We start from the raw sequence: 69,921 nt of genomic DNA on the forward strand, positions 1-69,921 counted from the left end.
TCCCCTTGAGAGGAGCAGTCGCAGTCTCTTTCAGAAAACTCATCACAGTCCCTTAGAGGTGAGAGGACACAGCCCTTTTGAGAGTAGACAGCACAGGCCCTCTGAGAGGAGTGGTCGCAGTTCCTCAGAGAGAACTCACTGTAGTCCCTCTGAAAGAAGTGGACGCAGTCGGTCTGAGAGGAACAGACACAGTCATTCTGAGCAGAGCCAACAGAGCCACCTTGAAAGGGGCCAGTACAGTTGGTGTGGCAAAACCCATCTCAGTCCCTCTGCGGGAACCCATCACAGTCCCGCTAAGGAGAGACTCAAACACAGCTCTCCTAGGGAGAGGCTCAGACACGGTCTGTCTGAAGATTGCAAGGGCTACTCAAACACGTCTCCTAGGGACCACACACAAAATGCTCCAAAACAGGCCAAGTTTAGAGGCCTGAAGCTAACAGATGAGAAAAGATTCGTCCCCATTATTCACTGACTGGCTCAAGCCTTCACCGACCTGCCCCTTATCTGGCTTCTTTCCTGCTCAGCCACTGCCTCCCAAACCTGCACCCTCAGCAATCAAAGAGCCTCTATGCCTCTCTACCTGGGGGGAGGGAGGGCGGGAATGGGTCTGTAATTTCTCTAAGATAAATAAAGGGGCAATAATTGATCTCCACCTAGAAAGACCACTCGTCGTGCTGGAGGGGGGAATGGAGGGTGAAGGGATATTTGGTGTCGCGCAAATGGATGGAACGCCAGGAAGAGGCCCTGAAGCCAGGTTTGGGGCTCCAAACCCCACCTACAGCTTCCCAGGGCGGGGTCTCAGAGGAGGGAGTCGTGTCACGTGACTCACTCCAGCCGCAGCCCCCTCGGAAGCTGCCAGGGGGAAGTTGACGTTCAGACTTGGGATCAGTGGCGCCCACTCCACATCCCCCTCAAACTCCTAATACCATATTTCTCTGAATCAAAGATGCATCATTTACTTCTTTTTGGTTTTTGTTTTAGACAGCACGAGTGGGGAGGGGCAGAGGGAGAAGAAGAGCGAATCTGAGGCAGATTCCACACCCAGTGCAGAGCCCAATGCAGAACTTGATCTCACAACCCTGAGATCCTGTGCTGAGCCGAAAATTAAGAGTCAGATGCTTTACCCACCAAGTCCCCCAGGTACCCCAGAGACATCATTTAAAAGTTCACATGCAGGGGCGCCTGGGTGGCTCACTGGGTTAACCCTCTGCCTTCAGCTTGGGTCATGATCTCAGGGTCCTGGGATCGAGCCCCACATCGGGCTCTCTGCTCAGCAGGGAGCCTGCTTCCCCCTCTCTCTCTGCCTGCCTCTCTGCCTACTTGTGATCTCTCTCTGTGTGTCAAATAAATAAATAAAATCTTTAAAAAAACACACAAAACATCACATGCAACCCAATTTCTAAGATAATAAAATGTGATTATATATATGTTTAGGAATTGATGAAACCTACTGACTTAGCTTAACCGGCTAGATGCTTCTTTTTAGGAGCTCCTATGTAGAGGAGGAGCCTCTGCTTTCTTCCTGGCTTTCACCTGGCCCCAGCTCTGGCCTCTGGATTTGCCCTTCCAGCTCTGGTCCCAGGTCTACCCCCTCCCTCACACAGTCTCCCTCCCTCTCCGTCGAGACCTCCCCCTCCACTGAACTCCACTTCAAATCACATCCTTTAGTTTTCACCCAGGTACTCAATTAGTTGAACCACAGTGGTCCAACTTCCCCCAATTTCAGGCTCTTAGGGGTTCTGCCTCAGATCCCCTTTTATAGTTTTCATAGCTCTGGCTCTAGCATCTAGCAAGCACTCAGCAGGTACCTGCTGCCTGAGCGAAAATGAGAGGCCCAGGAGGAAAAAGCAATGTCTGAGGAGGAGGAATGCTGGCTGTGAGAGCGGTCCGGGAAGTGGACGGCCAGGAAGGGTGTAGCCCGCCTCACCTTCATCCAGCACTTGCCCACCAGGCTGCTGCCGCCTGAGTCCCGCACCTTGAGGTAGCAGTCGACAGCGCGGCTATACTCTCCAGCCTGCTCCCACTGGCGAGCTTGGTCCACGAGCCCCTCCATGCCCCTGAGATGAGAGTACACGTGACCAGAACGGGCTGGGCAGCCTGGCCTATCCTGTGCATACCTTGTGACCCACTCTCCAGCCCTGCCCACGCTTGCTGCCTCCTGGCGTCATACCTGGCCCCTCTCTTGGTAGCCTCCCGCTCGTACTCTTCCTGCAGGGCCTCCAGCTGGCCCGGCACATAGTCCTTGCAGATCCGCAGGGCATCACTCCATAATCCAGCCTCCTGCTCAGATTTCCAGGTATCAGGAAGGCAGAGGCCGGCATGACACCTTCCCCCTGCCACACAGGTGCTCTCTACTATGGGCCACGGATCCCTAGGTCCTTGGACCTCTCTTCTCCTTCTCGTCTCCTTCCCCCTCTCCAATGCTAACTCTCTGGATCTTTCCCAGGAGTAGTGGTTAGTGTAGTGCTCTGTGGGTTCTTACACTCTCTCCCCCTCCCCCTCATGGCCCTGAATCCGGTGCCCTACCTTATAATAATTGAGGGCCAGGCCCGGTCTCTGGGCCCGAAGCAGCAGCCCTTCTGCTTTCTGAAAGTCCTTCTCCTCCGAGGCCCCCCGGGCCTGCCCCACAAGACAATCCATATGACGTGACACAGAAGCACACAGACACGTAAAGGAGGACGTGGGTCGGGGGACACTCGGAAAAGCCTGTGCTTCCTGCGACGAGTGGGCGTAAAGGAATGGGATGGGCGCGAGGCAGGGGACCGCAGTGAGCCTCACAGCACTACTCTGCCTCGGGAGCAGGGGCTCCGGGTTCTCCACCACTTCCTCCTGAGCCACATTTACGCTAGCAGAAAAACTGTCTCTCTAAAACATTAAGAGGACCCTCAGCCATCTGACTCCATGCAGGATTATTACTGGTCTTTGCAACATTTGCTTAAGAAAAGCTCTTTTTGCATTTAACAGAAGCACACTTCCGGGACTCAGAAGTCAATTACTGGCTTAGTGCACCTTAACTTTAAAAGCTTTAAAAGCTCTTCTCTCCGGGGCACCTGCCTGGCTCAGTCTGTAGAATGAGTGACCCTTGATCTCGGGTTGAGTTCAAGCCCCACACTGGGGATAGTAATTACTTAAAAAGGTCTTTTTGAAAAAGAAGGAAAAAAGCTGATCACTTTCCATCTTCTTAGAACAGCTAAACACTGTTCTGAGCCCCCGGGGAACAGGGGCAGAGCTACTGATTCATTCCTTGCCTCTCCATCACATTCTTCCGAGGATTTCTTCACTCCTGCCTCCATTTTCAGAAACACTTCTCAGCTATACAGCAATTTTCCTTGTCTACGCAGAGGCTCTCTCTCGAAAGGGGCCAGTGGAGAGAAGCCCTGAGGCCTCACCAGTTGTCAGCGGCGAGGTCAACGGCAGCTTCCGGGAGCCCGAGCTTATTAAGCAGTCTCACTGCGGACTCTCCTCCCAGGCTCTTTGCCCACAGATAGGCCACGTGTTTGTGGGCATTAGCTCCTCCGTGAGCCTTGGCCACCTGTGAAGCAAAGCCATTTGGCAATCCTCCCACGCAGGGCCACATGGCGGCTCCCTTCTCCCCTCTGATCGGACTTCAGCTTTGACAAGGGTCAGGGCTTTCTACTAGAACTGGGAGACGGCTCAGTTTTGGGGTCTGTTAGCCTGCTCAGGGGCCAAGGATGGACTTCAGGTAGTCCACAGACCCCTCCTACCGCATGTGAAATTTTGCCTGTCAGTATGGACATTTTTCAAAGAGACCCACGACCAGTTCAGAATGCGTCCCTTGAGAGTGGGGAAAAGGAACGGGCATATCCCCAGAGCGACCTGGACTCCTTACCCGGTAGGCCTCCTCCCAAAGCCCACTGGACCGGTACATGTCCACCGTTGCCTTCCACTCCTGAGCCTCGAGGTAGTGATACTCGGCCTCCTGCAGTCGGCCTTCAGCCTCCAGCTCCTGGGGAAAGGAGGGTCAGGATGGGGCGAGGGGGACGTGGAGCCTGTTCAGGGAAGAGATGGCCGAGACTGGAGAAAGGCTCACCTTGCCCGGGTGTAGGTGTGTGTCACTGAGGAGATCTGGGTGGTGCTTCCCTACCAGGCGGATCACATCATCATCCAGCTTGTGCTTTCTGAACATGGTGATGGCAAGATCAGGCTCTTCCACTGTCACATAGAGCCTGCGGAGGGGAGAGAGACACCCGGGGCCTCCTCGACCCAGATTCCTGCATCACTGCCTTCTAGGCAGACTGCGCGCATCCTCAGACGCACCCCTCTCCCTGCACGCCTCCCCTGGGGCTGCGGCTCACCTTTCCGCCTCCGGGTACTTGCCCTGCTTCTCCATCTTCTGAGCTGGGTGATGTACAGCACCGACACGTCTTCCGGCCTCATGCACTTCATTGCCAGCTGTGCAGACACGCAGAGCCCCAGTAGCCTCAGGCGCACTTCCCAGGGAAGCAGGGGGGCTGCGGAGTGCCCAGGGAAGCGCGACTCAGGGGTGACCTGTGTTCCCAGCAACTCTGAACCTTCCCAACAACCACAGGGGTTTGTGTACGGATGCTTTCCTGGTCAGTCTAGGGAATTCCAAGACCATAAGGAGCAAAGTCAGAACTATATTCTGTTCAGGCAAAAAAGCCAGAGATGCCCTGTACTGGGCACGTGTTCTCACTCCCGTGCTCCCGCCGTACCCACCGGGTTTTGGGCGCAGGCAGGGAACGAAGTTGCCACTGTGACTACAGCATGGGGAGGGGCATTTGGGGCTCCCCAGCTCCCAAACCCTTCTGCTCGCTTCGGAATTACAGGTTTGGAACAAGGGCCTCTTCATCCTTGCCTTTCCCTGTGGCTAGGTCTCCAAGCCCTCCAGACTTTTCTATTTTGGTGCTCTTTCTCAGCTTTCAAGGAGGCTGGTGAAGAGGGGACATCAGAGTCCAAGGAAAGTGGGGACAGTCCCAGAGAGGTGTCTCCACCGACTCCACTGCAGAACAGACCCAGCCTTACCCCACCCTGGCGCTTACACGCTGAGGGAATTACAGCGGCCCTTGTTTGCCCAGCGTTTAATTTCCTTCAAGCAGCTAAGAATCCCTTATCTACACGAATGCCCTCAGGTTCCTGTACACTCAGAGCTGTGCCCGCACTAATGCCTGGAGGTAACCTGACAAAGTGTGCAACCACTTCTGCTTCCAGCTTGAGTCCTGTTAAAATACAACTTTAACCTGGGCCGTACTTCTGAATACATTCGTTGCTTAGGTCCCCTGAAGAAATCACTAGGCAAGCTTCCTAGTCTCCCACAGGGAGGAAGGAAGGGAGGGAGGGAGGAAAGGGGAGGAAAAGTAGGGAGGAAAGGAAGGGAAGAAAAGGAAGGAAGGGAAGAAGAGAAAGCAAAGGGAAAAAACAGAAAAGGAAAGGAAAAAAAAAAGGAAAAAGCCGGTAAGCGAAAACCTGAGCAGGAAAAAAACAGGGGAGCAAGTGGAAAGGGTACAGTTGCCCTGATGGCAAACACAGCAGCGGGTGAATAAACCAGGGGTCCTCCAGCAGGGTGAGGGGGCGATTCTGAGAATCTATGAGTCATGAAATCTGGGATCCTCTCTTCCGGAAAGGGAACAAAAGTCATTAGTATGCCTGATTCCTGCAAAAGCAAACACTGATCATCTCTAGAGGAAAACATGCCCATGTTAGGCCCTTGAGCTTCTAAAAATTATATTCAATGTAACGTAAGCCCCCCAATAAAAAAAGATACCAAAAAAAAAAAAAAGGTACCAAAATAGAAGTTAACCACAATAAAGGAGTAAACAATAACAATAACTACAGCACTTTTGGACGTCCAAGGATTTCCAATATTTAAAATAACAATTACGGGGGGCGCCTGGGTGGCTCAGTGGGTTAAAGCCTCTGCCTTCGGCTCGGGTCATGATCCCAGAGTCCTGGGATCAAGCCCCGCATCGGGCTCTCTGCTCCGTGGAGAGCCTGCTTTCTCCTCTCTCTCTGCCTGCCTCTCTGCCTACTTGTAATCTCTGTCTGTCAAATAAATAAATAAAATCTTTTAAAAAAAATTACGGAAGAAATCAGTTATGGAATATGAAAGAAATGTAGAATGTTTAAAGACCTAAGAGATGGAATGAAAAATTAAGCAAGAGACAAGAGACCATAAAAAATGGCCAGGTTGTGTTCCCTTCAGCAGCAAATATACTAGAAAAAATGACCAGGCAGACTAGAGAAAGAACCAAATGAAACCGTACGAAAAATTCAATATTTGAAGTAAGAAAACTCAGTGGGTGATTTCAATAGCAGATGAGACAATGGTGAAAGTGAACCCCTGCCTTGCAAGATGTTTCTTTTTTTTTAAATAATCTTTAAAAAAATTGTATTTATTTATTTGACAGAGAGAGAGGGAAACAGGCAAGGGGAGTGGGAGAGTGGGAGAGGGAGAAGCAGGCTTCCTGCTGGCAGGGAGCCCCAAGCAGGGGCTCGATCCCAGGACCCCGGGATCATGACCTGAGCCAAAGGCAGACACTTGAGGGCCAAGCCACCCAGGAGCCCCTTGCAAGATGTTTCTTAAGGAATTATGTAGAATGTAGCATGGAGCGAGAAGGAGGAAGGAAGAATAAGAGGTGATAGAGGCACAAAGACAGGACAAGACAGAACACATACATAATTAGAGTTCTGAGGGTGAGAAAGAGAGTTCGAGAGAAGCAACAACATTTAAAGAGCTCATGGCTGAGGAACAAGGTGTCCTCCCAGATGGGAAACACACACACACACACACACACACTCGCGCGCGTGCGCATACACACCAAGCACAGTTAAGTAAAAGGACATTTATATGCAGACATTTTGTACTGAAGCTTCAGAATGCTGAAAAAAAAAAAAAGACTTTAAAACCAACAAGACCTGGACGCCTGGGTGGCTCAGTCGGGTAAGCCTCTGCCTTAGGCTCAGGTCACAATCCTGGAGTTATGGGATTAAGGCCCCCGCAATCCCTCCCTGCTCAGCGGGCAGTCTGCTTCTCCTTCTGCCCCTCCCCTTGCTCTCTCAAATAAATAAATAAAATCTTTTTTAAAAAAGCCAACAAGACAACACAAGGAGCTGTTAATAAACTTCTCAGAACTAAGGGGGTCAGTCAATGGGACGACAGTATTTGCAAAAGACTAAGAAAAACTGTCAAACTGTTCTTTCAAGAACATGCCAAATAAAAACATTTTCAGATCATTCCATTCCGGTAATTTTCAGAAACTGAGGATTCATCTTCAAAACACTTCCTCTCAAGGAGGTAACTCCAGAGCAAAGGTCAGCAACGCAAGAAGAGTGAGCAGAGAAACTGGCACCATGATGGCAAATGTAACCAAATTCCGGCTGTGTAAAAGAATAACGTCTCACTTTGGGGATAAAAAAATACTGGGCAATAATGGCAAAGGGGAGGTAATCAAAGTTCAGGTCCTTGTATCATTTGCCAGGGGTCAGATGCTAAATAAGCTGAAAGTATTCAGAATAATTTAAGGGTATGGTAAACTTCCAAGGGTAACCACTCTAGGAGTCAAATGTATGACCTCTAAAGCAAAAATGTGAAAAATGTGTTTCAAAAAGGACAAAACAACCCCCAAGCGCCAAACTTAATTAGTCTAAAATGAGGAAAGAAAGGAGGGAAAGAAGAGAGATAGAAAAAAGGCAAAAAGAACTATCACATGCTCGCTCTGTACCCACATCAGTCATCCTAGCCTAGCACGGGGCCTCTCTTGTTTTCCCTCCCAGATTCTGGAAGGTCACGGGAATGTACATGATGCTGGCAGGACGGGAGAGGGACTGATCTTCAGTCTGATAAAAAAAGGAGCTCTGAACAGCTTACAACAGAGAATCCTCACCCAGGAACTGACAGAACTGCCCCCGCTATGGGGGCTCTTCCAGCCTAAGAGAACTCATTATGACCTGGTGAATTCCCCAGGGTCACTGTAATAGAGAGGACAGGATACAATGTCAGGAATCTGAACAAGGACAGCTCTGGGGCCTAGCGCACTGTGGGCAAGGATCTAAGCTTTACTTGCCGACTCTATCACAGAGATGATGGGTGGTGGGCCACAGAAAACCAAATAACCTTTGGAGCTTCCCCAGGGCCCTAACTGATCAGTGGGACACTATGTCTGAGGTCCCCTGGCACCGACGTACCCTAAGAGAGGATGTGGTGACCCTCTCGGGTGCCTCAATGTTGTACCACACACACAGGCTGTTTCGGTTCTGAGCCACCAGCACGTCACTTCCTGGGACCCACTGCACGTAGGAGCAGAAGTTGAGGATCGTCGTCTTCGAGCGGCTTTCAATATCGTATAGATGCAACTGCGGAAGGAAGAGGTGGACAGCGCAACAGAAGGGGCTATGGGGTGGCTTCTGATATCGACCATTTCTCTGACGAAATGTGGCGAGCTGACCCACCAGTCAGGCAGATGCTGAATTTCAAAGCTTACTAGCCTGCAGTGCTCGACGTTTATGCTGACTTGGTACATCCTGACTCTGGCCCAAAAGGGATGACCAAGTGAGCCCAGAGCTACACCCAGAAATTTAAGTTAGCTGAAGGTCAGACTTTCGTTCTTAGAGTTTAACTCTGGGCCAGAGTTGCCAGACTGGATCACAAAAGGAAGGCCACCCCGCACATTAAATGGTCTGGAAATCGGCGATGTGGCTTTCACATCACAATGAACACGAAAAGAAAAATCACCAGATAGTCTCTTTGCCCTTGAGGCTGAGCTCTTTGGTGATACCATATTGAGATCAGAGTCAATAAGGAGTTCGGGGCAGACTGTCGAGCCAGCCTTAACGCTGTGGGGTACGTGTAGCTGAGGAATGCTACCACAGGTGTGGGTAAAGGTCAGCCAGGCATGCGGGGGTGAGGCAGTCTCACGAGGGCACAGACTTGGGAACAGTAAAAGAGAAACCAGCTCCCAAATTTCCCTCTTGACTTTGGTGCCATCACAATACCATCTTCTTAAGGTATGGGCTATGATAACAGACACAGTGTTGATTCTTCTGTGCCTTTTGCTATGTTAATGGCATAGTGCACCAAGAAATTATGCCCATCCTGCCCCCCGCAATCCCTGGCAGCAGGTAGTACCACATCCTCTATGGACTACTCAATGGCTAAGGCCTTAGTAACCCTTCTTACACAAAGTTTCCGGTCCCTGAAGAGAAGCTTGGCCCCGTTTCATTAAGTTCCAGCCAATCCACACGGCTCTCGTGGCTGATGGTGCCAATGTTGTAGCCACCAGTCAGATCCACTACAAAGTAAAGGAGACAGGGTTAAGAAGACAGATTCCACATAATCATAGACAGGACACAAGGCAGCCTGCAAAAGTCTTGCCTTTGATTATTACGTTGGGCTTTAAGAATGTTGCATCCGTGTAGAGTATGAGGAAGATGACATAATTTTGCTAAGATGCTTACAATACTGGATTTCTACTAAAATTGTAGAGATTTTGTTTAACTCTGTAGCTAACTCAAAAGGTCCAGATCCATCAAGAAATGAGATTCCTCTCTGGGATCTTGGAGTTGTCTCATAGCAGATCAGAACACATCAGAGCAACGGGCATCCGTTACTCAAGAAATCCTCTGGAAGGCAGCACTGAGCACATTAAGGAAGAGCCCCAGTTCCAGCACAACCACGAAGAGAAAGCTGATGGATGAAATGACCTCGATGAACATATTTGCTGCAAGGAGTTCCCTGTACTTTGAGTGTCAATGATGTAAGAGCCCCGAGGGGCAAACAGTGGAGAAGGCACACAGACAAAACAGAAGGAGCCTCTGATTAAAGTCAGGCTGAGAGTGCTGAGGATAAGAATTTTAGGTTGGTGTGAATTTTGCAGACAATGTAAGATATGATCACACTTAAGGCCTGGCTAGGATGCTTTCAGGGAGTCTCCTGAACACGGCACATTCACAGCTCTTATTTGTATACGTTACCAATGCGCAACGTCCTGCCGTGATCCGTGCTGGAGCTCAAGACCAAATGCCAGCTAATGTCTACAACTGGGAAGACCAACTTAAAAATGAAATTTCCTTGAATTAAAAGCCAACTTGATAAAGCCATGCTTCAATGGCTCAATTTATAAGTAGAATCACAGAATACTAGAGCTGTGGGACCCTATCTCTGTGAACACCCTGAAATTATATACAAAATTCTATGTTTATGTATATTCTTCTGGGAAAGGATCTATGATTTTTTAAAAAAGATTTTATTTATTTATTTGAGAGGGAGAGAGAGAGACAGAGCATGAGATAGGGGAGGGTCAGAGGGAGAAGGAGACTCCCTGCCAGGCAGGGAGCCCAAAGCGGGACTCGAGGATCACAACCTGAGCTGAAGGCAGTGGCCTAACCAACTGAGCCACCCAGGCACGCCACGATCTATGATTTTAATTAGATACTCAAAGGGGTCACTAGTGAAAAAAGGTTAAGAGAAGAACTCTGTCATTTTATATACTATTGAAGACGAGCCCTGTGTAGTGGGATGACTTGTCCAAAGTCTCACAGCTCCTTCCTGCCACTGGAACATGGGCCGCCATACTACATCATTTCCATAACAACTCAACAATCTGATGTGAAACATAAAACTCATGAACTGTAAAAGTATCTTAAGAACGGACCCATGTGTATTTGGAAACTTGATTTATAAGAGGTGACATTACGAATCAGTGAGTACAGAACGGCTTTCCAATAAACGGTTAAACACGGAAAAAGTAAAATATGAGCCACACCCACATTATGCACAAAAATTAATTCCAGGTGACAAGCAAAATCTAAAAATATTAAAATATAGGAGGGAGAAGGAAACTTCTTCTTTTTTAAACATTTTATTTATTTATTTATTTATTTAACTCTACACCCAGCTTGGGGCTCAAACTCACGATCCTGAGATCAAGAGTCACATGTTCCTCTGGCTCAGTCAGTCAGGTGCCCCAGGGAAACTTCTTAAACAAGACCTCAAAAATCACAGACTAGGGGCACCTGGGTGGCTCAGTGGGTTAAAGCCTCTGCCTTCGGCTCAGGTAATGATCTCAGGGTCCTGGAATTGAGCCCAGCATCAGGTTCTCTGCTCGGCAGGGAGCCTGCTTTCCCCTCTCTCTCTGCTTGCTGCTGTGCCTACTTGTGATCTCTCTCTCTCTCTCTCTCTCTCTCTCTGTGTCAAATAAATAAATAAATAAAATCCTAAAAAAAGGGGCGCCTGGGTGGCTCAGTGGTTTAAAGCCTCTGCCTTCGGCTCAGTCATGGTCTCAGGGTCCTGGGATCACGCCCCGCATCGGGCTCTCTGCTCAGCGGGGAGCCTGCTTCCTCCTCTCTCTCTCTCTCTCTGCCTGCCTCTCTGACTACTTATGATCTGTCAAATATATAAAGAAAAATCTTAAGAAAAATCATAAACTATTTCTTAAAAAGTGATTAAATGAACTACACTAAAATTAGAAATGTCTGAACACTAAAAGAGGCTGAGACAAAATATCCGCAACACAAATCACAATCGAAGGCTAGATATGCACATACACAGAACTCCTTCAAGTCAATACGGAAAAGACAGCCTGATTTTAAAAATAGGCAAGGGATAAGAACTGGCAAAATGCAGAAGAACAAATCCAAACACCAATAAACAAATGAACAACAACAAAAATGAATACGGTGAAGTATTATTTCACATAAGTCAGATTGAGCCAAATTATGAAGTCAGGCAATTTCAAGTATTGGAGAGGATGCAGAACACTGGGACCTCTAACTGCTGGTGGGAATGTATATTGGTACAATCTCTTAGGAGAGCAATTTGGAAAGATTTAGCGAAATTACAGATGTACCTCTTCTATGATTCAGCAGTTTCGCTCTAGGTGTAAACCTGAGAGAACCAAAACACTGGAAATGGTGAAAAACCAACAACTTAAATGTCCCTCAGTAAGAGGAGAGAAAAAAGATCTCAAGTAAATATAATGAAAGGACAGGACATGATAGAACTAGGAATGGTGGGGGGGGCGCCTGGGTGGCTCAGTGGGTTAAAGCCTCTGTCTTCGGCTCAGGTCATGATCTCAGAGTCCTGGGATCGAGCCCCGCATCGGGCTCTCTGCTCAGTGGGGAGCCTGCTTCCTCCTCTCTCTGCCTGCCTTTCTGCCTACTTGTGATCTCTGTCAAATAAATGAATAAAATCTTAAAAAAAAAAAAGAACTAGGTATGGGTACACAAGTAATAATAATATTATTAATAGCTAACCTTTATTAAGTGCTTATTATGTGCCAGACATTAGTCTAAGTGCTTTTCATATAAGGTAGGTACGATTTTTATCCCCATTTTGTGGATGAGGAAATTGAGATACAGAAAAGTTAAGAAATTGACCTAAGATCACACAAGTATAATTGCAGAAGTGGGGAGGTTTGACTCTAGACCCTTGTTCTTAACGACGCTACATGGATATGTTATTCTCTATACATCATAAGGAATAGTGGGCTGTTCTAAAACCATTTTTCTATACTTGATACATTTCATGATACGGTTAATTTTTTTTAAAGATTTTACTTATTTGTCAGAGAGTGAGTGCACAAGCAGGGAGAGCAGAAAGCAGAGGGACAAGCAGGCTCCCTGCTGAGCAAGGAGCCTGATGTGGGACTTGATCCCAGGACTCTGGGATCATGACCTGAGCCAAAGGCAGGCTCTTAACTGACTGAGCCACCCAGCTGTCCCCAGAGCTAATTATTAATATATAAAATAAGATGTATTTATTTAAGTGAACATTTGTGAAATTCAAATAAATTTTGTCATCACTGGCTACCAATGTCAAACTCTACAGAAAATAAGTCCCCTTCCGGTTCAAACAGTCCATTATCCTATGTCCTAAGTCTAAACAGGAAAATTCATAAATTTACTAATGGTTCCGCTCTACAGTTCACAATTCCTAGCCCTAAGATACATGCCTAAAGAACATGAATAATTACAGGGACAAGCTGATATGCGTAACAGTGTATCTGTATCTCTACAGCTAGATGCAGACTCACACACGTGGGTTAGAACACTTCCCACACCCTCTGTGAGAGCAGGGCCATACATTTACCTGGTGCCTCTCAGGTTCCTGCATTCTCCACTCTACACACCCCTGTGATATGGAAGCATACTATAAACATCTGTTTTGTTACCAGAATTATGAGAGAGTCTTACCTATAGCAATAGTCTTAACATCAACAAGATAAGCCAATTTCTTATTGTCTTCCATCCCTCGTTGACGCCGCTCATTAATATGGACACTGAAACACGAAGGGTGAGGTAAGGCAGAATGGACTTGGGTCATCGGGATGTTTCGCAAGGGCCCCAAAGTACCATATGGGATGAAGTTTTTAGATTAATCTTCAGGATACAGGAATTAGAGGTTAAAAGGGACTTCTTTGGGGTTTCAAAAATTTAGAGAACCTTGTGGGGTTACCTGATGAGGTGGGGGTTCATGAATTCAGTACGTACAGAACCCAGGGTATCATTACTCCCATATTCCACCGGGGTTAGCTCTCCAGCATCGAAGATCATGCACACCTGGGGATGAAGGGAACTGTCACGTGGTAGGAACTTTGCACGAAGAAGTCTGCATGGTCAACGGTAGTAGAGGGAGATGTCTTGTCAGTGCAAAGTGACTCCCACTTTCCTCTTTATTCTGTTCCTCTGCCTATCTCCCCCTCCTTTCTTTATCTGCTCTCTCTTAGCTAGGAGGTCTACTGAGATGGTGATGGCTGGTTAATCAAGCTCTACTCACATTTTCATTTTCAAAGAAATACTTCTCATTGCCACCAGATCCCTGCCAAGCCACCTGTAAAAGAGGGAGAGGCCATAACAACAATGTGGTAAGTATCCAAGACAACGCTGAGAGAAGGACGGGGTAGGAGGCAGAGAGAAGGAGTTTCGGAAGGCCCTGATGTTGCACAAGAGGGGTGCTGTGTCACATTCTGCCCTAGGCTTCTAGGCTTCTGAGAGATGCTGTAAAAACAGTCCAACAGTGGGAGTTCCCAGTCCAGGATTCTAAATCTCCAGGGTCTCACTCCCAGGTCCACCAGGTCTCCAACGCCAGCATCTTAGAGCTTTTCCTTAGAGATCTTCCCCCTCAGGGACCCGGGTTCCCCAGAAGTAGCAGCTCACGATGCTCCATTCCCCGCCCCTCCGCCTGGGGTTCCTACCTCACTAAGGCGATTAGTGTTCGGGGTCCCCAGCAGCAGCGTGTCTGACGTGTGGGCCACCAGGTAACGCTCCTTTCCGAGGATTTTCACCTCTTCCACCTCAGAGCCATAGTGTGACTTGAGTACCACTCGGGTCCCCGATGACAGGTTCTTCACAATCACTTTGGTAAGGTACAAGTCTGAGCTCCCTGAGGCTTCCCTCAACCCCAAAGAGGGGTGAACCTGCCGTGCCCACCTCCACAGTGTTAAACAAAGCTAGTCTCTCGTTTCCTCACCTAGCCTAGGCTATTGTTGGTAAAAATGACACCTCCCGTTCACACAGTGCTCTACTATTTACAAAATGTTTTCAGAGATTATCTCCTTCAATGCTAATACATAACACATACGGGGTAAAAGTAATCACCCTCTTCACATTCCTGTACCTCGTGTGAAAATCTTTGTGATTACTTTAATCATGGTGTATACTGATCATACTGTCATTTCATATACCTCTTTGCTAAAATGATCCTGATTAAGGAACAATATAATACAGACAATTATCTTTGTATTCTGTGTCCTAACAGTGCTCATGTATAGAGAATGGACAGAAAATGAAAGAACAGGAGTGCCTGGCTGGCTCGGTCAGAGGAGCATGCAACTCTTGATCTCAGTGGTGGGTTTGAGCCCCAAGAGGGGTCTAGAGTTATTTAAAAATAAAATCTTTTTTTTTTTAAGATTTTTTTAAATTTAATTTGACAGACAGAGATCACAGGTAGGCAGAGAGGCAGGCAGAGAGAGAGGAAGGGAAGCAGGTTCGCTGCTGAGCAGAGAGCCCGATGCGGGGCTCGATCCCAGGACCCTGGGATCATGACCTGAGCCGAAGGCAGAGGCTTTAACCCACTGAGCCACCCAGGCGCCCCCTTAAAAATAAAATCTTAAAAAAAAAAAAAGAGGGGTGCCTGGGTAGCTCGGCTGATTCAGCATCTGCCTTCAGTTCAGGTCATGATCTTGGGGTCTTGGGAGCAGGCCCCACATTCAGCCCCACGTCCAAGTGCTTCCTCTCCCTCTGGCCTTCCTCTGCTCCTGTGTGGACACTCTGTCAAATAAGTGAACAACATTTCCAAAAAAGAGAAAAAGAATGAAGGAACCAATGAATAATAAATGGAAGGAAAAGAGGACAGAGGTAGAGAAAACAGAAAGGTGGGCTCAGGAACTAAGAAATTACCTTGCAATGTCATACACGGTGAGTTCAGAGGCCCTATTTTAGTATATGTGCTGCCGAAGCGAGCACGAGTTCAGAGGCCCTAAAGCAATATTATGCACCTGCATAATCCTAAACTCCCCAGTTAACAACATATAGGTAATAAAGCTTTTTCTGTTTTGTTTTGTTTTAGAGAGGGATGGAGACATGGGTGGGGCAGAGGGAGAGGGAAAGAGAGAATCTTCAACAGACTCCATGCCCAGCGTGGAGCCCCATGTGGTGCTTGATCTCACAAGCCTGAGATCATGACCTGAGCTGAAATCGAGAGTCCGACACTTAAGACTGAGCCATCCAGGCGCCCCAGGTAGTAACGTTTTAAACCAGGAAGATGGAAGTGACGATCTCTGTACCCCTTAAATTTGGTGTTTAAATCTTGTCTTACAATAAGCTGGAAGGGCTACAGCAGGAAAGTTGCCAAAGAGTTGCCTGATACACTCTGTTCTCCAGAACAGCTCTGCCAGGGATTAAATTTGGCACCGTGGCAGTGTCCAGAAGGAGATTTTGGTGCAGTAGGCTATCGGCTGCTTACCTGGCTAGGTCCCACATACGTCAACTCAAACTTATTCTTGTAAATGCTTCTCCGGAGGCAGCAGTCAAACTGTTCCACTCCACCACAGAGTGTGCCCTAGAAGGGAAAGCGACAACATAAAAGGTAACAGGCATCGGAAGGATATCTAGAGACACCCTTGAAACCCAAGTTCTAGAATCTAGGAAAGAGTTGGCAGTAAAAGGGCTGGCAGTTTTGGGAAGTACCAGATGGAAAGAGGTGGCACTCAAGGACTCAGGGATAGTGATGGGGTGAGAAGGAGAAATCAGCCCTGCCTACAGAATTCTTTGTCTCTTTTGGCTTCCCATAAAGTGCGAATTTCTCTTTCCTGCCTTTAATGTCATATTTTTAGGTTGGAGTCAAAAGGGAAGAGGAGATTCTCTAGTTTCAGGGAGAGTGCTTTAGGCTAAGGCCGGATTTTTCCTCGTTTGGAGAAAGTCACCCAGGCGGAAAGGGATTACTGGTAAAACGCACCGCACAGAGTCGTGAGCCATCCCGTTTCCAGGTCAAGGCAGTGACGGTGTATAAGTTGGCAATCTCCTTGGGCTTTGCCTCCTCCCAGATGCTTCTTCGAGGGCTCCAGTTGAGTACCCGAAGTCTGAAATTAAGGAGGTGGATTTCAGAAGAGATGAAGATTGAGCGAAAGGGTGGAAATGGGTGGGTAACTGAAGGCGATGAGTCTCGCTGTATCAGAGAAGAAAGGAAGTGCAAGAGAACACACATGCTAGGGAATCTCATAGGAGAGGACAAAAAGGTTCAAAAGGAAGGAAGTTGGGAAAATCAAGCCAAAAGCAAAATGGGGTGAGAGCGATAGGAGTGGAGAAAACAAAAGGAGATCATAGCTGGTGAGAAAAATGAGCTGTTAGCAAGGGAGAAATAAGGAAAAAGAAACAGAGAAAAAGGAAGGAAGAGACCCACGTGACATCAAAGGGGATAAAAGGACAGGACTGACAAAGCTGATGTGAGGGGACCGGGGCCCTTTCTTTGTTTTATTTATTTTATTTACCCTTCCAACATCCCTCTCTCCTTCCCTTCCTTCCTTCCTTCCTTCCATCACCAAACATTTAAGCATACATTATGTACTGGATGCTAATTTAGCCACTGGAGATTTAAAAAAAAAAATGAACAGGTCCTCCTCTCAAGGGCGTTTCAGTTTAGCCAGATAACTATAAACACCAAAGTGTAATATCATGCGACAAACACTGAGCCAGTGGTCTGAAAAGAGGCAATGGTAATACAAAGAGAGTGGAGATGAATTCCACCGTGGAGGCCCAGGCAGAGGCACAGAGACACAAAATCCTGGTGTACTGTGGAACTCCAGAGTCCCAGCAGATGGTGGGAGCAGGACAAGGGAAGTGAGTGAATTAAAACCTGAGGATCTCTTTCAACCTACACTTGATTTCCAACCATTCTCCCACTCTGGCTGAAAATAACTGGGCTAGAGCAAGGTGTACACAGGGAAAGTAGGCAGAAGATGCACATGGAAAGGGACCCACCTGTCATAACTTCCCAACACAACAGACTGGCCCCCAGGGCTTGCAGCAGCCGTGGTGAACTCCCGCTCCTGAGGGTCACTCACGCCTGTAATCAAAAGTTTGTAGCACGTGCCCTTCCTTTCCATAGGCTACAATTCTCCGATCACAGCCTGCAGCCACGATGCCGTTGGTTGCCCAAGCCAAGGCCTAGGGTGGGCATGGGTGGTTCACCAACTTCCCCTAAGACAGAAGTAAAGGGTTCCAATCACTCTGACTCTGACAGCCTCAGCCAGGGATTTTTCCTTTCTAGGAACAATTTATACCCTGTATAAATCTTCCTCCCAACATTTTCCCATCCCAACACATCCTAATCTGGAGAACTTCACAAACTGTCTTTAGGTTTTATACTCTTACACTCACACGTATGACATACACACCCACGTCTGACATTGTCCTCAAGAGGAAACCTCAAAAGGCTTGTATGTTGAGTTCTTTATCTTTTTTTTTTTTTAATTTGTATTTATTTGACAGAGAGAAATCAGAGCTAGGCAGAGAGGCAGACAGAGAGAGGGGGAAGCAGGCTCCTGCCGAGCAGAGAGCCCGATGCGGGGCTCGATCCCAGGACCCTGAGACCAAGACCCGAGCCGAAGGCAGAGGCTTAAACCACTGAGCCACCCAGGTGCCCCTGTTGAGTTCTTTAGTAAACACCTATAAGGCCCCCAAAGGGACATATCCTACACATTAACTAACGCTGGGTAGGTCCACACGGAGCATACAACTCTTGCTTTACACAAGAAATACATTTAATTATTACATGAGTAATTCTTTTTTTTAATCTCTTTTGGCTTCCAATAAAGTACGAATTTCTCTTTCCTGCCTTTAATGTCATATTTTTAGGTTGGAGTCAAAAGGGAAGAAGAGATTCTCTAGTTTCAGGGGAGAGTGCTTTAGGCTAAGGCCGGATTTTTCCTAGTTTGGAGAAAGGCACCCAGGCAGAAAGGGGTTACTTTTTTTTTTTTTTTAAAGTTTAAGTTATTTAAGTAATCTCTACACCTCATGTGGCGCTCAAACCCACAACCCTGAGATCAAGAGTCCCATGATACACCAACTGAGCCAGCCACGCACCCCTCTACAAGTAATTCTTAAGGTAAGTTATTCAAACAATAGAGAATTACATAAAGTAAAACATAAACATTCCTTTTATCCCCCACCCTTTCCCTTTTTCTCTCTTGAGAATGACTTTTCTTTTCTATGAATTTATACATATAAATACACTTTTTACATAGATAAGAATAATTTTCACTTTCCCTTACTCTCAGAATCCTTTCCACTCGATTCCTCCTTGCCCACAAATATTAAGCTGTGGCCTCCTGAATAAAAATTCTCTCTGTGGCTGCATCTAAATGTGCCCCCGCCAACCACCTCAATCTGAATGTTCAACCTCCCCTAGGAGGGATCTTGCGTTTCTTTATCCCCATCTCACAGCATCCTTTAGTCATACTTGTGACTCTCCAGAGCCTTCATCATCGCAGAAATACCTAACAATGGTGCCATCTGCATGACCAGAGAGAATTCCTTTCCCAGAGGAACTAAAAAAGTGAGTGAATTAAAAGGAAGAGGAGGGGTGCCTGGGTGGCTCAGTGGGTTAAAGCCTCTGCCTTTGGCTCAGGTCATGATCCAAGGGTCCTGGGATCAAGCCCCGCATCGGGCTCTGCAGAGCTGGGGAGCCTGCTTTCCCTCTCTCTCTCTGTCTGCCTCTCTGCCTACTTGTGATCTCTGTCAAAAAAAATAAATAAAATCTTTGAAAGAAAAAAAAAAAAAAAAAGGAAGAGAAAAAGGAAGAAAGAGATTACTCTGTCTCACCAAGAAATCCTGCTTCTGTGTCAAACATTACCCTACCTGGGCTCCCTGCTACCAGTCCTCCCCATCTTCCATATTATAGTCTCCCAGTCCCGACATCCCCATCGCTTCTTCCTACGTCTCCAAGCTTGGGATACTGCTCTTCCTTACTCACATTGTTGTCAGGGACACCACGTAAGAATCTGTTCCATAGATGGTAGATGATTTATTAGTTTTAGTGTTTGCTAAACGAACCTGAAAATGGGAAAATGGATACAAGTCTGGTTAGGTTCCTTTCAATGCCACCCAGATCCTAAGGAAAGAAAAGGAAATAACAAAAAACTGGTCCTTCCCTTTTCTCCCCCAACATATAACTGGACCCTAAGGGAGACATTTAACCGTATTTCTCTCTCCAGAACCATTATCCCCACCCATAGCGTCTCCTGTGTTTCTCTTCCTCCTTTACCTTCCCTTCAGCCAGTCCAAAAACAATGACGTGCTCTGCTGGCCACTGCAGACAAGTGACAGCACTCGGGAAGGAGGAAATCATGAAAAGGATAACCCTATCCATGGAGCCCAGCGCATTTATAACAAACTGAACCCCCCGCCACATGCCACCACCCCAGTCGCCTACAGAGGAGAAGAGGACACAGCCGGGCTCAAGGAGGAAAGCAAGGAGGACGGGCAGCCACGCAGCACCATCCTTCATCCTCTCAGTTGGAAAGGGCAGACTGACAAGTTAAAAATGCAACTTCTGGTTACATTTACGAGTAGGTATACTGATATATGTTTGCTCATCCCAATCTCCCAGGGACAGGTCTGAACTTTACCATCTGGATGAATTTGTTACAGATGACTTTCTTGTCACCCCTGCCAAATAAAAGGAGAGAAAACATATTAAAAACACTTCCATAAATAAAGTGCCACACGTGTTGCTGGGGGAAGGGAAGAAAGACCAGATACCTTCCCTGCTCCCCCTAATGTTTCCTACCGTTGCATAGGAGCCTTGAAAGGAGGCAGAAAATGGAGCCCGGGCAGTTTTAGAACAGGAACAAAGATGCTGTGTCACCAAGGGCTCCCATCACAGGTCCTCATGCTGACCTTAGGCTGATTCCACCAGGGATGGGATCTCATAACACATGAGGCAGGCACAGATAGGGAAGCAGCAACAGACTCGGGAAGGCCTTTGCTCTCCACGTCCCAGCCTGGACCATCATCTTCTCTACTCCCCTTTCCCCGATGAGACATTTCTTCCTGCCTTCCCCTTCTTTCCCAGGTCACCCCCACCTCCCAGGCTCTATCCTCACCAATCTTCGCCAATCTTGTTCACGTAGATGATGTTGTCGGTCTGTCCTATGGCAATTTTAGTGGAATCAGGAGAAAAAGCCACGCCCTTCACCATATAGCTCTTCCTGCCATACTAAGAGTTCAAAAAGGAAAAGAAAAAAAAGTCATGAGTACACATGGTAGAGAAAAGAGAAGGAAAGGTGTTTGTGTGACTGTATTGAGCGTGAGGGATTCATCCTGAGAAAAGATGGGGCAGGCCATTTCCTATGCAGATGGCTGGGGAAGTCAGTTAGGAAGTTTTCCAGATTCCGAAGACCCCATGAACAGGTTAAGGACACACACAGTACTCTCTTCACCTTCACGTCAGCTGGTTTGGTGGACGATTTCTCTCTCCGCTCCCCATGTTCATTGTATAGCAACACCACTCGGTCCACTGTGCAGACAGCAAACTTGGCATTGTTCTGGGACCAAGCCATGCAGGTCGCCTTTGCAGCTCCATCCTGCAGAGGCAGAGGGGGCAAAAATAAGCCCAGCTGTTCATCTAGACTGACAAAAGCATTTCTAGTTCCTTTAGCTCTACTGTGACTTTGGTCAATTCTCCACACCACAGTCCTTAAAACAAAAGATGCATCCTGGTCTCCAAGGTATAAAACCCTGGTCCAGGAGAACAAGGTGCTTTAGAAACCCATAATGCAAATACACTTCGAGGTGACACGCAAAATCAAGTGTACCAATGTGCCCCTGCAATGGCCTTGCTCCTTCATAGCTCAACTGAAATAAATTCAATTGGTCTGATAAGCTTTTTCTTTTTTTTAATAGGTTCTGGTCTTCAGCCATTCATTCAATATATACATTTTTTTTCATTCAACATTATTTTTTAAAGGTTTTATTTATTTATTTGACAGAGAGACAGAGAGAGAGGGAGCACAAGCAGGGGGAGCGGGAGAGGGAGAAGCAGGCTTCCCAGTGAGCAGGGAGCCCTATGTGGGGCTCAATCCCACAACCCTGGATCATGACCTAGCTGAAGACACTTAATGACTTAGCCACCCAGGCACTCCTCTTTCAATATTTTTTGAATACCTTATGGAGAAAGGCATGTAGCCAGGGGCTGAGAGGAAGACAAAGAGCAAAATACGGTCCCTGCCCCCAAGCTAATAACATGGTGCAAAACAGGAAAAATCCCATTAGAGAGGCATGTACAAAGCACGATGATAGTTTGGAGAAGCCTGAAATTGTTTTATGTTTAAATGACCAACTTTAAGCTTTGAAGAATTGAATGTAGTTAAATGGAGGAAGTTATCCGAAGTAGAAGGAATGATAGGAGCAAAAGCAAATCTCATTAAGAGACAGTAATTTAATTTAGCTGAAACGATCTTGCAAGTAGAACAAAGTAAGGCAGGAAGAATAGTGAGGCCAGTGCAAAAAAACTTGGAAATCTGGCCAAGGAGTTTGGGCTTATTTGGTAGGAAAAAGACAGTGAAAGTTCTGGAATGGGGAGTAAAACATTCAGAGTTGAGATTTAGGATGAAAATGCCACCAGCTTAGTTTTTTTTTTTTTAATCCCCCCCACCCCCCCTGCTCTCAAAATTGCACTGCTCAGAAGTCCAATTTTGAAGTTAACATCTCCCAGTGGATTATTCTCTTCCACATCTGTCCACCACCTGGTCCTCAATGGTCCTGCACTAAGGACTTCCCTCCTTGAAATAAAACATTTAGCTTCTGCTCCAATTGTGTGATTAATTACTTGGGCTCCAGAGCTCTGGTTTGAAACGTTGTTACTTTTCACTCCTAACCCACCTACCTCCAAAGTACCAGGTTTAAAAGGCCTTTTTTTTTTTTTTCTCCCCTCCATCACAACCCTCAGAGTCAGAAAATAGCCACACCACCACCTTTACCCCCCTCCATCGCTTCATTAAATTAGGTTCCAAGGGCTGAGGGTTCCTCATTTTCCTTGCTCATCATCTTCCTTCATCATTTTGCCAATCCTGGTCGTTTGCCCTACCCTGCATCATGACATCTTATTTTGAAAGACTGAAGGGGATTTTCACTTCCAAGTATTCCATGAGGGTAAAGGAATTTTTAAATTACAATGTCCGGGGCAGTTTCCTGAGCAATGAGCACTTCTCTCTTTTGTTCTAATTTCCCTCTATTCTCCTCATACCACATTCCCTGTAAAGCCTTCCTCATTCCTCACAGCACTGTCCTGAGGATTAAATGGGGGCAGGGAGTAGAAGAATAAAAACTAACTTTTAACAAGATCTTACCATAGACTAGGCATTTTGATAAATGCTCAACATGCATTGTCCTTTTAGTTCATAACGCTGAGACAGATATGATTATGCATATTTTACAGATGGGGAAACTGAGGTTCAGAAAAGGTAAGTCATTTGCTCAAATTTACATACACAGTTTATAAGGGGGTGGTACCAAGATTTAAATCCACGTATGTCTGACTCCACAAACCACAGTCCTAACTCCTTAAATTATGCCGTCTTGCTACATATGAAACATTCACTTATGGCAGATACTATCATTAGCTTTGTATGAGTCTATCCTTTGAATTTTGAATGTTCTCTCTCGTCTATCAGTTTCTACAGGACTTTTCAGTTCGCTAAGGCTTTTGCGCACGTGACTTTCTTTAACTCTTCCTCCAAACCCCCTCAGGTTGCTGTTATTGTTCCTCCCATTTTCCAAACGAAGTAGTTGGGTGGGCGCTCAGAGACTGTGTGCCGAGGGCTTCAAGTCAGCGGGATTGGACCATTTATTTCAAGTGGAGCTGCCACTAGGACTTGAATGCTGGTCTCCTAGCTCCAAAACGCAGCCTTTCTTTAGCATGGCTCCTCTCCCGGTGCCCAGCCTTTTCCGAATCTGAGATCTTCATCATCAGAACGAACGTGAGGTCTTCCGCACTCCGTCTTTGGGGCTTTTACCTAAAGCGCTTGTTTATCTGGGCGCAGACTTAGGTTCGCTGTTTACATGGGCCCCCAGCGCGGGGCCTCGTGCACAACTGATGTCAAATGAAACGGAATGAAAGCTACCGACGTTAGCGGTCCGTCTCGTCTACTGCACACTACCGACCGAGCAGCGATTCCGCATACAGTAGGCGCTCCACATCGTGAAGATGTCAGTTCCCCCACTTCTCTGGGAACGTTAAGGCTGGCGAGGGAGGGAACAGGCACGCAACTCCTCAGGGTCCTCAGGTGCTTCAACTGCATGACGAACACCTGCCTCTCTGAGGCCACCAGTCAGCGACAACTCCCGTCGTTACCTGGACAACCCGCCACGCAGCCGCAGCGACTGCCCCTGACGCAGAGGCGACTAGGGCGCGACACATCACGTAGCTCGCCGTGAAGCAAACAGAACGTACGCAGGCGCAGTGAGGTCTAGGGCGGGACCCAGAGAGGACGCGAATCCTCTCTTCAACCAATCCTGTCGTTGCTTGCAAACTCCAGCTCAAGCCACGCCCACAAGCCCTCCGGAAACTCGAGGTCCTACGTAATGGCGGTATTTCTCGCACCGGAATTGTGAGTAAAGTGTGGCTGAATATTTCTTTTAATCCTTACCACCCTGGAGGAAGGCAGGGCGGTTGCTTTCATACGTTTTGCAGCGGCCCGGATTGAACCCAAATAGGCTATATGATTTGCACGGGGTATCGCAAGGCTAATAATGATAGCTAACTGAATACTCAGGCGGGGCTCCTGGAGGTGGCAGGAGTTGTTGGGGGGGGGGGGTGTCCAGGACTGCGCAGAACGCACGGGTGGCAGCAATCTCCCGGGCTCCCCACGGCCCACAGCAGCCCCGGATCCGCCCGTTCTCCCCACGCCTTCCCCGCCCCCGCATCACCCGGGCGTCCCCAGTGCGCCGCTCTGCCCGGCCCACACCCACCTCCGCCGGTCCTCGCGGTCAGTCAGGCCTCGGGGGGCTGCTCGTGGCCAGAGGGCGGCCCATCGCCCGGCTGCGTGGCGCTGCACCTGCCCCATCCCGGCGCGGGCCCGGCGCGGCGGGCAGCGCGGGACCGAGCTGCGGGCAGAGGGCAGGTGGCGGCGTAGCGGGAGCGGGCCGCGCGGCTGCGGGGGTCCCCAGAGCTCGGCCGGGCCGCGTAGTCTGTCCCTGAGCGGGGGGCGGTGCCGGCGCGGCCTGGCCGCCGTCCGGAGTCCCGGTGCGGGAGGCAGTGCGGCTGCTCCGCCGGCCCCTGCAGCGGGATGTGACCGTCCCGGCTAGTTAGCCGCCGCCTTCTGCAGAGCTGGCCGCGCTCGCTCCGCCGCAGCCCGACCGGGACGTGCCGGCCCGCCCCGCCCCGCCCCGCCCCGCCCCGCCGGGGTTCTCGCCGCCTTCATCCCCCTCACCCCCCGGTCCTCCGACCCGGTTCTCCCGGGACTCCTGCCACGACCCTCCCATTGGCGGCCTCCCGGTTCCCTTTGCCGCTGATCCCGGCTCCGTCCGAGGAGCCCGCGGGGGTGGGGGGCGGCGTAGGGAGAGGCGCAGGTGCGAGGGTCTCGGGCACCTGGGAGGGCCCCTCCGGGCCCTCCCTCCCCGGGTGGAATTAGCCACGTTGGGAGGAGGAATCCCACATCCCCTGCGGGAGGGGACAGAGTGGCGAGGTAATTGTTCTAAAATCTCCTACTTGTAGACTGCGTCAGCTTTTAAATCTTTTCCCCATTCAGAATCTGATACTGATTCTCTTCGTTCTCATTCATTCTTTAATTTATTAAACAAACATTTATTGAGCGTCAGCTAGGTGTCTGGGCGTGGGAAGAGCAGGAAGACAGCGGTTAAGACAGCAGGCTGGGTTTATAGGGGTGGAAGTCTAAAGAGTAGCAACCTATGGTTTTTAGCTCTTCTTCCTGCCTGGCGTGGAGAAATTGGTCGTCTAAGTGTCAGGTTTCCTAAAATCAGCGTCCAGAACCTCATAGGGCTGGTGGCAGGATCCAGTGAGATAATGTTGGGGAATGTCTCTATAAATCTTATGACACTGTGTGAGCGAGGGATTAGCATTAATTTGCACCAGTCTGTTAGTTACTTCATTCGTTTAACAAACAGAAATCCTTAAACTATTTCATGAGATCTGGAGTAACAACCTGGGTGTGAGTCCCCTTTCTGTCAACTGTGTGATCTTCAGCAATGGACCTAACTTCTCTGAGCCTCTGCTTTACCATCTGCAAAACGAGGGTGTCAAATGGTCTCCTTAGTGTGAATGTACCCAGTGAGATACTGTATGTGAAAAGTGCATTGTTCAGTGTAAATAAATGTTGGCTCATGTTGTATTTAGGGCAGATACTTTGGTTTCTAATTCTCATTGCAGCATTTCTATTTCTGTGGCACTTTTTTCCTGTAATATTCAGTTCAGCGTGTGTCCCCCTGGGGCTCCAAAGCTTCTGTTACCTTCCTTCTGAGATGAAAGAGTGAAGTGGAGCAAGAGGGGCCCGGAGGACTGTGTGTTCTGGACACGTGATCAAGCCATGGCTCAGGTCCTGTGACCTCTGCTGTGCCTGAGGACCCTGATCTCTGGCCTCCTGTTGCATCCTGGTCCCGGAGCACTCTGCTCAGGGATTCTCCTTGTCCTGGGCCTGGGTATTACCCTGCACTTCTGAGCTCCAGGCCCTCCAGAGAAGAGGTCATTGTGTCCAAAGGTTAAGAGTAATGAACCTTTCCCCCTTCATGGGGGCAAAGCAGAGGCTGGGCAGTCTGCATGCATGCAAAGAGGGACCCCTGGAGCTTCCCTGGGGTGCCCAGAGGGCTGGGGGCCCACTGATGAGGAAAGGGTGCGGGGAGAGATACTCAGAGGGGGTGGTGCTCAGAGAGGCCAGGGTACCTGGGTTAATCATCACTGTGGCTCACATAAGGCCCCACCAGCTGGAAGCAGACTTAGCGTGACAGAAGGGTTTGTGAGGCTGAAGACACAGGCACCACAGGGTGTCCACAGCGTGCGACCATGCTGGGCACAAAACGGTTTCAACACGTGATTGAGACCCCAGAGCCTGGCAAGTAGGAGGTGAGACCCCCCTCTTCCCCATGTTGGTCTTCTGCACTGATTCCTAGAATCATTTCTCATCTGGACTTCCCTCCACCCTGGGTTTCTGTTTTCCCTCTCCTCCTTCCCATCATTTTCCTGACCTTCATCATTGGGCCCGGAGTACCAAGTTCAGGCTAAATCCTTGGATGGTGTGTGTGTGTGTGTGTGTGTGTGTGTGTGTGTTGGTGTCCCCAAACCTTGTGCCCGCTGCCACTCCCACCTCCAAATCAAGAGGCATGAGTGAGGCCTGGGCTTCCTGTCTGTATCCTTGTGCCCCCTTCCCTCTAGTTGTCTGGGTATGAGGCAGCCCTGCCAATCACAGAGAAGTCAAACCCACTGACCCAGGTCCACTCTGATCCCATGCTCCTCTCACCGCTCTCTTCATGTCCTTCGCCCTCTGTTGGATCTTTGTGTTCTGCTCACTGAAGCCCTTCCTGTCCTCTGTCATGCGTTCTGACAGTACTCGCCGCACCTCCGCTAGGGACCAGCAGAACTTAGTTTTCAGGGAATTGTACCCTCCCCTGGGCAGGGGTGGGTACCCATGCTATCTAGAGGGGGCCCTGGGCCCACCCCGGGAGCTGGTGGCCTTTCTCCCAGGTGCCTTCTGGAAATCCTGCGGACATTTGAGCGGGCTCATCAGGTGACCTATAGTCAAACCCCGAAGATCGCTGCCCTGATGAAGCAAGCCAGCACCAGGTGTGTGGAAACGTGTCAGGAGTGGGGAAGTGGCGTGGGTGGGGGACTGTCCTGAGAACAGCGGAGACTCTACAGGACTCCTTAACACGGTGAGGGGAGCAGGTCTGCGTGGTGGAGGGGCACGGTAACCTTTCTGTTGGTTTACACCTGTGCTTGGCCGTGTGCCTCTTTCTCTGATCCCTGATCTTTTCTCACTGCGGTATCTCCTCTCGTGTCCTGACCTCTGGCCCGTGCTCAGCCTGGAGAAAAAAGGCCGCGTGTACCTGGTTGGCTGGCAGACCCTGGGCGTCACTGCCATCATGGATGGAGTGGAGTGTATCCACACCTTTGGTGCCGGTGGGACCCCAGTCCAGACTTTCTTCCTGGCTCCTCCTGAATGCAAACCGATTTCCTACCCCCATCGCCAGCCCACGGGGGTTCCTCATTCGATGTCCAGACTGTCCTATTTGGATAGGCATTTCAGTCAAATGCTCCTTGCTCTGAACCCCTACTCAGGCCTTGGTCCCTCAACTCCCAGCCCTGCTTAGCTGTGGCCTCCCATGTGTGTGACACCTCACCCTACACCCCACTTGGCACTTTCCTCCAAGACCCATGAACGGTCCCCCAAGCCTAGAATCTTTCTTTCCTGTAAAGCCCATCACTCCTTTCTCCCTGTCCTTAAACTTTCCAGACTACCGAGATGTCCGCAGCTTTCTCATTGGTGATCACAGTGATATGTTTAACCAGAGGACTGAGCTCCTCAACCGGGTGGGAGGATGACGGGACATGGGGGAGGTTGTGAAGGTGACTGGTGTGCAGAGAGTGGGAGGTGACGGGAGGTGGAGACAGGTGGGGGAGTAGAGCAGGGCAGACAGTCCAGGGAAGGGAATATGGGTTAGAGGTCGGGAGGCTTTGGGGGAGCACAGGGAGGGTGGAAGGCTCTGGATTCTCCCTCTAAAGCTGGCTCTAGTCCAGGGCTCTTCCCTCAATTTGGTGCATCATCTTGGGCAAAACACTTGACCTCGTTGAACCTCGGTTCTTCCATCTGTGTACAAACACGCTGTGTGAGGGGTCCTGTGAGGCCCTCTGTGGTCTCCAGGTCTGCGTGCGGGAGTTTTTCATGAGGGGGGGATCCCCATCTTCTTGTGCCCAGGGTCCCCAGTTCTTCTCCCAAGAGGACTTCCTGACTTCCATCTTGCCATCCCTCACGGAAACCGACACTATGGTCTTCATTTTCACCCTGGATGGGGAGAGGGAAGGCGGGAGCGGTGGGGTGAGCAGATGGAGGCAGGGGAGCGACTCGGGGGAGCTGTCATTTTTCTGGGTCTTAAAGCACCTGCTCCGAGGCAGGGAGAGGGGCGCGTGTCCTGACGGGACCGCAGGGATCAGGAAGAACAGCTTTCATCTCTGGTGCCTTCCCCTCTCCTAGACAACCTCACGGAGGTGCAGACGCTGGTGGAGCAGGTGAAGGAGAAGACTGCCAACATCCAGGCCCTGGCGCATAGCACCGTGGGGCAGACCCTGCCGGTGAGGGTCCAGCCTTGAGGACGGAACCTGGGGTGGCAGTTACAGCAAGGCCTTCCTGGGGATGCAGCTCTGGCTCCTCTCTCTCTCTGTTTCTCCAGACCCCTCTGAAGAAGCTCTTCCCCTCCATCATCAGGATCACGTGGCCACTGCTTTTCTTCGAATAGGAAGGGAGCTTCATCCAGGTATGCGGGATGAGAGGGTATTATCTGTGCTGAGGGACTCAGAGGGGAAGGGTTCCAGAAATTAGAAAACTCAAGGCTGGGGCGCCTGGGTGGCTCCGTGGGTTAAGCCTCTGCCTTCGGCTCAGGTCATGATCTCAGGGTCCTGGGATCGAGTTCTGTATCGGGCTCTCTGCTCAGCAGGGAGCCTCCTCTCCGCGCCCCCCCCACCCACTTGTAATCTCTGTCTGGCAAATAAATAAATAAAATCTTAAAAAAAGAAATACAACCCCTCAAGGCTGGAGGGTGGAAAGCTTTGCTGGACTCCCAGAAAGCCAGCTGGGCAAGTTCTTGTGTTACCGGGTCACTGGTCAGTGTTTCCAAGGTAATGGCTCAGTTCTCTCCAGGAATATATGAAAAAGACAGGCCAGGCCACCAGTCACCTGACAGATACTCATTTGTCCCTTGTTTCAAGTTCATTGTTGATGTTATAGTCATCCTCACTATACAAAAGTCTTTAAGCTATATCCTTGCAAGTTCACTATGCTGAATTCACTGCAGACAAATTATTGATATTGTCTGTAATATAATGAAATTATAATTTCACTAGTTTTCACTAATTATAATTTATTATAATATTTGTAATTATTATTTTACTAATTATAATTTCACTACTGAAGCACTGATAATGCTTAGCAAGACATTATCAGTACAAGCACTGACAATAATCATAGAAATAATGATCATTTTGGGTACACTTTGCAGTTTGGTCTGGAGAGGGCACTGGGACATCTGAGTGTTAGTTCACCTGTGCTTTGTGGCCCAAGAAAGAAGGCAGTTTTGCATCTGTGGTTCCTCCGTTTTCTCACCTGACACCTGCCCACCATCCACGGGGCACAACCAGGGCCCTGAAGGGTTGCGCTGGAGAGATGTGGTCTCATCCGTTATTCAGATCACCTCCTCCAGGAAGCTTCCTGACTTGACCAAACAGCTGCCATGCTTTCTTATCGGCACTCAGAACTCAAAGGAAGCCCTTCCCCCTGAGCCAGGGGGTCCATGCTCCTTCCAATGCGTACCTTTGTCTTCCCTTCCAAATGGTGTTCATTGGTCACAGCTCTACTTTTGTGGCATACTTTCCACATTCGTTGTCTCCTTTGACATCTCACATCTTCTAAGAAGACTTCTCCGATGAAACCCACATTGTCTAGAACCACATTTCATCTCCGATGAAACCCACATTGTCTAGAACCCTCCTTGATGTGAGATACCTCAAGGTTCCAGGTTCCACTGTGCCGTCATCATACCTAATACACACGTAGGACTCTGTACTTTACAAACTATTTCTTTTATAATATCATTTCTCATAACGGGTTCCTAAGGGATGTAGGTTTTTCCCCCCATCTCAGATAAGGAAACTGAAACTAAGAGATTAAGGCATTGTAATCACAGCCACGTGGCTAAAGCAGGAGCCAGGACTCGAACCCTGGTCTTGTGACTCTAAGTCCGTGGTTTATTTCACTTTACAGTACAAATTTCAACCATATCCACGAATTGAGCCAGATTCTTTTACTCATTCATTCATTATGCACCTATCACGTGCCAGGTCCTATTCCAGGGATAGGGGATATAGTAGGGAATGTTAACCTGTGATCTTTTGAAAAAGATCTGTGTTTTTAAAGAAAATTATAATTATAGTAGCAATATTTTTATTGTAAACACTTTAGAAAATACAGAAATCAAAAGGAGAGAAGCATCCATAATAACCTTCTTCCAGGGGCGCCTGGGAGGCTCAGTGGGCTCACTGAGCCCCAGTGTTCTCAGGAGACTAGAGGATCTAAGGGATCCCTTATATTCCTTAAATTCGACCTTGACTGTGCCAAGGAAATGAATAAATCTCAGATACAAATGCTTTTTTTTTAATGTTATGAAAACAAAACACCCAGTTTCCCATTTCAACACATATCCTTAGAATGGGGTGCCTGGGTGGCTCAGTGGGTTAAAGCCTCTGCCTTTGGCTCGGGTCATGATCTCAGGGTCCTGTGATCGAGTCCGCAGGGAGCCTGCTTCCTCCTCTCTCTCTCTGCCTGCCTCTCTGCCTACTTGTGATCTCTCTGTCAAATAAATAAATAAAATCTGTTTAAAAAACAAAAACAAAAAAAACCAACCTTCTTCCAAAAACCCACTTAGACAAATTTTGGAGAATGTCCCTCTAGGCTTTTTTATGTATATGTAAGTATGTCAATATATTTGTACAAAAATAGGACCATCTTTGCCATGCTGTTTTTAACTTGCTTCTCTTCACTGGAAATTATGAACACCTTTCTGTACAAATATATCCATATCATCATTTTTTAAAAGATTTTTATTTATGTATATGAGAGAGCGAATGAATAGGGGGAGGGGCAGAGGGGCAGAGGGAGACGCGGACTCTCTGCTGAGGGCAGAGCCCAACGCAGGGGCTAGATCCCAGGACCTGACGTCATGGCCTGAGCTGAAGTCAGACACTAAGGTAACGGAGCCACCCGGGGGCCCCTAAGTCAAATTCCTGTGATGACTATGGAGATTGGCCGCTTAAAGACATATATTGGCTATTATTTTTTTTCTTTATTGTGTTACTTCTTCATGCCTTTTGCGCATATTCACCCATTCTTTTGGGCATATTTAATTTTTTCTTACTAATTTATAAGAGGGAGTGTATATAGCAAGGACAGTAGGCTTTTTTAAATTCCTGTTCTATGTTTTCCTCTAGTTTATGACTATTTTTTATCTTTCCATTGTTGATGGAGAGATGTTTTCTTTACATTTTTACATAGTCACATCAATCAGTCTTTTTCTGGTGTGTATAGGTTCTGTCTTTTGCTGGATTCTGGTTTGTATCTTTCCAAATATATTGCGATTGTTTGAAATAAAGAGGCTTCCATTAGTAAGTCTTTAGTTGCAGAAATATCGTTGATGTAAACTCCTCCCACACTTTTATTTTGAAAAATTTTCCACCCTACAGAAAAATTGCCAGAACAGTGAACACCCATACAATTTTCCCTAGATTCACCAATCTTTTTTTTTTTTTAAGATTTTATTTATGTATTTTACAGAGAAAAACAGCACATAAGCAGGGGTAGTGGCAGGCAGAGGGAGAGGAAGGAGGAGAAGCAGGCTTCCCGCTGAGCAGGGAACCTGACATGGGGCTTCCTCCCAGGATCCCAGGATTGAGACCTGGGCCTGGGCCGAAGGCAGATGCCCAACCGACTGAGCCACTCAGGCACCCCTAAATTCACCGATATTTAACATTTTGCCACATCTGCTTCATCCCTCTTTTCCTCTGAATTATTTGAAAGACACTTGGAGATAAGGTGACATTTGACACAAATTACTGTGTCCCCTAAGAACAAGGACATTTGTCTACATAACCACAATATAATTTTCACACACAGGAAAAAGGACCGTGAGTATGATTATTGAATATGCAGACTGTATTCAAATTTCCCCAATTATCTCTGCATTATTTTTATTTCCAGGTCCAGGACCCAATCAGGGAGAATGCGTTGCACTTAGTTATTAGGTCTCCTTAGTTTTCTTTAATCTAGATGAATTCTTTAGCTGTTTTCTGTGTCTTTTATGACATTGATAGTACAGGAGTCTGACCAATTATTTTCCAGAATGTGCTTCACCTTGGATTTGCCCGATGGTTTCTTCATTATATTCAGGTGACGTGTTTTGGCGGGAGTGCCGCAGAGATGAGGCTCATCGATGAGTGTATCACATTGGGAGATGCCTGGTGTCAGTTCATTCCTTTACTGGTGATGTTACGTTTTATCACTTACTCAAAGTAGTGTCAGATTTCTTTTCTTTTTCTTTTTTAAGCTTTTATTTATTTATTTGAGAGAGGCAGAGAGAGAATACGAGCGGCAGGGGAGGGGCAGCGGGAGAGGGACACGCAGACTCCCCACTGAGCAGGGAGCCCAATGTGGGACTCGATCGCAGGAGCCCAAGATCATGACCCGAGCTGAAGGCAGAAGCTTAACCAACTGAGCCACCCAGGCGCCCTGGTAGTGTCAGATTTCTTTGCATCCTGTTCCTTAGTGATCTTTCACCTAATGGTTTTAGCATCCACAGATCATTCTTGGTTGAATCCATTTATAACTATGGTGGTTTTTAAATGCTGGTTTTTCTATCTTTCTGTCTACATTTACTAGTTGGGATTCTTCTGTAAAGAAAATCTCTCCCTTCTCTCCCCACCCCATCTACATTTATTCAGACTCAGTGTGGAGTCATGAATTTTTTGTTGTTAAATGTGTTTTAACCCATTCCTGTCATTACTGATTTTAATACTCAAAATGAGAGCTCATTCAAGCTGGCCCCTTTGTCATTGTGACATGGTCACATTAGTGTTGGAACACTCTTTGCTGTGTTTCTTTTTGGAAAAAGAAAAAAATGCACCTTTTCTCGAATGCAGAAGAGTAGCGTATGACAGTCTTTTGTGCCTTGTGTTTTTTCTTAACAAGGTATCTTGGAAATCACTCCGCTTCAGTTTCTAACTCTCTTAATTATTATTTACCTGTGTGTGTGTGTATGTAGATGTGTGTCTCTACAGTAGTGTCCCCAGCCATCTATGTAGGAGAACAGAAATGTGGTCCCAGGTTCACCTTGTACTTTCCTAGTTCCAGTCCTGGCTGGAATCCGTAATTTTCGAGGAGCGCTGGTGCTTGTCCGTGGGGATCGGTACAGCAGTCCTGCCTTCTCACGGTTGTGCTTCCCGCAGCTTCATTTACCCTAATCTACTGGTAGTCCAGAAGCAGATGACCCCCTTACGGATCGCCAAAGGGTCGGTAGTAGTCTAACCCTATGTCACGATGCCTACGTCATTCCCGTCCCTCCATGTCATGGAGCAGCCATTTTGCCATCTCATATCGTCACCAGAAGGCGAAGGATGAACACAGTACAATAAGATACCTTGTGAGAGAGACCCCAGTCACATAACTTTTATCATAGTATGCTGTTATAATTGTTCTATTTTATTATTGGTGGTGTTCATCTCTTACTGTGCCTAATGCATGAACTCATCTTTATCGTTGGAATGTATGTAGAGGAAAAAATGGTATGTGTATGGCTCCGTACTGTTTGCAGTAGCAGACATCTATGGGGGGCCTGGAACTTAAGCCCCGGGGTAAGTGGGGGCTGCTGTATTTAGAAACCTAGGTGCTAGGTACGCTCACTGCTCCTGCTGACTTTGCCTCTAAGCAAAATTCTTTGGTAGAAAGAACAAGGAAATACAGGGACACCTGGGTGGCACAGTCGGTTAAATGTTGGACTCTTGATTTTGGTTCAGGTTATGACCTCAGGGTCATGAGACTGAGCCCCACATCTGGTTCCAAGCTCAGCGTGGAGTCCGCTTGAGATCCTCTCTCTCCCTCTGTCCTTCTCCCTGCTTGCATGTGTGCGTGTGCGCTCTCTCTTTCTCCTCTGTCTCAAAAAAGAAAGAAAGAACGAACGAACGAACGAACAAGGAAATAGAGTTGATCTTGAACAACATGGGGCTTAGAAGCACTGGCAACCCACACGGTTGAAAATCCCTGTATAACGTTTGACTCCCCCAGACTTAACTAATAGCGTATTCTAGACCAGAAGCCTTCCCAATAACATAAACACTCAATTAACACATATTTTTTAAGTTATATGTACTATATGCTGCATCCTTACAATAAAATAAGCTAGAGAAAAGTAAATGTTAAGAGAATAATACAGAGGGGTGCCTAGGTGGTTCATTTGTCAAGCATCTGTCTTCTGCTCAGGTCATAATCCCAGGCTCCTGGGATCAAGCCCCAAATTGGCTCCCTGCTCTGCGGGAAGCCTGCTTCTCCCTCTCCCACTCCCCCTGCTGTGTTCCCTCTCTTGCTGTGTCTCTCTCTGTCAAATAAATAAATAAAACCTTAAAAAAAAAGACAAGAAAAGAAAACCATACAGAACATTCATTTATAGTACACCACACTGTATTTTTGAAAAAAATCTGCATATAAGTAGACCTGTGTTGTTCAAACCTTTGTTGTCCAAGGGTCAACTGTATATGATTTTTTTCACATAAGTACATATATAGAGATGTATATATACATACATATACATTTATGAATGTTTATATGTTCCCTTTCCTGTTTTCCCTTAATGAGAACGTTGATTCCCAACATCATCAATTTATTTGTCCATTTCCTTAGTCCTACAATAAATACCCATTTTGAAATTGCCACCCTGATACCACTATCATCAACAAACTTACCAAGAAACAGTCAAGATTTCTTTGCAGTTCTTTTTGTCTAATGACCATATTCCACAAAAGACACATAAAGTGTTCAAAAGTCACTAGGATTAGGGCGCCTGGGTGGCTCAGTGGGTTGAAGCCTCTGCCTTCGGCTCATGATCTCGGGGTCCTGGGATCGAGCCCCCCTGAGATCGATCCCCGAATCCGGGCTCTCTGCTCAGCGGGGAGCCTGCTTCCGCCTCTCTCTGCCTGCCTCTCTGCCTACTTGTGATCTCTCTGTCCAATAAATAAATAAAATCTTTAAAAAAAAAAGTTACTGGGATTAAATTTTTTCCTCTCTCTGTAGTTATGTTATCAATATGATATATAGTGAGTTTCATTTCCTTTTTTTTTTTTTTCATATTAGAGGGTTTTTTTTTTTATTTTTTTATTTTTCAGAGAGAGAGACAGGGAGAGCACAAGCAGTGGGAGCGGCAGGCAGAGGGAGAAGCAGGCTCCCCGCTGAGCAGGGAGCCCAATTGCAGGACTGGATCCAGGGACCTTGGGATCATGACCTGAGCCAAAGGCAGACGCTTAACCAACTGAGCCACCCAGGTGTCCCTGAGTTTTGGTTTTCGATATCACTTTATCTTTTGAATATGTAAAACATAACGTGGTTTAAAGTCAAACTGTATCATAAGGAGATGTCCCATCCCCTTCACTCTTCCTTCCACCTGTTTCCACTCATCCCTGCAGGTAAACAATTTCATTAGTTACTGACTTGCCTTCCTATGTTTCTCTTTGCAAAAAAAGCATATTTGTATGTACTTTGCAATTTTTTCTTTTACAAGAGGCACTGTGCTATGTATATTCTTTTGTGCTTTAATGAGATATCCTGAAAATAACTCCACTTGGGTTTATGAAACCCTTCCTCATTATTGTTTACATTGGTGTGTAGATTGTACATGTGCAAGAATGATTGGGGCAGTCTCTGATGTAGGGCATTTGGTTGTTTCCAGTGTTTTGCTATTACCAATAATGATGCGATGAATATGCACGTGTTTATGTAATGTAGAAGTGTATCTTTGGGTAAATTCCTAGACGAACGAGAGCTGGATCAAAGGATAAATACATATATAATTCCATTAGATACGGCAACATTTCCCCTCGGAAGGATTGTCCCATTTTGCTTCTTGTACCAGCAATATAGGAGAATGCCCGTTTCCTATAGTTCCTTTTTTAAAAAAGATTTATTTATTTATTTGAGGGAGGGGAGGGCGGAGGGAGAGAGTCTTATGCGGACTCTGCACTGAGTGTGGAGCCCAGCATGGGGCTCAATCAGTGACCCTGAGATCAGGACCTGAGCCAAAACCAAGAGTTGGATGCTTAACCAACTGAGCCACCGAGGCACCCCTTCCCCATAGCCTCTTTAAAAGCATTCAAAAGCTTTTGAATTTTTGCCAGTCTGGTAGATGAGAAATTCTATTTCTGTGTGGTTTTCATTTCTATTTTACTTATTATGTGTTTGGTTGAGCATCTTTTCACATGCTTAAAGGTCTTTAGTAAATCTTTTTCTTTGTGAACTGTGTGTTCATGTAAATACATGAAATATACTCATTTTCTAATGGTACTGGGGTCTGTATGCCCCCTTGATTTTTAGTACTTTATTTCTATTTAAAGATATATTTATTTGAGAGACAGAGAGTGAGAGAGCACAAGCAGGGGGAGCGACACGCAGAGGGAGAGAGAGAGAAGCAGGCTCCCTGCTTAGCAATGACCTCGATGCTGGCCTTGATCATGACCTGAGCCGATGAAGGCAGAGGCTTAACTGACTGAGCCCCTGATTTTTTAGTACTTCATAAATCAGGGGCATTAGTTCTTTCTTTCTGATATGCATCGTGAATATTTCATTTGGGTTTTAACCATGCAAATGTCTTTGTTTTAATTCTACTGGGATAGATCTTATTAATCCTTTTTTTTTTTTTTTTTAGATTTTCTATTTATTATTCATTTGACAGAGATCACAAGTGTAAGCAGAGAGAGAGAGGAGGAAGCAGGCTCCCCGCTGAGCAGAGAGACCGTTGCGGGACTCGATCCCAGGACCCTGAGACCATGACCCTAGCGGAAGGCAGAGGCTGAACCCACTGAGCCACCCAGGCGCCCTATTAATCCATTTTTTGTTGAATCTGGACCTTGAGGCACAAAAAGCTCTCTGCTACCCCCAGGTTGTAAAGGGACTCCGCCTGTGTTTTCTTCTAGTACATGTTTCTTCTAATAAAAATGGTTTCTTTTTTCTTTTCCTTCTTTTTTTTTTTAAACACTTAGACCTGCAATTCATTAGTTTATTCTTGTCTATGGGTTAAGGTATGAACCCAATTTAATTTCTTTTTACGTGACTATCAGATTGTCTCTCTCCATATATATAAAATTTATTCGAGAGAGAGAGAGAGAGAGAGAGCGAGAGAGAAGGAGCTGGGGGAGGGGCAGAAGCAGGCTCCCCGTTGAGCAGGGAGCCCCATGGGGAGCTCTATCCCTGGACCCCGAGACACGACCTGAGCTGAAGGCAGACGTTAACCAGCTGAGCCCCCCAAACGCCCCATCTCAATACATTTTTAAAATTCATCTTTTCCTGAGTGATTTGAGATGCAACCTCTATCAGATACTTAGTTCCCATGTGCACTGGTTTATTTCTGGACTTTCTGTTCTGTTCTACCAGTCTGTCTATTGATGTGATGATGCCATTCAGTTTCAGTATAGAGGCTTATTGTGGGCTTAATATTTGAAAGGTTAATGCTTCTCTCACTCTTCTTTTTAAGGATTTTTCTAGGTACAGTTGCTGCCTTTTTTCTACATGGACTTTAAAATGAATGTGTCTGGATTCAGATTATGTGCACTTTAAAATATTTTTGTGTTAATGATAGTTCATGGTACAAATGGTTATTTGATGGTCAGTGACATAAATGATATAACCCAGATTTGACTGATCTCTTTCCCACAGGGCAGTCTGTGTACTGCATACTAGTTAGCTTTATTCTGATTGGTCAGAGTTCTGCGGCACTCTTTTTTTTTTTCCCCCCAAATGAGCCACAATATCTTTTTCTTTCTTTCTTTCTTTTTTTTTTTTCACTTTTTATCTAAATTCCTGTTAGTTAACATACAGTGTAATGTTAGTTTCAGGTGTATAGTATCATGATTCAACACTTCCATACAACCCCTGGTGCTCATCACAAGGGCACTCCTTAATCCCCATCACCTGCTTCACCCTCCCACCCCCACCCCTGCCCCCACCTACCTCCCCTCTGGTAACCATTGTTCTCTGTAGCTAACAGTCTGTTTCCTGGTTTCTCTCTCTCTCTCTCTCTCTCTCTCTCATTTTCCCCTTTGTTTGTTTTGTTTCTTAAATTCCACACACGAGTGAAATCCTATGGTGTTCATCTTTCTCAGACTGACTTAGTTCACTTATCCTCATAGTCTCTAGCTCCATCCACATCCTTGCAAATGTTCCTACTGAGTCTTCATGTCCTTGTCAGTCATTTGTTAAGTATTTTCACTATACCCTCTGCAAGGGGTGTGTGTGACCTGCTCCTTCTAGAAGGCCAGAATAAGGAGGCAGAGGTAGTGGTAGCTTGTTCCCTAGCCTGGCAAGGACCCAGTCACTAATCCCCTCGATTCGTTTTCTGGACTCTTGTTACAGTTAGATGCAAAGTGCAGTAATAGAAGGTTATATAAGGGCAAGAGATGAGGGCCAAGGACAGGTGGTCTTTCACTCACAGTACCGTGTGTTTGCACAGTGTTTTAGTATTCAGTGTGCTTTCATTTACACTATCTTATTCCCCCAAGGAGATGATGGTGGCCAAGTAGGGAATGTCTTCATCACAGACCAGAAGACCTGGATTTAGGTCCTAATTCTTCATGTCACTGTCCTATAAACTTACTCAAGTGGCTTCTTTTTTTCTTTTTTTTTAAGATTTTATTTATTTGTTTGACAGAGAGAGACATGGCGAGAGAGGGAACACAAGCAGGGGAGTGGGAGAGGGAGAAGCAGGCTTCCCGCAGAGCAGGGAGCTGGATGCAGGGCTTGATCCCAGGACCCTGGGATCATGACCTGAGCTGAAATGAAGGCAGACACTTAACGAATGAGTCACCCAGGCACCCCTCAAGTTACTTCTTTTTATTTTTTAAGATTTATTTATTTATTTACTTGAGAGAGAAAGAGAGAGTACAAGCGGTGGGAGGGGCAGAGGGAGAAGGAGAGAAAGAATCTCCAGTGGGCTCCCAACGCAGGGCTCGAGCTCCTGACCCTGAGATCGTGACCTGAGCCACACTCGAGAGTCGGCTTAGCCGACTGAGCCACCCAGGTGCCCCTCAAGTTACTTTACTTTTGACCTCTAGTTTCCACAGATGTAGAAATGGGGATAAAAAAGCCTAGTTCGTTGGGTTGTTATAGGGGTTAAATTGAACTAATTGTCAACAAATGTGTATTGATCAATAACCATGTATCAGCCATTATCAAAAAGATTGGGGCTCTGGAGCAGAGTAAGACACCATCTCTGCTCCAGGAGCCTTTGGTTTAGTGGAATGAGTCCCAGGACCTTCACTCCTCCCCTGTCGGGCACCTGGGGGGCAAAAGGAACGTTCCGATAAGTGCAAAACCCTTCTGGGCAAGAACTCAGGGAAGAGATGTGTGTCCTGGGGGGTCAATACCACAAATGTGTGACACCTGCAGGTTTGCCGGGGACAGTCCTGCTTTACAACTACCGTCCTAACATCTAAACTCAGGGCTGGTCAAACAAATTCCATCTGTATTTAGGGCCCTGGTTTTTGATCCCTGGATCCCTGTCTGACAGTAGGGCCCTCTGCACCCTGTTGCTCTCCCGTCCTCTCATTTCCCAAACCCCCGTGTGCGTGTGCCCTGTTTAGAAGTTCCAGCATGAGCTAAGCACCAAGTGGGTGCTGAATACCGTGAGTACAGGGGCCCACGTGCTTCTTGGGAAGATCCTCCAAAACCACATGTTAGACCTGCGCATTCGCAGCTCCAAGCTCTTCTGGAGGGCGCTGGCCATGCTGCAGGTAGGCGGCGATGGGACGTGGCCGGCTGGGGCCTGGCCTCCTGCCTGGGCTGCCACGGAGCTATGGACGTGGGTGGGGCTAAGGGCTGACTTTCCTCCAGCTGTTGTCTTATTGGGCTCATCCTCTCCTCTAGGGAATGCATGTGCATGCTTGGGGCATGCCTGTGAGATCATAACTATCAGACAATTCTTTGAGTTACAAGTATGGGACAGACACCTAGTTCATTCTGGTTTAAGCTAAACAAGGCACATGACTGGTTCATGGAACTCGGGTCCCAGGATAGCCAGATCCCAGTACTCTAAACAGTGTACTCCAGAGAATGTCAGCCTTGAACTTTCTTCTATGTTGCTCTCCTTCTCAGGCAGCTTTTCTCCAACAGGTGGCAAACTGGGCCCCAGCAGTGCCGGCCCTGCTTCCTACCAATTTAGCAACCCGGATGGAAGGAGAGTGTATCTGTGCCCGTGATTCCCACGCATGCCTGGGAGGAAGGTGGCTTGTCTTGGGTCACATGCCATCCCTGAGCTGGTCAGTCTGCCCAGGCCTGGCTCATGTGCTCTCCCTGTGGGATGGCACTGGAGGAAAGGGTGGGAAGTGAGTCTCAGTCAAACAGCCTGGCCTGAGAATGGAGGGACAGTAGTTTTCTGGAGGAAGGTCAAGGTGCTGGTACTAGGAGGAGGAGGACTGGCTGCTGAGCACCGTAGCACAACGGCTGGTCATGAAAGGAGGGTTGCTAGGTTTAGCGAATAGAAATACAGGACAGATTTGAATTTCAGGTAAGTAAAGGATTTTTTGGGCATAAGTGTATTTCATACAAATATGAAATATTTCATACAATATTTGAGGCGTACTTACAGTATTTTTTTCATTATTCACTTGACATTCCTATTCTTGGGTATCCTGTATTTTTATTTGCTAAATCTGACAACCCTGTGGAAAGGGAATCAATCAAAGAGCTTTAGTGAGGACCCACCAGGTCCCTAAAACCTTCTCAAATCAATAGAACCAACCAACCAGAAAAAGAAAAGTGCATTATGCTCTTTAAGATGCTGGGGTTGGGGTGGGTAGGGGGAATCAGAGATCTGTCTGATCCAGGCCTCGCCATCGCAGAGTGGCCCATCGGAGGATTACGTGGAAGACTGAAAGCCAGACCAGAATTCGAGCTTGCCAAATACAGCTAGACCCAAATCATCCAAAATGGCAGCAACCACCCATATGTGGCTACTGAGCCCTTGAAATGTGGCTAGTGTGTCCGAGGAGCTGAACTTGAAGTTTTGCTTAAAAACTGAAGCAGGGTAATTTTCTTCATTAAATGCAACTTTATTGTTTTGGTAGAACTACATTTTACTTTTACATCGAAACTCAGTACCTGAACTGAGATGAGCTGGGATTATAAACTAGACACTGGATTTCAAAGACATGATACAAAAATATTGTAGAATATCCTACCGATAATTTTTAATATTTTTGACATGTTGAAATAATATTTTAGATCTATTGGATGAGATAAAACATGTTTAAAATTAATTTCCTGTTTCTTTTGCATTCCACGTGTTTCTTTTTTAATGGAGTACTAGGAAATCCTAAATTACATGTGTGGCTCGCATTATATTACTCTTGGGCAGTGCTGAGCTAGTGGAGGGGAGAGGAGGGTGACAAAAAGGAACAGATTTGCCAACGAGCCACCTTGGCAGGGTATAAAAGAAGGATAGGGTTGAGGAGGAAACCGCAAGAGTGAGTTCAGTTTAAGATGACCAGCCTATGGGGTTGGAGGCACACGGCTGAAAGTGTGACCAGTTTGCCATTAATCCTCCAGTTTAACCCAGCCAATCAAAGCCCGCCACTAACCCTTTTTCTTCACACCTGGGGGTTGTGAGTTTGGGATCACCTATGGGGACCACTTCCCTGCAGCCTCTGTGGCCAGTCTTCGGGATCCCAGGCGCCTGCCTCCCACTCTCCCACTTCTTTCTCCTCCTCCACTCTCTTCCCCCACTCCCCCAACTTTGCCTTCCAGCCGGACACTGACCTTACTGCTTCTTCCACAGCGGTTCTCTGGACAGCCCAAGGCTCGATGCATCGAGACCCTCCTGCAGGTGATCCACTTCCCCCAGCCACTGTCGGATGACATTTGGGCTGCTCCCATCTCCTTCCACATCCAGCTCGCACACGAGAAGGAGCAGGTATCTCGCCGGCAGCTAATCATTCAGCAAACATTTACTGAGTCCTTAGGACTCTGTATCAGGAATCTTGCTTGGTACTGGGTTTACAAAGTTAGAGACCTTCTGCCAACGAGCTCCCTGTTTCTCTGGGCATTGTGATCGTGACAAGGAGGCACAGAGGTGCAGAAAGGCTGCTGCAGGGCTGCAGAAAAGGGGTCTGTTTAGGAGGGGAGCCAGGAAAGAGGGGGAAGGGTCTTTGAACTGGGTCTTAAAGGATGAATAGGAATTTTCTGGGTCCGGGGGAAGGCGTCTTTCTGTTCTTAACCCATCTGACTACACTTTCTGGTCTTGATAACTCCCTTCTGTGCTTGCATCCAACCTAGTGGCTTCTGACTCCCACACCGAATGCTCAGGCTCTTCCGGGGCTCTTCGCAGATGGCCTCACTCTCTCTGGCTTCAGTTCTCCCTGCCTCTTCCCCACAGGTGATCCCGGTAGCCTTGCGGAGCCTCCTATGCCGGTGCGCCATCCCCGAGGCGCAGGCGCAGCTGGCTGCCGCTCCGTCCGTCTGTGAGGCTGTCCGGAGCGCCCTCTCTGGGCCAGGTCGGAAGCGCGGCGCGGACCCCCTGGAAGGCCCAGAGCCTACCCCGCTGTGAGCTGCTATTTCTGGGCGGGTGAAGCCCTTGGAGGCGTGGTGGACTCGCAGCACGGAAGGAGGACAGGCCCAGTTCCCGGGGCCACCCGCAGCCCAGGGTGGGGGAAAAGCGGCTCTGTGCTTTGGTGGTGGGTGGTTCTTGCCCTTGACCCACTGGCATATTCTGATTTCAGAAATGAAACGAAATGCCTTGTTTGGGAAAGTTAACCTTCCGATCTCAGCAGATCAGAGTCAGTAAATTAAAGGTGGGCCAAGACGGGTGGCATGGGTTGGTCCCAACAACCGGTTTATTTCTTTACATCCGCCCTGCCCCTCAAACCCATTTCATTGTCCACTGATCCAGACCTTATCCCAGCACCTCTGTATCCCTCATCTCCAACATGTGGATTTGTGTGAGCGCGCACCTGCACACACCTTCGGCTCCTGCACGGACTCATACACGCAGGGAGAAGTGGGAACCTAGGTGATTCCAGAGGAAGGGGGAAAGTTGTATCCCCAACATAGGACACCCAGAGAAAGGATCCCAATTAGGGAGGACAGCAGGCTCCTCATCACTAGAATTGAAAGCTACATCCACAGAGTAGACCCTGAAGTGAGAACTGCTTCCCCTGCCCTAGTTTGTAAGGGGGACATACGGAACTCTGGGGGTGTTGAACAGCCTCTGGTGGTGGGGTGCGACGAACACTAGAAACCCGGGTCCGTCCATTTGAGACCTCAGCTTCGGCTCTTTGGACGTGGGGAAGGCAAACCTTGCCCATCGCAGACCCATTCCAGCCCTTCAGTCCCTAGGGCGTGCGACTCTGATAAAAGAGAGCTGGCTCCCCCTTGTGCCCGAGAAGTACACAGGTAAAAGCTCTGGAGCTCCCTGGAACCTTCGGGCAGTAGGGTGACCGCTAAAAAGCCAAACAGATTTTGGTTTTATGAGGATAGAGTCACCAGCCTTATAAAGGCGGCTGGAAGCGCCCCTAAAATGTCTGGGGGCCTCCATCCTCTATCGGAGCGCTCTTTCCCTGCCATACATTGACATTTATATTGGACCCGAGATCCTTAACCAGGGCCACTTTCTTCAGCCACCACTCCCCTGACTTTTCAGTTTCATCCCTTTGTTTTTCATCCTCCACAAATGCCTCTTCCTAACTCCATAGCTCAAGATGGGTAAAGTGAGGAAAGGGTCCTGCAAAAGATTTCTGCTTCTCTTTACCTAGAACTCTCCTGCTTGTTTGCATTGGGTAAATTCCTCTTTCTTCTCGGCATCGTGAGCAGGGTCGTCAGAAGAGGTACCCAGCTCTCTAGCACGGGAGAGGGCAGAGTACCCCGTTGATGCTGTTGATGATGCCGGCCTGCAGTAGCCTCGCTCCCAGATGTGGGATGGGTACGGTTCAGGGTCCGATTTCCCCAGTACTGGGTGCAGGAGGACTCTAGAAGTCCAGAGGGTGTTTTGTTTTGTTCTGTTGCCAAGTACTTGGATGGTGCCGTAGTATCAAGTCAATTCAAGTCTTGTTCAGTTGTGTGTGATGTTCAGGTATAATGAACTCGATGGAGTGGCAGCTGGGGGAGATAAAGACGGCTAAGGTCTGATCCCCACCCCCTAGGAATTCACAAGCACAAAAGAATAATTCCAATACAAGACAGAGAGAGTTGAAATGGATTAAAGAAGCAGGCTTATTTGGGGAGATTACGGGGTAGGCCAAGAGTCAAGGAAAATTTTGGAAGAGAGGAGGCTGGGGGGTGCCTGGGTGGCTCAGTTGGTTAAGCGACTGCCTTCAGCTCAGGACTTGATCCTGGAGTCCCAGGATTGAATCCCAGGATCGAGTCCCACATCGGGCTCTTTGCTCAGTGCGGAGTCTGCTTCTCCCTCTGACTCTACTCCCTCTCATGCTCTCTCTCATTTTCTCTCTCAAATAAATAAATAAAATCTTTAAAAAAAAAAAAGAAAAGAAAGAAAGAGAGGAGTTTGGGGTGGGGAGAGGGAACATCCAAAGAAAACCTGGGAATGTTTGGACACTTGTACTGATATGTGGTTCCAATATCAGGGAGTCAGGTCATTGTCAATGGAACCTGACCTCTAGGCAGAGCTAAAGAGGTTCAAAGACTTTTTAGAATTATCCAGAGACAAATGGTAGGGTGACAAGATTTACCATAATTTTGAATAAAGCAAAGCAAACTTCCGAGGTTAAGAAAGCTGTAATCTATTATCAACACAAGGCAGCAGTTGTGCTGAAGCGATGAAAGGATCTATCCCAGGAGATTGGGTTGGATTGTGGAAAATGAAGGAAACAATTTCCTGCTATATTCATTTGCTCAATCAAAAGTAAGCAGTGAAGGGTGGGAGATATTTGGATATTGCATATACTTCAAACTTAATATATTAAAGACTGGAGCCCAAGATCTCTCCTCCCAATCAGCCATTCTTTTCATAACATAGGCGGTCTTGAATATTAAACAGGCTGGGCCAGGCACATGGGACAGTAAGGCTGAAGGAAGACATTGGGACCAGGTAGGAGATCACAGGGCCTCGATATGACTCCAGGGATGGGCCCTACAGCACAGCAAAATGTCTAAGATCCAATCCAAATTCAGCTATGGTTTGGACGGGGGGGTCCAAATCCTAGGCACTGAACCTAGGAGTTGTGAAATGCTTCCATCCTGGAGGAGAGAAGATTCGGGCTTACGTATAAACTAGAGGCTGGTGTGCTCTGGCATGGGAGGAAGAGACAGAAAGGGGAGCCAGGAGCATCTTGTAATGCCAGAAAGTAAAGAAGCGCCCATAAAAACAAAAGGGACCTAGAAATCAACCTGAGAGAGCTCCCAGTGGCCAACGTTGGAACAATGTGAGCAACAAAAGAAATAATGTACTGGACTGTAACACAGAGTTCAAAATAAGGATGCATGAGTTCATACGGATAGAACAAAATAATTGAATAAATAAATTAGAGGAGGAAACAAATCTTCCCTACACAAGAATTCCAAATAACATAGGTAGATATACCCCACTGCAAGACACGGAGCTGAACAACCCCTTTCTCCTTCCGACGTAGGCTATACATAGGGGTTCGCTTCCAAAGAACGGAGTATGGAAAGAGAAAAATGATAGCTTCACTGGGGAGAAACCTGGCAGGCACTCACTACCTTGGCCAAGTAATGAAGATTCAAAACACCAGCTGCTATCATGTACTACCTGAGAGGATGTAATGAGAAGGTCATGTCGCCTCTGTGGTATTTTTCCCAAAGTACATAACCTCAGTCTAAGCCTCCAGAAAACAGAGAAACCCAAATGTAAGAACCTGCCTGCCAGTACTCCTCTAAACTGTCAAGGTCAGAGAAACTGTCACAGACCAGAGGTGACTAAAGAAGCATGACAACTAAATCCAGTGTGGGCCCTAGGTTGGATGCCGGACAGAAAAAGGACTTTAGTGGAAAACCTGGTGACACCTGAATGGAGTCTGGCGCTCAGTTAAAAGTGAATGTGCCAGTGTTAATCACATAGATTTGACATGTGTACCAAAGTTCTGTAAGATGTTAACATTGGGTGAAACTGGGTGAAGGGCGTATGAGAACTCACTGGGCTCCCTTTGCAACTTTTCTGTAAATCTAAAATTATTCCAAAATAGAGTTTATTAAGAAAATAAAATTCCTGGCCATAGTAACCTATATGTGGAAAGGGGTAAATATAATTAAAATATTCAGAGGGCCTTGACAGAGGTTTTAATTTAAGAATGATACATTAAGTGTGTATATTGCATTTTAAAGGGGTTGCATTAAAAAATGGGGTTGGTGGGGCGCCTGGGTGGCTCAGTGGGTTAAAGCCTCTGCGTTCGACTCAGGTCATGATCCCAGGGTCCTGGGGTCGAGCACCGCACCTGGCTCTCTGCTCAGCAGGGAGCCTGCTTCTCCCTCTCTCTCTCTGCCTGCCTCTCTGCCTACTTGTGATCTCTGTCTGTCAAGTAAATAAATAAAATCTTTAAAAAAAAATCTACACTCAAAACTCCAAGCTTGTATGGCTTTGTTGACAAATTGTACCAAATGTCGAAGAATCAAATAGTTTCAATCTTTTTTTTTTTTTAAAGATTTTATTTATTTATTTGACAGACAGAGATCACAAGTAGGCAGAGAGGCAGGCAGAGAGAGAGGGAGACGGAGGCTCCCTGCCAAGCAGAGAGCCCGATGTGGGGCTCGATCCCAGGACCTGAGATCATGACCTGAGCCGAAGGCAGAGGCTTTAACCCACTGAGTCCCCCAGGCGCCCCTCAAATAGTTTCAATCTTATGCAAACTTTTTCAGGCATTAAAAAAAAGAGGAAATATTCCCCAACTCAGGAGTCTAGCCTGACCTTGATACCAAAAGCCTGACAAAGACAGAACAAGAGAGAAAAATCACAGGATGGCCTCATTCATGAACGTAGGGAACAAAAATCCTAAACAAAATATTAGCAGCTGGAATGCAGCATTATGTTGAAAAACAAAATGCCCAATTAACTCCTGAAAATGTGTTCACAAGTTAGTAATGATTAGTAACCGGAGAGATTGAAGTCAAGCAATGGAATACTGTTACCACATATACCAGATTGGCTGAACGGAAACAGCCTGCTGATACCCCACGTCGGCAGGAAAATGAAGCAGGAAGAACTGCCATTCACCACTGGGGGAGAGATTGACACGGCCAGTCCGGAGAAGAGAGTTTGGCACTGTCTCCTAAAGCTCACGTCACACGCACTCGATAACCCAGCCATTCCACTCCTTGGTTGATGCTATAGAGCAGGGGTCCTTAAAGTGTGGTCCTGGGTCCAACAGTACCAGCAACGACTGGAAACGCCTTCGAAATGCCAGATTCCTGCGCTTTACTCCAAACCCCATCCATCAGCAACTCTAGGGGTAGGGCCCAGCAGTCTGTGTTTTTACAAACTGTCCAGGTGATTCTGATGTATGTTAAAGCTGAAGAGCCACGGCCGTAGAGAAACAAGAATATATATCCATGAAGATACAAGGACATGGGTGTTTTTAACAGCATTGTTTATAACAGCCAAACATGGAAAACAAATGTCCATCAGTATCGTAATAGATAAATGAGTTATGCAATGACTGATGAATCACGCAACACTACATCTGAAACTAATGATGTACTATATGTTGGCTAATTGAGTTTAAATTGAAAAAGAAAAAAGTAAGTTATGCAATGGTTACCATGCAATGAAGTAATAAAAACGAATCCCCGAGGTACAGAGTAGCGTGGATAACTCAAACATAATGGTGAGTGAATATTCAAGACACGAAGAATACATTTTTTTAAAGATTTTATTTATTTATTTGACAGAGATCGCAAGTAGGCAGAGAGGCAGGGAGAGAGGGAGGGAAGCAGGCTCCCCAGTGAGCGGAGAGCCCGATGCAAGGCTCGATCCCAGGACCCTGAGATCATGACCTGAGCTGAAGGCAGAGGCTTAATCCACTGAGCCACCCAGATACCCCCAAAGAATACATTTTTAAACACATAGAGGAAAAAGTGGGGCGCCTGGGTGGCTCCGTTGCTTAAGCGTCTGACTTTGGCTCAGGTCACCATCCTGGGGTCCTGGGATTAAGCCCTGTGTCTGGTTCTCTGCTCAGTGGGAAGCCTGCTTCTCCCTCTCTCTTTGCCCCTCCCCCTGCTTAGAGACTCCTCTCTCTCTCACTCTCTCTCAAATACATAAATAAAATCCTTTTTAAAAAGGGTTTGTCAAATTGTACACACGTGTTCTAAGAACCAAAACTGTACCTCCACCCCTAACCTTGGAACTCCAGGCTGGCATATACCAGTAACCTGCCACGTAAGATGTGCTCAGCCTATCAAGACTATGGATTTTGGAGTTGAGTGATCCTCTAAGATCATTTAATTTCCCTAAGTGACATCTCTTCTCTGTTTCAATGCTATAGCAACTAAGAAAGGTGTCAAACTTTGGAGTTAGGAAACCATATATAATCACATTTCCTGAGAGTATCTGTGCTGAAGATAGCCTAGCTTTCCTAAATGGACTGGCCTCAGTATTCTAATGCGTGATTGGGAACATATGACAGCAGACCTGGACCTCTAGGGAGTGAATGGTTCCAGAGAAGATGCTTATAGGACAAGCCCAGCACTTTGGAGGGGCTGCTCCTTTGAAATCTTGCCTCCATACACTCTATGCCAACTTGTCCAACCCAATCCTAGTAGAATGGTAAGGGAGGTCTTCCCTGAGCATTGGCTGCCAAGGCAGAGCCCATGGGCAGCTGCAGGAAGGGGCCTCCGATGGACACATCTCAGAGAAGAGACCCAAGCGGCTCCCACATTGGCTGGGCCCTGTCAGGTTTACCTTGCAATGACCATTGTGATGTCATATGGAGTCACAACCTTGAGGGGTAATATTATTGGGCTGAGAGGGGCATGGGGTTGAGAAATGGCAGCGATTTGGGGGCTGGCCATACCGCCTCCGTCATGTGTCAGCCTCCTACTACTATTTGGTTTCCTCGTTTGGGGGCTTTGGCTGCTCTTCTCTGGGAGACAGAACAGGGAGCAGGTGGCAGCCAAGAGAGCCTCAGAGGTATGTGATGCCACCTTCCCTGGAAATCCACTGCTCCCGGTCCCTGCCTCTGAAGCACTGGAAACTCCTACATCTTGGGCCAGGGGAGGAACCGGGTGGGGGAAGAGGGGAGTTGAGATAAGTGCCTATGGATGTCTTCCTGTAAGTGTAAATCATCCTCAATCCTGTTCCTTTCAGTTTACTTCAACAAACCTTGAGCTCCTATTATATATGGTGGCGTACTGGACGTTGAGGAAAAACAAAACCCCAACCCCACCCTCTAGGAGCTCTAGGGGAGCCTGGGGAGACAGAGGGATATATACATAATGAAAGAGAAAATGATAAGAGTTAACAGAAGTATAAACACTGCTGAAGAGGTTGGAGGCAGTCTTTTGAAGCAGGGGGATCTAGAAAATGCCTCTGGGGGAGCTCAGGTTTGAATTGTGCTTCAGAAGAAGGGAAGGGCTTTGAAGATGGATAGGCTGGATGGAAGAAAGTAGGGAAGACTTTCCAGTTGGAAGGGATGGATTGGGGAAAAGCAGGGAAAACTGAAGAGTGTTGGGTATGTTTGAAGAGAGGACACCTATGTGAGTGGAATGTAGAGGTATAGGGAGGTCAGTGAGAGAAAAATCTGGAAAATTGACAGAGGTGACATTGTAGAGGGCTTTCAATGCCAGGCTGAAGAGTTCGTATATATTTTGTGTATATATATATATATATATATATATATATGTGTGTGTGTGTGTGTGTGTGTGTGTGTGTTTGTGTATCATTCTATATGCAATGGAAAGATGTCAAGGGGCGCCTGGGTGGCTCAGTTGGTCTGTGACTCTTGATTTAGGCTCAGGTCATAATCTCAGGATTGTGAGATCAAGCCCTGCGTCATGCCTTGCGCTCAGCAGGGAGTCTGGCTCTCTCCCTTCCTCCTTTCTCCCTCCCCTCCTGCTGCTCCACGCTCTCTCTCTCTCTCTCAAATAAATAAGTAAATCTTAAAAAAAAAAAAAAAGATGTCGAAGGTCTTTTTTTTTAAAGATTTTATTTATTTATTTGACAGACAGAGATCACAAGCAGGCAAAGAGGCAGGCAGAGATAGAGGGGGAAGCAGGCTTCCTGCTGAGCAGAGAGCCAGGTGCGGGGCTCGATCCCAGGACCCTGGGATCATGACCTGAGCCGAAGGCAGAGGCTTTAACCCACTGAGCTACCCAGGTGCCCCAACGTCTGGTCTTTTAAATGTCATTTTCTAGGGGCACCTCCCTGGCTCAGTCAGTAGAGCATGTGACTCTTGATCTTGGGATAGTAAGTTTGAGCCCCATACTGGGTGTAGAGATGATTTAAAAATAAAATCTTAAAAAGTATGTCATTTTCTAATTATGTCAACACTTCAAAATAGGGTGCCTGGGTGGCTCAGTAGGTTAAGCAACTGCGTTTGGCTCAGGTCATGATCCTGGAGTTCTGGGATTGAGTCCTGCATCAGGCTCCCAGCTCCACAGGGAGTCTGCTTCTCCCTCTGATCCTCTCCCCTCTCATGCTCTCTCTCACTGTCTCTATCTCAAATAAATAAATAAAATCTTTAAAGATTTTTTTTATTCATTTATTTGACCGACAGAAATCACAAGTAGGCAGAGAGTCAGGCAGAGAGAGAGAGAGAGAGAGAGTGAAGCAGACTCCCCGCCGAGCAGAGAGCCCCATGCGGCCTCCATCCCAGGATCCTGAGATCATGACCTGAGCCGAAGGCAGAGGCTTAACCTACTGAGCCACCCAGGCACCCATAAATAAAATCTTTAAAAAATAATAATAAATACCTCAAAATAAAATGGACTTTTCAAAAAAAAGGTTTTTCTATATTGACCTTTTATCTAAAAATCTTGCTAAATTTGCTTATCAATCCTGAAAATGTATCGGTAGGTGCTTTTCCAAAAGCATATTGTGATTCCCTACACAGTCACATTGTCTGCATATGATAATTTTATTTCTTCCTTTCTAATGCTATGACTTCTATTTCTTTTCCTTGCTTTATTGCATGGAGTAGGATTCCCAGTACTGTGTTCAGTAGATCGTGGGGATTTTTATCTTCTTTTTTTATGTAGAGGAAGGTTTTCTTTAATTCACCATTTATGCGTAATGTTTGCTGTGTGGTTTTTGTAATACTGTTTAGCAGAGGAAGAAAGCTCCCTTTTACTTCTGGTTTGCTAAGAATTTTAGCATGAATGGGTGTTGAATTTTATCAAGCACTTTTTCTGCCTCTATTTAGATGTTCATACGATTTTTCTTGTTTAATAAAGTGCTGAATTACAATGAAATTTTTTATAAGATTTTATTTTATTTATTTGATAGATCACAAGTAGGCAGAGAGGCAGGCAAAGGAGGAGGGGGAGGCAGACTCCCTGCTGAGCAGAGAGCCCAATGCAGGGCTCAATCCCAGGACCCTGAGATTATGACCTGAGCCGAAGGCAGAGGCTTTAACCCACTGAGCCACCCAGGCGCCCCTACAATGAATATTTAAAATATTAAACCAACTGTGAATTCCTGAAACAAATATAACATGTTTGTGATACTGTTCATGATCCCTTTTAGACATTGTTGGATGATGTTTGCCGATATTAAGTTTAGGAATTTTGCGTCTGTTTCCATGAAAGAGACTGACCTGTGAGTTTTCCTTTCTTTTTTTTTTTTTTTTAAGATTTTATTTTTTTATTTGACAGGCAGAGATCACAAGTAGGCAGAGAGGCAGGGAGAGGGAGGAGGAAGCAGGCTCCCCGCCGAGCAGAGAGCCCGATGTGGGGCTCGATCCCAGGACTCTGAGATCATGACCTGAGCTGAAGGCAGAGGCTCAACCCACTGAGCCACCCAGGCGCCCCTTGAGTTTTCCTTTCTAATAATGTCTGGATCAGATTCTAGAATCAAGGTTAATTCAGCCTCCTAAAGTTAAGGGAGAAGTAAGGATTCTTTTCTACCTCATTAGCATAACCAAGGCATTCCTATCACTCAGGAAATTCCCAGTGTTTTTGAAGCTCTGTGTCAGGAGTCTGGGACAAACACCAGATGTGTTTTTATTATAACACCACACACACACACACACACACACACACACACACACACACACCCCACACACACACGGGTGGGGGGAGATTGAAAAATTGGCTGATATTAATATATTTGTGGAGGCTGATAAATCCCAACTTCTTGAGGCAGGCTGGAATCTTAGGCAGGGTTTCTATTTTCAATCATTTTCTAAAAAATTAAATTATTATTTATTTTTAAAAATATTTTATTTATTTATTTGACAGAGAGAGAGATACAGTGAGAGAGGGAACATAAGCAGGGGGAGTGGGAGAGGGAGAAGCAGGTTTCCAGCTGAGTAGGGAGCCAGATGTGGGGCTTGATCCCAGGACCCTGGGATCATGACCCAAGCAGAAGGCAGACGCTTGATGACTGAACCACCTAGGTACCCCTAAGCATCCAACTCTTGATCTCAGCTTAGGTATTGATATTGATCTTTATCTTGAGCTGAGGGTCATGAGGTCAAGCTCTCCATTGGGCCCAGTATGGAGCCAACTTAAAAAAAAAATACAACTGATTCTTGGGTGTTGATACTGCATTCTGTAACTCTGTTACATTCTGTAACTCTGATACTGCATATCTGTAAACTCTACTGATAATAAATTCATTTATTAGTTCTAATTGGGTTGTGTGTGTGTGTGTGTGTGTGTGTGTATTCTTTATGATTTTCTGTAAATAAGGTTATGTCGTCTATGAATAGAGATTGTTTAACTTTTCCTTTCCAAAGGAAAGGATGGCTTTTCTTTTTCTTTTCTTTTTTTTTTCTTTCTTTCTTTTTTTTTTTTTTAGAAAGGAGGCTTGGTTTGCCTTCTTTCTTTCTTTTTCTCTTTCTTTCGTTCTTCCTTTTTTAAGAGTTTGTTTATTTATTTGACAGGCAGAGATCACAAGTAGGCAGAGAGGCAGGCAGAGAGAGAGAGGAGGAAGCAGGCTCCCTGCTGAGCAGAGAGCCCAATGCGGGGCTCGATCCCAGGACCCCGGGATCATGACCTGAGTGGAAGGCAGAGGCTTTAACCACTGAGCCACCCAGGCGCCCCAGCTTTTACTTTTCTTACATAATTGCTCTGGTTGGAGTTTCTAGCACAATGTTAAAGCAAAGTAGTGAAATGGAGCATCCTTGTCTGTTCACTACCTTAAAAGAAAAGCTCTCAGGCTTCCACTGTTGAGAATGATATTAGCTATGGGTTTTTCATTAATACCCCTTACTATATTGAGGAAATTCCCTTCCATCCCTAGTTTGTTGAGTGTTTTTATTTTTTTATTAAATCATGAATAGGTGTTGGATTTTGGCAATCCTTTTTCTCCACCAGTTGAGATAACTGTCCAGTTTTTTTCCCCTTTGTGTTATTAATGTGGTGTATCGCATTGATTTACTTTCTTAGGTTGAACCACCATTCTTGGGAGAATTTTTGCTTTTAACACTTTTATTCAACATTGTTTAGCTAAAACATTTGGCAATACTATGAATAATATTATGTAGGCTCTTATAATACACTCTCCAAGACTGATATCATGATTCAAAATTGTTTTATTTGAAATGGTAACAAATGTAATTTCTGCCTTTCAAGTGACTTGGAATATGCTTGCAAAAAACTCAGGAGTTTACATTACTGATCGGGAAATTCTGACCTAAAGGATAAAATAAAAATTCCATCATTTGGTAAAATCTGGCTTCCACCTTATGTTTTCCGCTTTTGTCTTAGCAAATGTGCACCTGACACTCGTGACTTTATAATCTTCTGGGTGATGTTGCTTTGGACTTGCCTGGAATGCTCTTTTTTCACCTAAAAACTTTCTGCTGATTCTTCAGACGCCAGTACAAATGGCCACTTCTTGAGTAATTTTTCCCATCTCTCCCAGGCAGTTAATCACTGTCCTTTTATTCTCTAACACTTATATTTCTGTTATATATTTATTTATTAATATATCTATAAATTTTAATAATTTATTTATTACTATATTTAGATGTTTCTGTTATCTATTTATTTACATATTATTTATGGGTTATATATTTACCACACTGTATTATAACTTAGCTGTTTAGACATCTGTTTTCCCCATTAATGTGAATTCCCAGACTACAGGGGTCCTATTTATCTTTGTAGTCCTAGCACCCAACCTAATGCCTAGAACCTAGTAAGCATTCATTAAATGATCTATGAATACATGAATGGGGTGCCACTTGTGCTGTGGTTATGGACACCAACTGTATCAATATTTGTGTCTGTAGGAGGAAATGTGCTCTTGATTCTCTAACCTAGAACATTTTCTGATTTTATTTTTTTCTCTTTGTGCCTCTCTAGACTTCAAAGCAGCATACACCGAAGAAGATCCAGAAACTCACAGGTCAGAAAGATCCTATCCTTTATTCTTCAGCTCAAGGCTGATGACAAATCAACTGTGGGTCTGCTTTAAGACTCCAGACTTCAATAACAGGTTGAGGGAGGGAATTTGAAAGAGATTATGTAAATGAAAGAAATGTGCTTATTCTTTCTAGCATCTCCAAAGATGCTAGATTCTTTTTAGCAACTTCCAAAGAGATAGAAACAGATTGATAATTCTTCCTATGCTTCCTTTCCCCATGCTTTCTTGCCTAATTTTCCTTTTGTGTAGAACTCAAAGTATCAGGAAAGAAATCTGGTGAGATTAATGTTTGGTGCAGGAAGTTCCGATAACTTTTTCCCCTGTCATAGGCACTGGATAGACTCCTTTGGGGGGAAAAAATATGTGTTATGAACTTTGGTTCCCCTACTCCAACTCCCTACTCGCATGATTGTTCCTGCTCTTTCCAACAGCTTAATCTACTACATGGTGAAGGCAGCATAGTAGAGTTCAAAATATAAAAACTTGAGCCCTGGGTTAAGTCTGAGCTCTACCACTCATTAACTTAATGATCCTAGGCATGATTTCACCTTTGTTTTCTTATCTGTAAAACAAGGGGGTGGAACAAGGTAGAGGTGCTATCAACAATTCAGGTGCTAAAAGCTTCTTTACCTCTGCTCCCAGCTTCCCAGGGGGAAGAAAATCTTAGGATGAGCTGCTCTGAAGCTAATCCGACACAGTGAGTAGAGTTGACCTTCACTATCTATTCCTCCTCTCTTCAGCTTACTCTACTGATAAACTCTGTAGGAGTTAGGAGAAAGGTACCTAGTACTGTTTTACTTCCCTCACAATGACAGCTGTTCCTTTTCTAAGTTAAGTCACTATTCTTACTGGTTTCCTTACTAGTACTTTAATATCACTTCAGTGACATTGACCTACTCTTGTGTCCAGCTTTTCAGGTCTCCCTATGGGATGGGCCCAGGAGTATGCACTCTGGTCAATGGACAGAAGTCTTCAACAGATCTTCCAACATCTGGAATGTGCAAGGTCAGGGAAGGTCGTTTCTGGGAGGAGGTTGGGTGGTGGAAGTTTTTGTTTTTGTCTTAAGTAAACTCTACCCGCAATGTGGGGGTTGAATGCTTGAGATCAAGAATTGCATGCTCTACCAACCGAGCTAGCCAGATGCCCCAAAGGTGGTAGAACTTTTAAGAGGGAGGGAGCAAGAGACCGAAGAAGGGAGGTAGTAGAGAGGAAAGAGGGAGGGAAAAAGAGAGGGAAAAGAGAGATTGTTAGTTGGTCGCTTATTTACTTCGTTTTGGCAGCGGGGATAAATTCTGGGTCCAAAGGTTTAGTCCATGGATCATTTCTGATTGGAATGGAGACCCATACCTTCCTCTCCTCCTCGTAGAGGAATTCCTTACATAAGTAATGGATATTGGGGAAAACAACCTCTTGTTGTTGTTGTTCTCCCTCAGGCCAAAATATTTCACATTTGAAATAGCCGCTACCTTTCCCTTGTCGTACTTTTTCCTGCCTCAAAGCAAATGGAAACTTTTCTTTATTTCTTAGATCAAGTCTTCTGGAACTGAGTTTGCCTGAATCACAGGATACGATTTCTTCCTCTACCTCCTCTGTGCTTGTGGCTCAGGAGCCGGTTCTACCCTGTTGTGGCTGTAAGAAGGCAAAACATTCTACTAATGACAGCAGCTCCTCCGGATCATTATGCAACAACTCCAGCCTGTCCCACCTTCCCGTCTTTTCTGAAGGAACAACTTGGCAACTCCGGAGCCATGGTTTACCTAGTTTACCCAAAAACCAGTCTTCCATGTTCAGGAACCAAGGGTTTGGGAAATCAAAACTTTTCCAGAATTTGGCAGCTCTTTCACCCTTAAGATCCCAAAACTCTTTTATCAACTCTGTTTTTGAATCCCCAGATCTCTGCCAACAAGAAAAAACAAAGAATGGGGGAGAGAGCAAGAGTCCTTTGCCATTGGATCATGGGCCAGATGTGATTTTCACCAAGGCAAGACCACGATTCTCGGGGTGGGCTCCAATCCGGCTCTCTCCTTTGGCTAGGGGGGAGTTAGAGGGACATATGGCTTGGAAGGTTTATACTTTGAGGGAACAGACAGTGCCTCTGCCTGTGAGGGAATCGTGGGCAATGCTGAATTACTTAATTGAGGCACAAGGAGGAGTTCCCGAGCCAGAGAAACCTCAAATCCAGGTATCTGTGCCCATTCATCAAAGCACTGAACAAAGTCTCTACAATAAATTCCCAAACTGTCCATCATTTCAGCTCCATGTGAATATTGGAGTGGAATCTGGATTAAATAGAACAGAAACAAAAATTTCACAGTCATTTATCCCAGGTAAGCAGTCACAACATGGGGATGGCCCGCAAATCCTTAAATGCAGGCCCTTAATTACATCACTGGGCACTCCGCTTCCCAAAAGTTTAGGAGCTGACATAATTCCAGAGAAAACCACTGGACTGCAGAAGGAGCCAAAACATGTTCTAGAACTTAATATAGAACAGAGGGTCACGGGTCTTCAGCAGCATAAGTCCCACATGACTAATGTGGAATTGACCCCAAGGCTACCATGTCAAGTTACAGATAGCATAAAGGTGACTCCTTTAGCATTACTTCAAGTCATGGATTCAATGGGGATGATCCCAGAATCACATTCAGAAGTGATAGAATCTGTGGGTTTGTTCCCACAGCCACCAGACAAAGTTGGGAAACCAATGGAAACCACAAAAAAAGTGAGTGTAAGCACTAAACCATCATATCAAGTAACTAAAGCAGTGGAGGTAACATCAAGTGCTCAGCATCAAGTTATGGAATCAAAGATGACCTCCAGACCACCGAACCAAGTCACAGATAATGTGACGGTAACTCCTGCAGCATTGCTTCAAGTCATGGATTCTATGGGGATGATTAATGAATCACATCTACATATCATAAAACCCGTGGGAATAACCCCAAGAACACCATCTCAAGCCATGAAATCAGGGGAAATAACCACATCGTTGGACCATAAAGTCATACCATCAGGAAAGATGCGTCCAAAGGCACAATATACAGTTCTGGAAACTGTGGAAATGACTTTCGGGCCACATCCTGAAGTTACTGAATCAGTGGATATAACCTCAAAGCCACAAAGTCAAATCACAGGACCACTGAAGATTCCTCCAGGGCCAATATGTCCAAATACAAGATCATTGGAAATGATCTCCAGTCCATTGCATCAAGTTACTGATTACACGAAAGTTACTCCAGTGGCAGTATTACAAGCTATGGATTTCGTGGGAATGATTCCACCAGCACCGCCACACGTTATAGAATCTGGAGATTCACAGTCTGAAATTGCAACTTTGGCCCCAGGAGCAGCTCATCCAGTTGGTTTGACATCTTCTAGCTCTCCTCCACCTATCGGTCCACCTGGAGTGGTAGGATCTGTGGGTTTACCTCCAAAGCCACCACTTAAAGTCACAGAATCAGTAGGGATGATTCCAATGCCATCACATCAATCCATACATTCTTTAAAGGTAACTCCAGTAGCACTGGGGTCATCCATGGGAATGATCATAACGCCACAATCACAAGTTGCGGAAACGCAGGATTTGACCTCAGGGCCAGTATCTCAAGTCAGGAAACCTCTGGAGTTGACTCCTGGGTCATGCATTCAAGTGCAAGACTCTGTGGAGGTGACTCCACAACCGTATGTTCAAGGCACAAAAACTACAGCATTAACCCCAGGACTACCTCATCAAGTCATGGAATCTCCAAGTTTGACCCCATGGCATCAGATCTTAGAATCTTCAGAGAGGAGTCCAAGGCAAAGCCATCAAATGATGGAAACTATGGGGTTGGCTTCTGACCCCATGATCAGAAATCTGACTGAGTCAAAACAGTCACATCATCAAATAATGGAACATGTAGGGACAGTCCCTAGATCACTGGGTCAAAGAACAGCATCTAAGGAAACGAGCCAAAAGCCACTGCATCAAGTCACAGAATCTGCAGTAATGACCACTACATCTCTACTTCCACGTAACATTTCTTATAGAATTGTCTCCCAGCCAGAGAAACCAGATGAAAGATCTATGGGGTTGACTCCCGAGTCACAGTTGCCAAGAGTAAACTATTCTGAGTTGACTAGAAGAACACAGTTCCAAAGTATAAAGTCTTCTGAATTGATCCAAGGGCCAGGTGTGGGGGGTATGAAAGCAATGGAGCTGACCCCAGACTCAAAACTTCAAGGTGTACAATCTGAGCTGTTGACCTCAGAGCTGAAAGATGTGAAATCTGTGGTCTTAACTACAGGACAGGGTCTAAAAGGTACGAAATCTACTTTGCTAACCCCTAGTCCACAGCTGGAAGGTGAGAAATCTATGGAGATCACCACAGTGCCATGGATAGAATATGTCAAACCTGTGAAAAGCACCAAAGATACCAAGCTTCAAGGTACAACTTCTGACTTGATTCTGCATGCAAGAATTCAAGACTCCAAAGCTGTGGAGTTGGTCCAAAGAACACAACTGCAAGATGTGCAAACTGTGGAATTGAAATTTGAGCCCAAGACGGAAGGTGAGAAAGCTGTGCCTTTTGCACCAGGGCCATTGCTCCACGGGTCTGAACTGCAAGGTGTGAAACCCAAGGAACTGACTTTAGAGCCACAAACCCAAGAGAGTAAATTTGTTGACAGTACCCCGTGTTTAAAGCATCAAAGTTTACAGTCTGTAGAGGAAACTCCAGATTCAGAGCCGCAACGTGTAAAAGCTGTAAAGTTGACCCCAAGGCTAAATAAGCAGGAAGTAAAATCTGTGAAAGTGGCGAGAAGATCAAAGTTTCCCGGAGGAAAAACTGTGGATTTAGGCCCAAGGCAACAGTTTCAAGAGACGGCGCTCATGAATTTAACTTCTGGGCCAGAACAGGATGGCACGCTATCTGTAATCTCACCAAAGCAGCAACGTGTGAATTCAGAGCCGTTGAAGAGAGGGGCTAAGTCGGACGATGGGCTGTCTTTGGAGCTAATTCCAGAGCTAAAATGTAAAGGTAAAAAATTAGCAGACCTCAATTTTGAGTTACAGTTTGAAAGTATGAAATCAGACTTGACTCCAGAATCACATATTCAAGGTTTAAAACCTACAGAATTCAAACCTGAGCCACCTGAACCGCAGGTGCAAAGCATAAAGTCTCCTCAGTTGACCCCAGGGGCGCCACTGCACCAAATTAAAGGCTCAGAGTTAGCTTCGGAGCCACAGCTTTGTGTAAAAACCGTTCCGTTAAAACAAGAGTCACTGCTTCAAAGTATGAGATGCATTCAGTGGATACCAGGACCTACGTTCCAAGCTGTGAAATCTGTACAGTCAAATCTCGGGTCACAGTCTCAAGGTGTCAGATCTGTAGGGTTGAAATCTTCGACACAGTTGAGAGATGCGAAGTCATCTGAATTGACTCTAGGGTCAAAAACCCAAGGTGCGACATATACAGAGTTCAACCTTGGGCCGCAGTTGCAGAACATGAAAACCCCCGGGGTGCTCCCAGGAACACAGCTGCAAAAAGGGAAGGTTTTGGCATCAACCTCAGAGCCACAGCTTCAAGATGTAGAAACTACTGAGTTCAAAAAAGAGCCACAGCTGGAAAGAGTGAGGTGTATCCAGTGGATACCAGGACCTGATTTCCAAGGTGTGAAGTCTCTAGGGTTACAGTCTCAAGGTGTCAAGGCTCTAGGGTTGAAACCTTTCATACAGTTAAGAGATAGAAAGTCATCTGCATTAACTCCAAGGCCAAAGCTCCAAGATACACAATCTTCGGCATCACTCCAGGAACATAAGCTTCAAGACTGTGATTTGAATCCTTGTCTACAGGTGAGGAGTGTGAAATCATGTGAGCTGACTTCAAGGTCAAAGCTCTGTGATACAAAACTTATGCCACTGAAATCTAGGCTTTGCAGGCATGATAGGAAATCTACTCAATTGACTGCAAAAGCAAAGCTTCAAGAAGTGAAACCCTTACAGTCGTCCCCAGGAGCACAGCTTCAAGGTGTGAAGTCTCTGGTGCTTATGGAAGATCCACAGCTTCCTGGTGTGAAATCTGGGGTATTAAGCCAAGGGTCACAACTACAAAGCAAGACAACTAGAGAATTGAACTCCCCACTACACTTGACAAGCCTGAAGTCATCTGAATTGACTCTTCAGACAAAGCTTCAAGGTGTGAAATCTGAGAATTTCAACTCTGGGTCACAGTGGCATGATCTAAAACCTTCTAAGTTGTCACCTGAGATAAAGTCCCAAGATAAGACATTTACTGAGTCAAATCCAAGTTCACAGTCGAAAGGTATAACATGTTCCACACTGATCCCAGGAACAAAGATTCAAGGTACCAAATGTACAGATTTCAACCTTGGGCCATTGTTACAACATGTGAATTCCTCTGAAAGGACCTCAAAGACAAAGCTTCAAAATGTAAAACATAAAGAAAGCTGTCCCAGTCCCCGCGTGCAAGTCGTGAAATCTTCTGACCGGACCCCTGGATCAAAGCTTCAAAATGTGCAACTGGTGTTCAACCCTGACCCACAGTTTCAAGGAGTGAAATGTTCTAAATTAATCTCAGAAACAAAGTGTCAAGATGTGGTATCTGTGAATGTCAAACCTGGGCCACAGCTGAGAGGTGTGAAATCTTCTGAATTGATACAGGGGACAAAGCTTCAAAAAGTGAAGTCCGTGGATTTCAAGTCAGGCTCACAGTTGGAAGACATGACATCTTCTAGGTTGATCATGGGTATAAAGCTTCAAGATGTAAAATCTATGAATTTCAAGGCTGGACCACACTTGAAGGATGTGAAATCTTCACAAGTGATCGCAAGGGAAAAGCTTCAAGGTGTGAAATCTGCAGAATGGAAAGCTAATCCAAAGTTACAAGGTGAGACATCTTCTGATTTGACCCTGGAGAGGAAGTTTTCAGGTACGAAAGCAGGCCCACAGTTACAAGATGTGAAATGTTCTGAGTTGATCATGGGCATAAAGCTTCAAGATAAAAAATCGGCAGGGTTTGGTTCTAGATCACACTTGCAAGGTATGAGATCTTCTGAAGTGATCCCGGGGTCAAAACTTCAAGAAGTGAAACCCTCTGAGTTCAACCACGGTCCACAGCTACGAGGTGGGAAATCTGATTTAATTCAGATGAGGAAGCTTCAAGGTGTGAAGTCTGTGGAGTTCAACCCCAGACCACAGAGACAAGGTGAGAAATCTGATCTGATGCTAGAGTGCAGGCTCCAAGATCTGAAATCTGTTGAGTTAAAACCGGTTCTGCAGTTACAAGGTATACCATCTTCTGAGTTAACACCAAAAACAAAGCTTCAAAGTGGAGAATCTGTGGAGTTCCTTACCAGAACCACGTGGCAAGACATGAAACCTCTTGAATTGACTCTAGGTGCAAAGACGCAAGATGTGAAATCTTTGGGGTTTGAGTCAGTCCCACAGTTACAAAAGAGGAAATTGCCTATGTTGACACCAGGATCACACATTCAAGGCATGAAATCTCTGAAATTCAGCCCTGGGGCAAAGGTGCAAGGTGCAAAATCTCCTGAGTCTGTAAAGCTTCAAATAATGGAAACCACAGAGGTCAACCATGACCTAGAGTTCCAGGTCGCAAAACCCTCTGAGTTAGCCTTGGAATCAAAGATTGGCAATGTGACATCTTCCGAGTTCAATGCCAGGAAGCAGTGGCAAGAAGAGAAGTCTTTTAAGTTGAAACCAGGGCCAGAGCTTCAAAGTGTGAAAATTGTGGTATACACCCCTGGACCACATTTGCAACATATACAATCTTCAGAATTGTGCAAAGAGACAAAGCTCCAAGACGTGAAATCTAAGGAATCCAATCCTGAGCAACAGTGGCAAGATGTTAAATCCTCTGAGTTATGCCAGGGATCAAGGCTTCAAGGTATGCCATCTTTCCAGTTCAATCCTGGGCCACAGTTACAAGAGATAAAACCTGAGTTGTGCACAGACAGGAAGCTTCCATATGAGCAATTTCTGGAAACGAAGCATCGGCCTAAATTACAAGGTGAGAAATCCTCTGAATTTAATCTAGCCCCACAGCTTCAGTGTATACATGTTAGGGCATTCAGTACTGGACCACAACTGAATGGTGTACAATCTGAGTTGAATTCTGGATCAGAGCCTCGAGGTATAAAATCCCAGGTGTTCTGCCCTGGGCCACCTTTGCAAGATGTGAATTCTTCTGCATGTATTTCAAAACCAAAACTTCAGTGTGTAAATTCTGTTGGATGCAAATCTGAGCCACCCTTGCGAGGTATAAACCCTTCTGAATTAACTTCAGTTTCAAAACTTCAAGGTACAAAGTCTTCTGAGTTGAGTTCAGAGATCCCAAGGGAGACAACTATGGTGTTCATCCTTGATCCACATTTGCAAGATGTGAAACCTGAAGTGATTCCGGGGTCAAAGTCTCTTGCTCTAGCACCTATGGAATGCAACCCTGAGCCACAGATGAAGTGTGTCAATTCTTCTAAGTTGAATCCAGAGCCAAAAGTACAATGTGCAAATTCTGTGGGGTGCAAACCTGGGCCACCTTTGCAAGGTGTGCAGTCCTTTGAATTGACTTCAGGGGCAAAATGTCAAGGTACAGGATCTCAGGTGAATCCGGGGTCCAAGAATCAAAGTGAGACATCTGTGGTGTTCAGCGCTGAACCACATTTACAAGAGTTGAAATCCCAATTGATTCCAGGGTCAAAGTTTCTTGCTGTAGCACCTATGGAATGCAACCCTGGGCCACAGATGAAGTGTGTAAATTCTTTGCAGTTGGATCCAGAGCCAAAATTACAATGTGCTAACTCTATGGGGCATGAACTTGGGCCACCTTGGCAAGGTATACAATCTTTTGAGCTGACTTCAGGGGTTCAATGTCGAGGTATGGGATCTTTTGATTTGAATCTGGGGTCAGAAGTTCTAGGTATAAAATCTCTTATGTTTGACCCTGTGCAACATTTACAAAATGTGAAACATGAATTGAGTCCAGGGACAAAGTTTCAAGGTATAACATCACAAGAATTAAACTGTGGCCCACAGCTGCAAGGTGTGAATTCTTCTGATTTGAATTTTGGGTCAGAACGTCAATGCATAAATGCCATAAAGTTTAATCCAGACCCACAGATGCAAGGCATGAAACCCTCTGACTTGAATCCTACGTCAGAATATCAAGGTACAAAAGCTATTCTGTTCAACCCTGGACCACATCTGCAAGGTGTAAAATCTTCTGAGTTAATTCCAGGGACAAAGTTTCCAGAAATCCAGTTTTTGGAGAATCACTGTGGGTCATGGCAACAAGTTGTGCACTCAGTGTTCACTTTAGGCGCTTCGCTGAATGGTATGAAATCTGTGTTATTTTTACCAAAGCCACTGCTTGAAGATGTAAAGTCTGTGAAGACGAACAAAGAGCCAGCGTCTTGTGGTGGAAATTCTGTGAAACTGGCTTCAGGCTCTGAGCCGCAGGACTTGAAATGTGAGATGTTTGCACTAGAGCCATGTTTTACAGAAGTGAAATCTGTGGAGTTAAATCCAGGGCCACATCCTCAAGGTATGAATTCTGGGGAGTTGCCCTCACACGTCAGGCAGCACAGTGAGAGATCTGTGGTCTTTGCATCAAAGTTGTGTTTTCAAGATGTGAAATCTCTGGAGTTGAAACCAGGGCCACAACCTCAAGACGTGAATTCTAAGGATTTGATTTCTCGCCTCAGGCAGAAATCTGTGGTGTTTGAATCAGAGCCATGTTCTCAAGATGTGACATCTCTGAAGTCAAACCTACAGCTACAGCCTCAAAGTGCTAATTGTTCAGGGTTTCCATCATGCCTGAGGTCACCAAGTGTTAATTCTGAGGACTTTGCACCGGAACTATGTTTTCAAGATGTGCAATCTGTAGAGTTGACACCAGGGTCCCAAGAGCAAGGTATGAATTGCCAAGAGTTGACTTCAGGATGGCAAGGTATGAAATCAATAGAGTTGGCACCAGAGCCAACTAAGAAGTTCATACCAGGACCCATGTTGAGTAGTGTTAGATTTTCAAATTTGTCTCCATCCTCCATAATACAGCAATACTCTGGGGCTAGCGCGAAAAGAAAGAAAGGCTCGAAGCTTAGTGATATATCCCAGGAAGTCATTCAGCACATGCCTGTTTCATGTACAGAGGGCCAGCCTCCTGTCCCAGTAAATTTAGAGTCTCCCTTCAATATGGTTTTCACTAGGAAAGATTCTGTTCCAATGGAAGAGAGTGAGAACTCACAGAGTTCACAGACAAGGATTTTTGAGTCCCAACACTGTCTCAAGCCAAGTTACCTTCCCCAGGCCAACACTGACTTGTCAGAACAGTTCCACTTGCTACAAGATCTGCAGCTAAAAATAGCAGCAAAACTGTTAAGGAGCCAAATACCCTCCAAAGTACCTCCACCTCTAACTTCAGGTCTGGTTTTAAAATACCCTATCTGCCTACAGTGTGGCCTGTGTGTAGGATTTAATTGCTGTCATAAATTACAGGGCACTTTGGGGCCTTACCTTCTTATCTACCCACAGCTCCACCTTGTAAGCACTCCTGAAGGCCACGGAGAGATTAAGGTGAGTCTTGGCTTTAGGTTGCAAACAGGGAAAAGATCCCAAGTCCCAAAGTATCACAGAAGAGACAGACCCATCACACCAAGGAGTTCTAGATCACCATCACTAAGGAAAGCTAAAGTCTATACTCGAGCTTCCAAGAGTCCTACTTCTACAATGGATTTCCGGTCTGTATCTTCCCAGTCTCGTGCTCCTGTACAAGTCCACGTGAGGCAAAGACGGTATAGGAGCCCCGCCCTAGCAGGAAAGACGACAACTGGAGGGCCAGGGCACTATGAGTTTACTCAAGTTCACTCTCTACCACAGAGTGACTCTGAAAGCAATCAGGATAGAAAATGGGCTAAAAGGAGAACCCAAAAGACCCGTAGTTCAAAATACCCAAAGAAAAGAATCACTACGGGAGGCAGAACACAAAACACAAAGTTCTACACAAATGGTAGAACCACAATACGGAGTTCTTCTTGGGATTTACCAGCCCAGTTAAGAGGGAAGAGGAATGGAGCATCTCAGACAACTACTGCCTCTTCAAAAAGACAATCTAAGAAATCCTCCCAACCCAAATCCATTCAACTGCTTTTTCAAGGGCTAAAGCAAGCATTCCAGACAGCACGGAGAATTATGGCTTTTCCCGGACAGAAGCCTGAGGATAGGTCAAGGCCAGACCATTTGCGTTCAAGCAAAAACCACCATCCAAAACAAAAAGCCAGAGATTATTCCTCATCAAGAGATATCAAAAGAGATAGGATGTCAGTGGTTAAGCTAAAGCCAACAGACACAACCACTAAGCAGAAGATGTTATGGGAAGAAATACAGCAATTCAGATCAGCTCATCAACCAAAAAGAGGTAGCTCTTTCCAACTTAGACATACCCAACTACCCAAGCCCATAGTTTCCCAAGGAAGTGCTATTTTCAAAACCACTTCAGCCGGACAGCCTGTGGTTATTGTTCAAAATGACAATAGCAGCAAAGGTAAGAAAAACTCTTACAGATGCGAAATCTCTAGCCAGGAGTCCAAGAGCTCCAAAAGAGGAACCAGAGTTCAAGCCAGAGGGAGAAATCGACACGGTTCACTTAAGAGAACCTCACACAGTCACCTTAAAGAGAAACTCACACCCAAGAAGCGAAACCACCATAGCTTCTTAAGGGAGAGAACCCCATGTAATTCCTCTGAAAGGAGCCATCGCAGTCCCTCTGAGAGGAGCCATGGAAGTCCTTCTCAGAGGAGCCATCACAGTCCCTCTGAAAGGAGCCATCAGAGTCCCTGTGAGAGGAGATGTCGCAGTCCCTGTGAGAGGAGATGTCGCAGTCCCTCTGAGAGGAGATGTCGCAGTCCCCTTAAGAGGAGCAGTCGCAGTCTCTTTCAGAAAACTCATCACAGTCCCTTAGAGGTGAGAGGACACAGCCCTTTTGAGAGAAGACAGCACAGGCCCTCTGAGAGGAGTGGTCGCAGTTCCTCAGAGAGAACTCACTGTAGTCCCTCTGAAAGAAGTGGACGCAGTCGGTCTGAGAGGAACAGACACAGTCATTCTGAGCAGAGCCAACAGAGCCACCTTGAAAGGGGCCAGTACAGTTGGTGTGGCAAAACCCATCTCAGTCCCTCTGCGGGAACCCATCACAGTCCCGCTAAGGAGAGACTCAAACACAGCTCTCCTAGGGAGAGGCTCAGACACGGTCTGTCTGAAGATTGCAAGGGCTACTCAAACACGTCTCCTAGGGACCACACACAAAATGCTCCAAAACAGGCCAAGTTTAGAGGCCTGAAGCTAACAGATGAGAAAAGATTCGTCCCCATTATTCACTGACTGGCTCAAGCCTTCACCGACCTGCCCCTTATCTGGCTTCTTTCCTGCTCAGCCACTGCCTCCCAAACCTGCACCCTCAGCAATCAAAGAGCCTCTATGCCTCTCTACCTGGGGGGAGGGAGGGCGGGAATGGGTCTGTAATTTCTCTAAGATAAATAAAGGGGCAATAATTGATCTCCACCTAGAAAGACCGCTCGTCATGCTGGAGGGGGGGAACGAAGGGTGAAGGGATATTTGGTGACGTGCAAATGGATGGAACGCGAGGAAGGGGCCCTGAAGCCAGGTTTGGGGCTCCAAACCCCACCTACAGCTTCCCGGGGCGGGGTCTCAGAGGAGGGAGTCGTGTCACGTGACTCACTCCAGCCGCAGCCCCCTCGGAAGCTGCCAGGGGGAAGTAGACGTTCAGACTTGGGATCGGTGGCGCCCACTCCACATCCCCCTCAAACTCCTAATACCATATTTCTCTGAATCAAAGATGCATCATTTACCTCTTTTTGGTTTTTGTTTTAGACAGCACGAGTGGGGAGGGGCAGAGGGAGAAGAAGAGCGAATCTGAGGCAGATTCCACACCCAGTGCAGAGCCCAATGCAGAACTTGATCTCACAACCCTGAGATCATGTGCTGAGCCGAAAATTGAGAGTCAGATGCTTTACCCACCAAGTCACCCAGGTACCCCAGAGACATCATTTAAAACTTCACATGTAGGGGTGCCTGGGTGGCTCACTGGGTTAACCCTCTGCCTTCAGCTTGGGTCATGATCTCAGGGTCCTGGGATCGAGCCCCACATCGGGCTCTCTGCTCAGCAGGGAGCCTGCTTCCCCCTCTCTCTCTGCCTGCCTCTCTGCCTACTTGTGATCTCTCTCTGCGTGTCAAATAAATAAAATCTTAAAAAAAAACACACACAAAACATCACATGCAACCCAATTTCTAAGATAATAAAATGTGATTATATATATGTTTAGGAATTGATGAAACCTACTGACTTAGCTTAACCGGCTAGTTGCTTCTTTTTAGGAGCTCCTATGTAGAGGAGGAGCCTCTGCTTTCTTCCTGGCTTCCATCTGGCCCCAGCTCTGGCCTCTGGATTTGCCCTTCCAGCTCTGGTCCCAGGTCTACCCCCTCCCTCACACAGCCTCCCTCCCTCTCCGTCGAGACCTCACCCTCCTCTGAACTCCACTTCCAATCACATCCTTTAGTTTTCACCCAGGTACTCAATTAGTTGAGCCACAGTGGTACTTTCCTTTTATAAGTACTTTTCTTTTATAAGAGGGGGAACAGGGCAAGAGAAAACAGAAAGGGTAGAGACGGGGCCGGGGGAGGGAAAGGACAGATTGAGAAGACAATCCATATGACATGACACAAAAGCACACAGACACGTAAAGGAGGACGTGGGTCGGGGGACACTCGGAAAAGCCTGTGCTTCCTGCGACGAGTGGGCGTAAAGGAATGGGATGGGCGCGAGGCAGGGGACCGCAGTGAGCCTCACAGCACTACTCTGCCTCGGGAGCAGGGGCTCCGGGTTCTCCACCACTTCCTCCTGAGCCACATTTACGCTAGCAGAAAAACTGTCTCTCTAAAACATTAAGAGGACCCTCAGCCATCTGACTCCATGCAGGATTATTACTGGTCTTTGCAACATTTGCTTAAGAAAAGCTCTTTTTGCATTTAACAGAAGCACACTTCCGGGACTCAGAAGTCAATTACTGGCTTAGTGCACCTTAACTTTAAAAGCTTTAAAAGCTCTTCTCTCCGGGGCACCTGCCTGGCTCAGTCTGTAGAATGAGTGACCCTTGATCTCGGGTTGAGTTCAAGCCACACACTGGGGATAGTAATTACTTAAAAAGGTCTTTTTGAAAAAGAAGGAAAAAAGCTGATCACTTTCCATCTTCTTAGAACAGCTAAACACTGTTCTGAGCCCCCGGGGAACAGGGGCAGAGCTACTGATTCATTCCTTGCCTCTCCATCACATTCTTCCAAGGATTTCTTCACTCCTGCCTCCATTTTCAGAAACACTTCTCAGCTATACAGCAATTTTCCTTGTCTACGCAGAGGCTCTCTCTCGAAAGGGGCCAGTGGAGAGAAGCCCTGAGGCCTCACCAGTTGTCAGCGGCGAGGTCAACGGCAGCTTCCGGGAGTCCGAGCTTATTAAGCAGTCTCACTGCGGACTCTCCTCCCAGGCTCTTTGCCCACAGATAGGCCACGTGTTTGTGGGCATTAGCTCCTCCGTGAGCCTTGGCCACCTCTGAGGCAAAGCCATTTGGCAATCCTCCCACACAGGGCCACATGGCGGCTCCCTTCTCCCCTCTGATCGGACTTCAGCTTTGACAAGGGTCAGGGCTTTCTATTAGAACAGGGAGAGGGCTCAGTTTTGGGGTCTGTTAGCCTGCTCAGGGGCCAAGGATGGACTTCGGGTAGTCCACAGACCCCTCCTACCGCATGTGAAATTTTGCCTGTCAGTATGGACATTTTTCAAAGAGACCCACGACCAGTTCAGAATGCGTCCCTTGAGAGTGGGGAAGAGGGACGGGTGTATTACCAGAGCGACC

At 46.5% G+C, this 69,921-nt stretch overlaps 3 protein-coding genes and 2 pseudogenes across 5 annotated transcripts in view; 2 read left to right on the top strand and 3 right to left on the bottom strand.

Moving 5' to 3' along the window:
• Positions 1-249: 249 nt before the first annotated feature.
• On the bottom strand, positions 250-17,576 carry LOC308349162 (intraflagellar transport protein 172 homolog; the record flags this gene model as incomplete). The annotated part of the gene is given in 19 exon segments (XM_080813683.1): positions 250-2,057; positions 2,171-2,280; positions 2,527-2,845; positions 3,390-3,532; positions 3,851-3,967; positions 4,052-4,187; positions 4,317-4,359; positions 4,362-4,571; positions 4,676-4,739; positions 8,164-8,331; positions 9,155-9,186; positions 9,189-9,266; positions 13,168-13,253; positions 13,430-13,533; positions 13,751-13,804; positions 14,169-14,390; positions 15,938-16,033; positions 16,430-16,553; positions 17,452-17,576. Coding segments are annotated over 19 exon segments (2,502 nt in total). The 3' UTR covers positions 250-1,786.
• Positions 14,880-24,795, bottom strand: LOC308349025 (intraflagellar transport protein 172 homolog). The gene is made up of 8 exons (XM_080813569.1): positions 24,442-24,795; positions 20,913-21,056; positions 20,577-20,689; positions 20,100-20,139; positions 19,445-19,524; positions 17,452-17,670; positions 16,430-16,553; positions 14,880-16,033 (listed from the first exon to the last, which is right to left on the bottom strand). The coding sequence occupies exons 2-6, from the start codon at positions 21,030-21,032 to the stop codon at positions 17,658-17,660; spliced, it is 366 nt and encodes a 121-aa protein (XP_080669695.1). The 5' UTR covers positions 21,033-21,056; positions 24,442-24,795; the 3' UTR covers positions 14,880-16,033; positions 16,430-16,553; positions 17,452-17,657.
• A 395-nt stretch (positions 24,796-25,190) lies between these two features.
• Positions 25,191-45,425, top strand: LOC308349021 (glucokinase regulatory protein-like; annotated as a pseudogene). Its single transcript has 8 exons — positions 25,191-26,548; positions 27,167-27,265; positions 27,504-27,601; positions 28,674-28,771; positions 28,870-28,953; positions 40,079-40,228; positions 42,271-42,405; positions 42,868-45,425. The product of its transcript is annotated as a glucokinase regulatory protein-like (transcript).
• A 5,963-nt stretch (positions 45,426-51,388) lies between these two features.
• Positions 51,389-68,128, top strand: LOC308349019 (uncharacterized protein). The gene is made up of 4 exons (XM_080813557.1): positions 51,389-54,966; positions 55,627-55,681; positions 55,894-55,989; positions 56,512-68,128. The coding sequence occupies exons 2-4, from the start codon at positions 55,653-55,655 to the stop codon at positions 67,373-67,375; spliced, it is 10,989 nt and encodes a 3,662-aa protein (XP_080669683.1). The 5' UTR covers positions 51,389-54,966; positions 55,627-55,652; the 3' UTR covers positions 67,376-68,128.
• Positions 68,129-69,468: 1,340 nt separating this feature from the next.
• The window catches only part of LOC308349163 (intraflagellar transport protein 172 homolog), an 18,662-nt pseudogene continuing 18,209 nt past the window's right edge, over positions 69,469-69,921 (bottom strand). Inside the window, exon 23 of the transcript XR_013968500.1 lies at positions 69,469-69,615. The product of XR_013968500.1 is annotated as an intraflagellar transport protein 172 homolog (transcript). The remainder of the gene's footprint in view (positions 69,616-69,921) is intronic.

Source organism: Martes martes, assembly GCF_963455335.1.
Source record: "Martes martes genome assembly, chromosome: 9".
NCBI lineage: Eukaryota > Metazoa > Chordata > Mammalia > Carnivora > Mustelidae > Martes > Martes martes.

Coding starts and splice junctions, on each gene's coding strand:
- LOC308349025 (XM_080813569.1), bottom strand. CDS start 21,032: ATGGCTTGGTCCCAGAACAATGCCAAGTTTGCTGTCTGCACAGTGGAC. Junction 20,690..20,912: donor CCAAACCAGCTGACGTGAAG/GTGAAGAGAGTA, acceptor TTGAACTCTTAG/TATGGCAGGAAGAGCTATAT. Junction 19,525..20,099: donor GTAACAAATTCATCCAGATG/GTAAAGTTCAGA, acceptor TCCCATTTTCAG/GTTCGTTTAGCAAACACTAA.
- LOC308349019 (XM_080813557.1), top strand. CDS start 55,653: ATGAGCTGCTCTGAAGCTAATCCGACACA. Junction 55,682..55,893: donor TCTGAAGCTAATCCGACACA/GTGAGTAGAGTT, acceptor TCTTGTGTCCAG/CTTTTCAGGTCTCCCTATGG. Junction 55,990..56,511: donor CAACATCTGGAATGTGCAAG/GTCAGGGAAGGT, acceptor TTTATTTCTTAG/ATCAAGTCTTCTGGAACTGA.